Genomic DNA, 72,089 nt, shown 5'->3' with positions numbered 1-72,089 from the left:
CGTTCATCACACAATGGGGGACTTTCTGCTATAAAGTGATGCCATTTGGATTGAAGAATGCCGGGGCAACCTATCAAAGAGCAATGGTAACCTTGTTTCATGACATGATGCATAAGGAAATAGAGGTTTACGTGGATGATATGATCGCAAAATCTCGAACTGAAGAAGACCATGTTGTTAACCTTCAAAAGTTATTTGAGCGACTAAGGAAGTTCAAACTTCGTTTAAACCCTGCTAAATGCACATTTGGTGTAAGATCAGGCAAATTACTTGGGTTTATCGTTAGTCAAAAAGGGATAGAGGTGGACCCAGATAAAGTAAGAGCAATACAAGAAATGCCGGCTCCACGCACTGAAAAAGAAGTTCGTGGCTTTTTGGGTAGATTGAATTACATTGCAAGGTTTATATCGCACCTCACCGCTACATGCGAGCCGATTTTCAAATTGTTGCGCAAAGACCAAAAGGTTGAATGGAATGAGAATTGTCAAAAAGCTTTCGAAAAGATTAAGCAGTACTTATCAAAACCTCCCATCCTAGTGCCCCCTGTTCCTGGGAAACCACTTATTATGTACTTAACAGTACTTGACGAGTCAATGGGCTGCGTACTGGGGCAGCATGATGAATCTGGTAGGAAAGAACATGCTATTTATTATTTGAGCAAAAAGTTCACCAGTTGTGAAACAAGATATTCACTACTTGAACGAACATGTTGCGCATTGGCATGGGCTGCTCGTCGGTTGAGACAATACATGTTATGTCATACAACTTGGTTGGTGTCTAAAATGGACCCAATTAAGTACATCTTTGAGAAACCTGCTCTTACTGGAAGGATCGCCCGTTGGCAGATGTTGTTATCAGAATACGATTTGGTATATGTTACACAAAAATCCATCAAAGGAAGCGCACTAGCAGAGTACTTAGCCCATCAACCGGTAGAAGATTATCAATCAATGCAGTGTGAATTCCCCGATGAAGACATAATGAATTTAGTTGAAGAGATTGAATCATCTGATAAAGAAAAGTGGAGGTTGGTGTTTGATGGTGCTTCTAATGCGTTAGGGCATGGAATTGGAGCCATTTTGATTTCTCCAGAAAACCAGTTCACTCCATTTACGGCTAGGTTGTGTTTTGATTGTACAAACAATATTGCTGAATATGAAGCATGTGTTATGGGCATTAAAGCGGCTATTGAATCAAATGTAAAATTTCTTGAGGTATATGGAGACTCATTGTTGGTCATCCATCAGACGAAAGGAGATTGGGAAACGCGAGATTCTAAATTGATTCCGTATCACACCCATATCAAAGAATTGACAGAACAATTTGAGAAGATTACTTTTCACCATATCCCTCGAGAAGAAAACCAGTTAGCTGACGCCTTGGCCACTTTGTCGTCAATGTTCAAAATAACCACTAATCAAGACGTGCCGGTCATAAAGATTCAACAAAGAGATAAACCTGCATATTGCTTATCAATAGAAGAAGAGTTGGATGGCAAGCCGTGGTTTTATGACATCAAATCATATGTTAAGAATAAGGAATATCCATTGGGTATTTCAGAGAACGACAAAAGGGTTTTAAGGAGATTGTCAATGAATTTCTTCTTGAATGGTGATGTGCTTTATAAGAGAAATCATGATATGGTTCTCCTCAGATGTGTGGATAAAGCAGAAGCGGGGAAAATTATCCAAGAGGTTCACGAAGGTTCTTTCGGAACTCATGCAAATGGGCACACAATGGCTAGAAAAATCTTAAGGGCTGGCTACTACTGGTTGACCATGGAATCCGACTGCTTTAGTCACGTAAAGAAATGTCACAAATGTCAAATCTATGCTGATAAAATACATGTACCACCCACTTCTTTGAATGTTTTAACATCACCATGGCCATTTTCAATGTGGGGAATGGATGTTATTGGACTCATCGAGCCTAAGGCTTCAAATGGACACCGGTTTATCCTAGTAGCTATTGATTATTTCACAAAATGGGTTGAAGCCGCTTCTTATGCCAATGTGACGAGAAGTGTGGTTGTCAGATTCATCAAAAGAGAATTGATTTGTCGATATGGATTGCCAAATAAGATAATTCTAAACAAATTTAGTCTCATTGTTGTTTGTTCTAACGTTTTTAAAAAAAATGTTATTTTATGATAATAAATATGGGAATTTGAAATATATGAAAATAAAAAAAAATATATCTTAAATATTTTGATGCTTGAGAATATATACACGGGAACGCGAGATATTGGGTGTATAAAAAATGAAGGGTAAGCATTTTAAATAATGCACATTTGATTGACCTCAAGAAAAAGTGATTACACAAGATATACTAGAGTCATCATGTAAAGAACGATTGTTATCGTCGTTGATCCATTGAAACTTATAAGTGTATAAAGTCACATAAGGATCGGGGAAACTAAAAAATAATAAAATAAATAAAAAGGAATTTATCTTCATTGCATGTATCATACATTTTTTTTTAAATACTCACACATAATTTATGCATCTTCACTCATATTTTACATATACTTAACAACTCCTTATATCATGCATAATGAGTTATCATGCATATCTTATATGTATATTTTATTTATATTCAACAACTTTTGTATCACATTATTCATTTTACGTTTGCATTACCACATACATGCCTCCTTTTAAAAATAAAAATAAAACAAATTTATCTCATTTTATTTACATTCTAAATTTTAAACTCATGTTTGGTTTAGTCATCATTATATTTATATCAATCGATCTACGCATCGGATAATCAATCCGAAGACGATAATGACTTTATTCATCACTTTATTTTACGTCGATCTACGCATCGGTAATCAATCCGAAGACGATAATGACTTTATTCATCACTTTATTTTACGTCGATCTACGCATCGGTAACCAATCCGAAGACGAACGTCGATCTACGCATCGGTAACCAATAATGACTTTATTCATCACTTTATTTTACGTCGATCTACGCATCGGTAACCAATCCGACGATCATCACTTTATTCATGTCGATCAATGCATCGGTAAACATTCCGAATACGATCATTTTTATTTTTTATTTACTTTTGCCAATCACCAACTTTCTTTTACATGATTTCTTTTTTTAAAATCATCAATTTTTTTACAATTCAAATTAATTTTTTTATTTTTTCTGAAATTAATTTACTTTGTACAAAATTTAGGTCTTTATATTTAATTATTTTTTATCACGTAAAAGATAATTAAATAGGGGCAACTGTAGTACCTAATTTTTGTCCAATTAATTTAAAATTATTTTAATAATAATAATAATATATTTAAATATTTTTACAATCATTTTCAAAAATACCATTATTTTATATTCAGATTTAACTATATATTAAAAATAAAATAAAAAGGAAAAAGAAATAAAATATTTTTTTAATTGATCTGCAATCAGGCCACTTCACACGTTTCCTTTACTTCCGTTCACACGTTTCCTTTACTTCCGTTCACACGTTTCCTTTACTTCCGTTCACACGTTTCCTTTACTTCCGTTCACACGTTTCCTTTACTTCCGTTCACACGTTTCCTTTACTTCCGTTCACACGTTTCCTTTACTTCCGTTCACACGTTTCCTTTACTTCCGTTCACACGTTTCCTTTACTTCCGTTCACACGTTTCCTTTACTTCCGTTCACACGTTTCCTTTACTTCCGTTCACACGTTTCCTTTCAACCCAACATCACTCAAAAAAAACAATGGCTCAGAAACAACTTGCAAAGACCCATCATTTATCTTCTATACCTTGTGAAGATCCTGTTGCAAACATGTTATAAACCAGTTTCTTTGATTATTTTTTTAGCTTAATACAGAAATGCAATACACTCAATGTAAAGTTAACATGTTTATTTTCTTTCCCTTAATGGTACCTTGCTTAAATTTTATTACAAAAACAATGTAAAATCCAATGAATTTTTGTTGAGTAACAATACAAGATCCAGAACTCGTTTTATCTAATAAACAAAAACATTCACTGGTTTACCTATAAATTGATGAAAAAATCAAGAAAAGAGGGACGAAAAAAATAAACACAAAACAGAGGTTCTAAATTCTGAAATAGAGGGGAGAGGTTCTAAATTTTGAAATAAAGAGAAGAGTTTCTTTCTTTGTTAAGAGAGTTCGATTTTAAACACTAAAACAGATCAAGATCGAATTTTTTTTATCACTGTTATCCAAACAAACAGAGGAACAATTTGAAGAAGGGTTAAGGTATTTTCGTTATTTTTCATTTACATTTCCTAATAATGAAATTTATTATTGTTATAGATTTGATTGAGAAGCATTAGAAAGTTAGAAAAGATAGGACTCGAACCTTGCTTGTCTTGGCCGCCATTTTCTTTCTCCTGGATGCGCCGCTCATCCTTCTTGGTTGGTTCTGTCTGGTTTGTTTCCTCCAGCCTGAGTTACTTTTACAAATTAGGGTTTCAAATATTGGGCCATAATATTATGCAGTCCATTTGCACTTCTTTTTTCCTTTGTAGGCCCAATATGTTTTTATCATTTTTTTTCCTCTTTTATTTTAATAAAACATCTATATTTGAATTTAATAAAAAAATAATTATATCTTATTTTATTTTATTTTTATTCATTTGTTTTTTTGTTTTATTAAAAATTAATTAGATGTGACATCTTTTTAATTTTTGAGTTATTAGAATACAAATTGTGACAATTTGGTGGTTCTAAATCTCATCTTCACAAATAAATTAATAAATTAAAAATTATTAAAAAGTTAACTAAAAATAACATTTTTTAATCCCGGAGTTACATAATACAAATTAGTATCTCTAAAATTTGTTTTTATAAATAAATAGATCTAAAATCAAACTTTTTTTAAATTTAATTAATTAGATGTGTTTATTTTAATTTTGGAGTTGTTAAGACACAAGTTAAACATTTTATTGGTTTTAAAACTCAATTTAAAAATAAAAAATTTCTTAAAAGGATTAAAATTGATGTGACATCTTTTTTTACTCCTTGAGTTTTGAGACACGAGTTGTACAATTCGATCGTCTTAAAACTCATATTTTAAAATAATTATTCAAATCAAACAAGTTTTTTTATGTTCGTCAAAATTAACTTTTTTTAAGTAACAAAATACAATTTATTTAAAAGCAGTCAACGCATTCACATTTTTTACCAAGAACTACGTAGCTTTGATTTCTCCATCGCACCAGGAGATACGTAGGAGCAAGATCACACTCTTGTCAAGCACAATAATAAAACCTTTTTTATTCTTTTAAACGCGCTTTTATCTCAAAAAATCATATTTATAAAAAATAATTTTATATCCATATTTAATAATAAAGAAAAATTAATATAGTTAAGTTGATATAATTTTGCACAATTAATTATAGGTAACCGTTTTTAGCGGATGTCGTAGGGTGCTAATACCTTCCCTACGCATAATCGACTCCCGAACTCAAAATCTGGTTTCAAAGACCATTTTTATTTTTTTTATATTTTTAAGGGTTTCCCAATATTTTCCCTATTTTAAAATAAATTTTGGTGGCGACTCCATTGAATTCGATGAAAACTCGAAATTTTAGGCCGCGACACACTGTACATTTTGAATAGGTGTCCAACCAAGAGACTGGGCACAAAGACACCAGAAGAAGCTTGGACTGGAAGAAAGTCAGTTGTGAATCATTTGAGAATGTTTGGCTCATTGTGCTTCAGACATGTGTTAGCTCAAAACAGGAAGCAGCTTGATGACATGGCTGAACAAATGGTGTTGTTAGGTTATGATGCCACTAGGGCTTACGAGTTATATGACCCAAACAAGAACAAGGTGGTGATAAGTAGGGACATACTAGTAGATGAATCAAGAGGTTGAGACTCGACAATGAATGCAACCAGCCCATACATACAACCAGACCAGCCAGGAGTGCAGTAGCAGTTGAACTAGTTGAGGACCAGCCAACAGATGCAGCAAATCAGCCAACTTCTGAACCTGTGAGGAGATCTGCAAAAGCTAAGTAACCTTAAGTCATATTGTAGCTATATGAAGTAACATCTGACTCAGCGATCAATGCAGATGGAGAATTAATTCATTTTGACTTGCTTGTTGAATCATAACCAATAAGTGATGAAGAAGCATTGAGTGATCATAGATGGAGAGCAGCAATGGATGAAGAGCTCAAAGCCATAGAGAAAAACAAGACATGGGAGCTGATGAACCTTCTAGTGAACAAGAGACCAATTGATGTGAAATGGGTCTATAAACTAAAATTGAAACATGATGGGCATGCTATCAGGTACAAGGCCAAACTTGTAGCAAATATCTTTTGGCAAAAACATGGGTTGGACTATGATGAGGTATTTTTCCCAATAGCTAGGATTGAAAGAATAAGGATGGTAGTCTCAATGGCTAGCTACAAAGTCTGGTTTATGCATCAGTTGAATGTTAAATCAGCCTTCCTCAATGGATCACTAGATGAAAAGATGTATGTGAAGCAACCACTTGGATATGTGAAAACAGGCAAATAAGATCATGTGTACAAATTGAACAAAGCCTTATATGGCATGAAGCAAGCTCCTATGACTTGGAACAAGAGGATTGACAGACTCCTCATATAGCAACAATTTGAAAAGTGTGAATGAGCATGAAGTTTATGTCAAGAAGGGAGCAACATCACCTGCACTTCTGATATGTCTTTATGTTGATAATTTACTACTGACAGTGATGAAGTGAAAATCAAAGAGTTCAAAATCAAAATGGAGAAGGAATTTGAGATGACTGATTTGGGCATGCTTGCATATTTCCTTGGCATTGAGTTTGAAACAAACAAAAAAAGAAACTTTTATGCATAAAAAAAAAAGTATGCAAGTGATGTATTAAAAAGGTCTAAAATGCAATGGAAGCAGCACTTCATCACAATCAGGGTTGGTGTTGTCCAAATAGGGCAATAATGAGTTGATTGATCATACAACCTTCAAACAAATTGTAGGATCTGTGAGGTACTTGTGCAACACTATGCCAGATATCTCATATAGTGTTGGGCTGATTAGTAGATACATGGAGAAGCCTAGGACATCAAATACATGACAACAAAAAAGATCTTGAGATACATAAAGAAGACCATTGAGCTTTGCATGTTGTATTCCACAATATTGAATGAAGATGAAGCTGAACTTGTTGGCTTCACTGATGCTGATTGGTGTGGAGATAGGGATGATAGAAAGAGTACCACAGACTATGTATTTACAGTTAATAACTCACCAATCTCATGGTGTTCAAGGAAGCAAAGCATAGTCGCATTGTCTACTTGTGAAGCTGAATATGTGTCCGCATCCATGGGAGCATGTCAAGCTGTGTGGCTGGCAGAATTGATGGCAGAACTGGGACTAAGAAGTAATGATGCAATGAAGATATAGATAGACATTAAATCAACTATAGACCTAGCAAGACATCCAAGTGTCCATGGAAAGAGCAAACACGTAGAAATAAGATTTCATTTTCTAAGGGATCAAGTAATGAAGGGCAGAATAAGACTGGAACACTGCAATACGAATGATTAAAAGGCTGACATTTTAACAAAAATCTTGAAGAGGGTAAAGTTCCAAGAGATGAGGATCAAACTTGGATTAACATCAAATTGAATTACTTTGAATTAGGGAGCATGCTAAATGTAGTTCAAATTGATTTGTAATTAGTTAGTTAGAATATAGTTAGAAGTTAGTTGAGGTTGTTATAACTTGTACAGTAAAAAACTATTTTTATAAATAGCATAAGAACCAAGGACATAAACAGAATTTTTCTGACTAAATTTCAGACTGTTAATCATTCTCCAGATTGATAATCAATCTTCGTTTCCTGAACTTTCTGTTTTCTTCTCTTTTCTTCTCAATTTCAATTCCTTTCAACTATACAATTTGTTCCAACACAAAACACAAAGAAGTAAGGAAAATAAAGGGCATGGAGATTAACTCAACAAAAAAAGCACATTGTGTTAAACTATAAGTGGCGAACCTTGCTTAGCAAGTCAGCGAGTCAAACCGAATTACCTAGCATAGAACTGTAGCGGGCTTGGGAACCCTTGTACAATTCGAACCTTGAAGAAGCTCGTTTATGAAAAATGGTCCAATTTAATACTCTTGTTTGAAAGAAAAAAAAAATCCCTTACGTACGAATAAAAAGGTAGTGCTACCCCATCTAGTAACCTCATTATTATTTTTCGAGATACTTTAAATTTGTTCAACTTGTGTGACCTTGGCTACACAAGTGATCCTTTCGCATGGAATAATAACCATGATGAAAGTAATAACATCAAAGCTCGACTAAACCGGTGCATTGCCACGCCTGGTTGGCTTACTCATTTTAATAAAGTTGTTGAGGTTACTAACTTGGTTTGTCATACATCTAACATTATGCTTATCTTTCTTAGACTTTATGCTAAAAGGAATGGACGACGTCAGATTGAGAATTTGAGAGCAAGGCCTATCAGGCCTGATTTTGAGATACTAATTTTGAGAGCAAAGTCTGTCAAGCCTGGAATATGAATGGTTGTCTTAATTATTTGAAACTTTTCGCCATGTGTGGAGAATTCTTATAGATTAGATGGATATAGATTCACAGAAGTTAAAAATGAATTATCTGGACTTAACTCCCGCTCTCATCAAGTGGAATCCACTCTTGATTTAGTTGAAAGCGAGGATATTTGGTGGGATCAACGACCACGAGTCTTATGGGTTGAGCATGGAGATTGCAACACAAATCTTTCATCAAAAAACTTCTTAGAGGTATATTCAAATTGGGTGAATAAGATTATAGATGGCAAAGGTATACTGATGAGGAAGACATTGCCCACACCTTCACCACCATGTATTCAAGATTGAAGAAGTTGTTGGGTTTGTTCGAGATAGCATAACAAATAATATGAGAAATGTTATAGATCAAGTGTTCACAAGAAATGAAATTTTTACTACCTTAACCATGAAACCTATATTTATGTTTGGGTCCTTGTATGGTATGCCAACCATTTTCTCTCAAAAATATTGACAGATCGTGGGTGATGATACATCTCATATGGTGTTCAATATTTTAATCGTGATGGAGATTCTGTCATCATCGGCCATATTTTCTTCTCCTCATTCCTGATTATTCTTGGTGTTAACTATAATATCCAAATTGTTCAGGAACCACGATTTTTATTTAGGTTAAATTTATTAATCTTGACAAATTTGTAGCTTCAATGCATTAAAACTTGCTTTCATTACTTAACCAATAGAAACATGAGAAATGCAAAGTTTATTAGCATATATGTGACCCAAACATGTGATATACTAAGTTTATTAGCATGGATGTGACTCAAATATCTGATATATAGTACATTGCTAATTCAATATATTTGAATAATTTAGTGTTGTTATTTAACTTCCAACTCGTCATTCAAACAAGAGATGAAGCTGATGACAACACAAACAATATTTGAGTTTTTCAGACACTGAAAATACAGATGATTCAGAGTATAGTGAAACTCACAGATAAAAATAGGTCATAACTTCTAAAGTCGAAATAAACAATACATACAGAGGGCTTAAGATATCATGTTCTACATGCATATTTTTGCCTCACTTAAATCCATTAATGTCATATGAATGGAGCTTCGCCAAGTAGGTTCTCCCTGAAGACAGGGGCTTGGCTTCACAACACCTCAAAAAATTGGATTATATCATCATCAGCAATGTTACAAGTTACCAATATACAAATTAATCACGAAAATACTAGGACATTAAAACAATCAATACAATAATAAAACAAATAACACAATCAATTTCAACCAAACAAAAATCCGTGTTAGTTTAAAAACGATAAGTATGATTAAAATCAAATATCTTTTAGCGATACTCTGATTGCTACACTGATTGCACATATGAATTTAATCCTTAAAACATTAATTAAAAGCAACTTTTTTGCAAAATTGAGGCTCAGAACATTAGACAGCTCTAACAATCACGATTTTTCAGAAGCAGAACTGGCATTAAGCTGTAATTAAAAATCATCATAGCCAACAATTATCAATAAACAAAACCAACATTACAAATTTCAATTAAAATAAAAAGGAAAGATAATATTCAGGCTCATATAAAGAAATTCAACCATGATTCAGTCCTTAATACTTCATCGAGAATCTCAGAAGCGCGGATAATATGTAATCATAGCCAAGAATTAAAAGATACCTAATAAAAATAAAATAAAATTCAATTTTTATGAATTAATAATTGATAATGTAAGAGGTGTTTTCTGAGGGAAAATAAGAAAAAGAAAAGACCTCAAAATGAAAACGACCGCGTTTGAATTTATGTCTGAAGGACTAGCTCAAAATTCCAAAGTGTTTGAAAACAAGCTGAAGGTAAAGCGAGGCAAATTAAGATTTCAAAACTAATAAAAAGAAATTAGCAATCGAAAATAGCTAATCGAGAATGTAGCCATTACTTTGACACAGATTCAATCGTGGAATAAGTAAGACTGAACTGCAACACGAACGGCATTGATTTTGCACGAGCAATGGGGCTTTCACCTCATACATTATTCAGAGAAGCCCGGGGTTGCATCGTGCGTATAATTTAATAGAAAAAGAAGACAAATCGAATCGAAAATCTTACGTTAAATTGATTTACAGGAAAATGGGAAAAGTTTGCATCCGTACGGCAAAACCCTAATCTTTGATATGTTAAAGAGTTAGAAGATAGAGTCTTATATACGCGTGCGTGTACATGTGGCTCATAGCTAGTTTTAAAATACCAAAATAGGTACCATTTTTTTTTTTCAAAGAAAATATATACTTACGGTTAGCTTCCAATTTAGACACTTCAAATTAAAGATTTATTATTTGCAATATTTCTGAAATATTAGTAAAAATAAAATACAAAAATTTAAGAGATCAAAACCTATAAGAACAATCTTAATGGATACAAACGACTGTAATGTTAAAAAATTTATTAAAAAATCCAAAGAGATAAAATAATGTTAGGGATAAACTATGTTTAAAAGAGTGTGGAGATTATTTATATAAATCAGCATAATTTATTGAAAATATCTAAAATATTAGAAAGAAAAATATTACATCAACTAAGATCAACAATGTGAAACCACAAATTATCAATCTTATAAGTACATTGATTATCTTCTCTAAACATGTGAGAGTTAATACATCTTAGTCTTTGAACCATCTCAAAGCAAAAAAATCATCTATTTCTAATAGAGTAAGGAAGAATAATTCCTAAAAGTCAGATTTGTTAATTGAGAATGATATTTAAAAAAAGAATCATCTACTATATCCACGTATAATTCATTTCTACATAATATCAGATTAAATAGAACGATTTTAGAAGAGATATCATAAAATCATATAGTTGGTTGTTCCTATATAAATCATATATTTTATTTGAATCATGGGATTGAGGGCCACAAACAATAAACTATAACAAATTCGGTATATATTTAGAATACTGAAAGTGGCATTCATTTTTGAAGGTTTTTTAATAGCTACCATAATCGTCGCTCAATATACAATGTAGTTGTAATCTCCAACGTAACAGGGAAGCTCCAGATTTTTTAAAAGACCCAAAACTCATTTGTAAAAAAAAACCTAAAACTCATTACCTAAAAGTGAGTGAGTTTTTTAACAGCTTTTTATGATTGAAAGTTTTAGAACACATTTATATTTATTTTAAAAAAATATTCAAAATTTACTACTTTTTTGAATTTTGTAACATTAAAACTCTCGGAACAAAAGTATTTTAAAATTTTTAATATTAAAAGATCTAAAATATAAAAATATTTGAGAGTTTTGAAAATAAAAGGCTTGCAATACATTTTTATAATGACTTTTGGCATTTTAATTTGAAAAAAAATAGATTTTTTTAAATAAAAAAAATTGTAATGGCTAGAAGCAATTGCAAAGATAGTGCATTTTTTAGATTTAGATTCTCTTTGGTTTGAACTAAATATCCGGATCATGTTCGTCATCTCATTATTAAAATTAATTGGATTTTGCAACTTAAAAATTATACAAGTGGAGCCTAATAATTTTAATGGTTGGATAATGAACATGACCTCCTTATGTTTGATTCAAACATGAGAGGATCCAAATTCACATATTTTTGGATTTTCGTGAGATAGTCATTAAAAGGAAAATATACTTAAAGACAATGTAAGCTCAAAAATTTCACATATAAGATCGTGTGTGTACCTCTTAAAGCATATAGGAGGCGGTTGTTAGTGCTGCAAAGTAGCATAACCTATATTTTGTCAACACCAACGATCAGTCTTGTAAAGCAGGATACTAGTTGACAACTACAACGAATGAGGCATAATTTGACTAAGGATTTGAGTGAAAGAAGACACACAACACTTATCATCCTTGTCTTGACCTAGTAGACCTTGCACACTACAAGCTCAATCTTATCTATATTTTAATTAAATCTAATTTTATTATCATTTTATTTCTCCAATTAATCGTTTGAGAATGTGATATATAGGCCTCCACTAAACTAGCGGTTAGGGCTGGAAATGAGCCGAGTTGAGTCGAATTTAGGTTTAGCTCAGCTCACCTCGAATATAATTGGTTCAGCTCAAAACTCGTCTCAAGCTCGTCACGAGCGTATTTTTTAGCTCGAATTTGACTTGAGTTGTAAGACCTTGAATTTTCTAAACTCTAATTTTGCCAATTTTATTGTATTTTGTGTTGAATTGTTTAGGCTATTAGGCCAATTTTTACTTTATGAAATTAAGTACGAAAAATATATCTTGTTAGTGTTAGCAATATATTTCATATATATATTTGGAGATCCGATTAAAATTATTTATCGGATACTAATTTAATTAGATTATGGATAATTTATTATCGACAAAAAATTTAAGATATCACATATTACTGATAAATTCATTTGTCAATTGAGTTGTGACGAGAGTAAATATTTTTCTTATAGTAGATTAGGAAATGAGTGATGGGACATAAAATGGATTAGAAATTTTACTATTCTAGATATTATGTTCAAGATTAAACTATATTATTTATATTAGAGAGCCTTGAAGACCAAGTAGCTCATTTTATTGAAAAACATAAAGCAAATTTCTCCTCCCATTTTTCCATTTCACGCCAACATCATCATCTTTTCACTTGGGTGTGTTTGTCAAAGGTTGGTAGCAGAATAACACACACAAATCCTCTATTTCAAAACCAACCAAAAATAATTTCAAGTAGAGTTGTGAATAAAAGTTGTTCCTTGTTGTTTGGTGGTGCTATTGATATAGTTTTTGAGATGAGAAATTTTTTTTTTTCTTTCCCTCTTTTTACGGACGAAATTATCCTTGTATTTGTAGAAAGTATTTTCATTTTTTTCTTGTAAAAGTTAAGAGTCATCTAGAATGAAACTTGTTTAATGCCTGAATATTGAAAAACAAATCGAAAAGCTCTTTCTTTTTTTTCTTAGTAATGTATATTGTTATTGGTGTTTTGAAAGAAACAAAAATATTTGTCATTGATTTTGCTAGTAATGGTTAGAAAAAAAAAATAAATTTTTGACGTGTTTGAGTTATGTAATGAGTTTTCAAATAAATGAGATTAAGCTGAAGTTGAAACTTTAAAAGAAAATTTAGATTTGTTAAAGTGGTGAAAAAGTTCAAATTCTAACTAAGTTTAATTGTTTAAGCAAAAAGTTAAATTGAAATTAAAATGTTTAGAGTTAAAAGCGTTACTCTTTTAATTACTCTTGGGTTGAGTTTAAAGAAGAAGTTTAGAGTATTTTATTAACTCAAATTTGTGTGCTCTAATGGTTGAGTGATATAACTTGAAAGATAAAAAGATTTAATTTTGGAATTATGTTGTGGTTGAATAAATTTTGGTGGTGAACAAATTTTTATAAATCTTTATGTTTATGTAGTTAGCTCCTTGAGTCTCGAAAAAGAATCAAGACCATTGACATCGAGCTAGCGGTGGGGAGAACTCTTATATATTAATGTTGTTGTGGTGATTAAAGAAAAATGATTTTTCTTAATTTATGCCTTTTGAAAAATAGTTGTTATGATTGATGATCAAGAATGTATGCATGTGGTTATCAAATCTTTGAACTTGTGTTTTAAGGAAAATTAGTGAATTGTGATTTCAAGTTATTATATGTATACTTTCAATTTTTAGAAAAGTTTGCATGATTTTAATTAAAGTTTCAAGTTTATTAAGTAAAGGTTAAAAGTCTTGAGTTATAATTTCATTTTTTTTTTAAGATTTCAAGTTTCATGAATTAAAATACAAGCTTTGTTGATAAGAAAAGAAAGAAAAAAAATTGAATATTACTTTGAAAGGAATGAAACTATTTCAAAGAGTTAGAACTTTGAAATTAGAAAAATATTTATTGATATTTTTGTGTGGTTATGTTGTTATGAGGTAAATACTTTGATTGAACATTTTGGCTTTAAAAATGTAGTAGATCAATCTTGTAGTTATTTGAAAGAAAAAAAATGTGTCATGGAAAATTTGAGAAAATTTGTGGTTGTGTGAAAAATTTTGAGAAAAGTAATTAAAGACGTTTCGAATGATTGTTAATGAATTCTATGAGAAATTTAAAGGATGTTAACTTCTAAAAATATATTTTATATGTTGAAAGTGTGTATTGTGGATAATAATACTATTAGTCCTTATACGTTTTAAACTTTTTTAGTAAAATATACTCTGAGAGGGTTATGAGTAAAAAAAAGATTTGTAAGATAGTTAAAGTCTCAGGGACTAATTTCACTAAGTCAAACACTATTTTATTGAAGATGTTGGCACAAGCGAGATTTTCGTTGTGTTTGATTATGGTAGCAATAATTGTTGAAAAAGCTATAATTGAGGTAATGGCTCATTTTCAAATTTTTAGTTTGCACAAGAGGATCTTATATGTGTGATTGATGTTGTGATGATGCATTCTTGAGTGATAATACTTGTTACTGCATGTTATGAATGTTATTAACGAGAATGTGTCTTGAGTATGCTCTGTGAAAGGTATGAAAAATTATTAGTATTTAATGGGTACTAAAAGGGGAGTCTTTTAATAGCTGCAATTACATAATGATTGTTGTGAAAAAAATCAGAGTATGCTCATGCATTTCACCGTTAGTGGTGACCGTGATGGGCCACGATGTTAGTGGTGACCGCGATGTCCCACACGATGGTTCTATGAGTTGATTGGTCCATCTTATCCTTATGAGGATTTTTATTCGTGTAGGTATGTGATAGACTACACTCTGGTAAATCGTGTTGATTAATGATAGTTGACACCTCAGTAATTAGTACTAGTATGTGAATGGCGAAGATTAATATTTATCCATTTATGGCTGATGAGGAGGAGGAAGTTAATTCGAAGAGAGATATTGCGTTAGAAGGAACTTGTGCAGTTTGTGGAGGTCACCATTGTTACTGTAGTTGTTAGTGGATGATTAGATTAGTTTTTTGTTGAATAGGGCATTAGTGTTTTTCTTTTGGTGGTTGTACTTACTGGTTATGCCATCTGAAGTTACCAATGCACCAACAATTTTTATAGATTACATGAATATGATCTTTAACCCATTTCTAGATAAGTTTGTTGTAGTATCCATTGATGATTTCTTGATTTATTCAAGGAATGATGATGAACATGGAGAATATATACATCAAGTTCTTTAAGTTTTACGCGAGAATCAATTGTATGCCAATATGTCAGTGTGAGTTTTGGCTAGAAGAAATGAACTTCTTAGGACATGTGATAACCAAGGGAGGAATTGTTGTGGATCCGACAAAGATTGAGAAAGTCATATCTTGGAAACAGCCTCAGACTATCACATACATACGAAGTTTCGTCAAACTGGCAAGATACTACAGAAGGTTTGTTGAAGATTTTGCTAAGATTGTAGCTCTATCGATACAACTCACTAGAAAGGATCACAGGGAACTGTGGGGAAAATCTTCAGTTACTAAAGGAAAAGCTGACAACCTCCCCAATATTGGTCTTACTACAATTAGAAGAACCATATGTAGTTTACTGTGATGCATCTCACCAAGGTTTGGAATGTATTCTAATACAACCCAAGAAGGTTGTATCCTACGTCTGAAGACAATTGAAGACTCATGAAAGAAACTATCCTACTCATGATTTAGATCTTGTTGCTGTAGTTTTTGCATTAAAGATCTAGGGGCCCTACTTATATGGATGCACATTCACAGTGTTCAGTGACCATAAGAGTTTGAAATATTTGTTTGATTAGAAGGAATTGAGCATACATAAAAGAAGATGGATGAAGACTCTCAAGGATTTTGATTTCACATTGCAATACCACCTTGGAAAGGCCAATGTGGTAGCTGATGCATTGAGTATGAATAGTGTGTTAGTGTCTTCAGCACTAATGGCTAGACAACAAGAGTTGTGGGAAGCATTTAGAAACTTACACTTAGAAGTAGAGTTTCCACTAGGAATTTTGAAATTCGGAATGATTAAAATTTTGAGTGGTCTACTTGAAGAGATTGCGAATTTTCAAGATGACACATTAGTTTAAGTGAGGAGGAACCTAATAGTGCAAGGGAAGACGACTGAATTTAAGATTTAACTTGATAATATTTCTAGATATAAGGGAAGGATTTGTGTTCCCGCAGTTGCAGATATGAGGAAATCAATTTTAGAAGAGGTTCATAAGAGAAAATTGAGTATCCATCCTGAAGCAAAAATGATGTATCAGGACTTAAGGCACAATTATTGGGGTCGAGTTAGAGCTTTCTTTTCCGGTGAATAATCCTCTATCGACTGTCTCTGAGGTAGTGAGTTGTTTTGAGATTTCAGCGCCACCGAAGCCTCCTATTTCATGGATAGACCTGCCCTTCGAGAAGACTGATCCCTCTATGGCTAAAGAGAAGGAGGAACTTACTTCGAGGAAAGATATTGCGTTAGAAGGAACTTGTGTAGGGTGTGGAGGTCACTCTTGTTACTTTAGTAGTTAGTGGATAATCAGATTATTGTTTTTTGTTGTATAGGATCTTGGTATCTTCCTTTTTCTGGTTGTACTTATTTGATTTTGGGATGATTGTATATATGACATACTTTGATAATTTACTTTTTGGTGGGCCATGATCCATTGTTTTTTAAGCGACCATGGGGGGATATTATTCTTGGAGCAGTACTTTTGCGCAGTTGTCTATCGATAATACCCCTGGGATATGAGCGATGTCTGATAGATCTCATAGCTCTGGTGTATCTTCTAGTTGTATACTTTGTATTACTGTCCCAAAAACTATCCTAGCTTATTTGTATGTATAATGTAAATATTTATGACTCTTGTCGTTTTGTGTCACGACATATTATTTTATTATGTCATTTGCAAAATAAATGCAATCACGCTGTTAAAAATTGGGGTGTTACAAATAAGATAATTGTTGATCAAGCTAGGAATGAAGATACAATTCAGAATTAAACAAAGATTAAATTGAAGTCCTGATTTTATCTATAAATAGATACTTAAAGCTCAAGAAGAAGATTATCGAAAAATCAGTAAAGAGTAGAAGAACTAAAGCTCTAAACTCCAAATTCATCTTAGAGTTCAAAGAGAGAAACACTTGTTCGAATGATACTCGTTGTTATAATGAGCTTGTTAGAGTGGGATAGTCGTTGTTATAATGAGCTTGTAGAGTGTGATAGTCGTTGTTATAATGAGCTTGCTAGAAGTAATTACTCAAGTTTCAAACCATAGTATTCAAACCCGATAGTGGTGTTAGTGTGCCTTTAATAATTTGGGATTGTTAGATTGTGTGGAGAATACTTGGTTGTAGAGTCAAGGTGTGTGTATTCCTGAAAAGTCTAGGGTTGTCAGGCTATTTGAGAAAGCTGACTCGAATGGTGAGGTGTTTTGTAATTCAAGTTGTTGAATTAGTGGATTAAATTCTTTTGAGTGAATGGACTAGATGTATCCAACTTAGTGGTGAATTAGAATAAATTTCTTGTGCCACTTTATTCTTGCACTTCTTAGTTTTGTTATTGCTTTTATTCCAAGCAAATCATCAAGAGTGAACCAGTTTAATTAAAGAATAAAAAAGTTCTCAACTTATTCAAACACAATTCAACCATTTTCCCATGTTTTCACCTTCAATTGGGATCAGAACTTGGCCTCAAGGCTGAGCAAGTGTTTGAGGAAAGATCCAAGGGTTCAACATATCTGGTTTTCGATAAGAAGTTGTTGGAGGAAACATCATCAGACCACTTCTATTTGATGGAGAACATTTTGAGTACTAGAAGGACAGGTTGAGAAGTTTCTTTATTTCACAAGATCTCGAACTTTGGGACTTGGTGGAAGATGGTTATACTGCTCCAAAGAATACTTATGGTATTGAGATTCCAAGGAAATAGATGGATATTGATCAAAAGAAGATGTATAAGATGCATCATAAGTTCAGAACATTCATGATAAATGCAATCACTTACAAGGAGTTTGACAAGTGCACCAACTTAGAGACAAAAAATAGTATTTATGATAGTATGATTTTGACCTATGAAGGAAGCAAGCAACTTCAAGAAGCAAATGCCAACCTCCTAGTCAAAAAGTATGAGTTATTCAAGATGAATGAAGATAAAGACATTGAAACAATGTTTTCTAGATTCCATACTCTAGTCTCAGGATTAAAGATACTTGAGAAAAGTTATATTGTTGTTGATCATGTGAAGAAGATACTAAGAAGTCTGTCAAGCAAGTTTAGACTTATGATCACTTCCATTTAGGAAGCAAAGGATCGTAATGCTTTTAAGGTAGATGGATTAATAATCTCTCTCATATCACATAAAATTGAACTTGTAGAGGATGAGCCCAAAAGGAAGCAACCAACCAACCTTAGCTTTGAAATCCAAGTAGAAGAAAGTTATGAAGGCAACAACAGAAAGTTAGCACCTCAACAAGCGCAACTCCTTTTTCCTTGGTGTATGGAATGGAAGTAGTACTTCCAATTGAAGTTGAAATTCCCTAGGTCAGAGTCTTGATGGAAACAAAACTAGAAGAGGTAGAATGGGCTCAATCATAATTTGATCAATTGAATCTAATAGAAGAAAAAAGGATCATAACTTTATGTCACAGTCAACTATATAAAAAAAAACTTAAAAAGGCATACGAGAAAAAGGTTTGTCCTTGAAAGAAAATATTGCCTATCCAAAACGATTCTCGTGGAAAATGGACTTTGAACTACAAGGTGTTGGAACCTAGTTGGTTTTAAATTTAGAGTTTTGATCTTAACTAAAGTATTTTATGAGAACAATATATTTGACTTCAAAAAGTATGAAAGAAGATTCATGTTTTCGAAGAAAATCTAAAATAAGATTTTATTCAAATTTATAATTGAAGAAAATCTAAAATAAGATTTGATTCAAAATTATAATTGATAAAAATTTAAAATAAGATTTGATTTAAATTTGTAATTGAAGAAAATCTTTAACCAAGTTGAAAAGAAAATATGGTCAATATTTTAAAAAGATTTGATCATGATTTGAAGAAGATTTTATCAAAAATTGAAGAAGATATGTAGAAGATTTGATCAAGATTTATCTACAACAAAATATAAACAAAATCAATTTGAATAATTTACAAATGCAATTTGAACAAAAATAAAACAAAATCAATTTGAAGGGTTTATAAACTCAATCTAAACAAAATAGAAATAGAATCAATTTGAAGAATTTACAAACTCAATCTGAACAAGATACAATTCAAAATTACAAAAAGACTAAATTAAAGCCCAAATTAAAGCTCAAAATTAAAAAAAAGACTCTGACACTTAAGGCTGAAGGAGAAAAGCTTCAAAAAGTAGAAAAGAGTAGAAGAACTCAAGCTCAAGATTCCAAATTCATCTTAGAGTTCAAACAGAGAAACACTTGTTCGAATGATAAATATTTTATGAGTGTTCTTTTCTTAGAGTGTGAGAGTTATTATTATTATCAACTGTGTTAGAAGCAACTACTAAAGTTCCAATCTTTTGTATCCAATCTGATAGTTGTTTAGTAGAAGATCTGGCTTGCAGGGTCAAGGTGGTTAGTTCCTTCTTCAATTTGGGGTTGTCAGGTTGTTAGGAGAAGACTTGGCTTGTAGGTTTTAGGTGATTAGTTCCTAAAAAGTCTGGGGTTGTCATGTTATTTGGGAAGACTGACTTGGAGGGCCAGGTGCTTTTTAATTCAAGGTATTTGAATTAGTGGATTAAATCCTTCTGAATGCGGGGACTCGATGTAGCAGAGTTAATGGTGAACCGGGATTAAACTATGTGTCAAATTATTTATGCTTTCGTTGTTTGTTGCCTCTGAATTCGATTGCTTCTAGTATAAGTAATTCACAAAAACAAATCAGCCTTCACCAAATTAACAAAAAGTTATCAACTTTGTCAAACACAATTCAAACATTTCTCGTGTTTGCACCTTCACGAGGGACCACATGTTATGAAAAATGATTTTTCTAGAGAAGCTCTAATACTCACAGAGATGGATCGAGAGGAAGTTCCACTCTTAGTAAATTCAAATGCAGTCAAAAGATATTATAATTGAACCCCAAAAAAAAATGGTTGAAAATGGGTCCGCTAAGTTGAAAATTGGAAATTCAACCTACACAAAAATTAGAGCATCCGTATGGGATGAAAACTTAGAAGAGTTGTCCAGGAAAAAGTTAGGGATAAAAAAAGACATATATATATATATATAAAACATAAGTGCAAGATTTAAAAAGTTTACACATCTCAAATCAGGGCAATCTTTATTCTTGGAAGCTAGTCAATTGGAGTTCTAAATTACAAGAGTGTCAAGTAAAGCTAAACACATTAATCTCTACACTGTCCCCTCGAACCTGCAATTTTTTTTGTTCTGAATTTAATTTTAATGAGTGTACATTTTCTAATATTGTCATTTAGTGTCTTACATTCACCTCTTTCTAAAATAACTCATTTTCATGGTTGATTTGGGTACCAAATAATAAAATTATTTATGCTGCAGATGTTTTAAGAACCAAATTGAAACACCAGTCTTGGTGTTTGGTCAATGGATGCTTGCAATATATGAAGGCAAAAAGGTCTATGTTTCAAGACCTACCAAACAGAAGGCAACTGACTCTAGTGAAAGAAAGATTGGTCGACACAATACCTATCAGAACCAGAACCATATGATGAACCAAAAATGTCAGAAAAATTTGGAGTATCAATAGAATCAAAATTGGTAGAGAAATCACAGATATCAACAAAATCAAAACTGACAGAGAAATCACACATATTAACAAAACCAGAACTACCAGAAGAATTATAATTACCATTAGCTCCAAAATTACTAGAGAAACCTAATACATCAATAGAAACAAAAATGTCATATGAACAATCAAAATTAGAAGACTTGTAACACCCCGTTTTTCAAAGCGAGGGTATATTTTTTTTTTCAAAAGAAATTAAAATAAAACAAAGTAAAACAATGAGGAAATGTCTTTGGATAAATAATTGAGTCATTATAATTTACGCAGCGGAAAAGTTTCTCCAATTATAAATCCAAAACATTTACATAACATCAAATGGTACATGGAACCCATCCAAAGATGATATCAAACTAATAATATTTGTATAAGTACAGTTTTCCAAACTAAAAATACTCCAAACCAAAAAGAAGGACCCCTAGTCCCTATACATCATCCTAATCTGATCATCCTACCAAAAAGCTATACACCCTGAGTAATCTCCACGCGCCCCGTGAGATCCTCCTAACGTAACAGCAGTCAAGCGTTCCCATCTCCATCCCTGTCCGTAGGGTACGAACCAGTAGGGCCGTCCTGACTCTCATCTGAGGGCAAAGCCCAGATTTCCACAATAGTGTAAAGGGTCACCAACCAGAAAATAACAGTTAACACATAGCAATTAAGTTTTTGAATGCTCAAAACAACTTTTCAACTAAGCATGCACCTTAACAGGATTTTCAATATGCGAAAAGTTCATACAGTACATTGCCAATGAAAATGAAGGTAAAATGCAGTTCTCGATCTCCTAATTAACACATAATAAAACAAGACATGGATAGATTCATGAGCAATTAATCATACAACTAAAACTGAGGATTTTCACTGAGCCAATCGATTGGGCAATCGATTGGGGTGAAGATTTTTAATGAAAATAGAATCCTGGGCTGAATCAATCGATTTGGCAATCGATTGACAGGATAACGGAGCCCCTGACTTAATACCAATCGATTTCCAAATCGATTTCCTGAAGGTTTTTAGTGAAATTTTGAACTCTGGCTTGATTCAATCGATTGGGCAATCGATTGACAGGATAGCTGAGCCCCTGACTTAATGGCCAATCGATTGGGCAATCGATTTCGAAAGGGATTTTCAAAAAAACTGATTACAAAATCGATTGGCTAATCGATTTTGTTCATTTGGCCAAGCCCCTGACTTAATACCAATCGATTGGGAAATCGATTTCCCTGATCATTTTTCCAAAAATTCATGAATTAACCTAAGTCATTCCTAATCAAGTTCACAACTTAACACTTAGCAATTTCTACGCGATTACCACGGCAATTGGGATCTCGATAACCATCATACTTACACACAATAATCAACACATAACACTTAGCATTTTCAACGCAATTAACACGATAAATCAAATTCAAATCACTCAATCATAAAACTCAATCAAACACGACTCGTGTGCCAAGCACCCTAATGCAATGCGTATATGCCAAAATGCATGGACTCGGAATTCCAAACCAAAACCCTCCTCGAAGGGCCGTAAATCATAATTGTACCGCCTATCGCAGGCCAAAGTACCAATTACCGAGGTGCCACCTATCACGGGTCAGCACGATTTACTAAAATGCGTAAATCATAAACGTACCACCTATCACGGGTCAGTACAGTTTACCGAGGTGTCACCTATCACGGGTCAACACGATTTACTAAAAAAAACCGTATTTCTTCGTTTTCGAATCAAAGAGGAAGAGTGGAGTTGCAAAAACCTTGATCTAACTCTCCCCCAACCTTGGGTTACTAGTTTTGAAGAAAAGAAAGCGACGAAAACGAAAATGGGAGAAAGGAGAAAAATGGGTCACGGTTAGAGGAAGAAGATGAAGTTTTGAAATTTTCCTTCCTTTCTTTTTCTTTCCTTTGTTTTTCCTTTCTTCCTTTTTCCTTCCTTCCTTTATATACTATTTTCTTTTCCTTTTCCTTCCTTCTAGTTTTCCTTTCTTTTTCCCTCCAAGCAAACATATATATATAAAATAAATATAACTTAACAAATATCTCAAAATCTAGATATTTATTAAATTACCTTTTCACCCGAAACGCCTTAAATTAACCGTAAAGTATTTTCCGCAGTTAAATTCAATTTATTTATCGACGAGAAATTCTAATTGGCATCGAAATATCTTTTTGATTATAAAACTCCAAAATATTATTAACTTTGGCTTAAAAGCCTCCGAGCCAAAATCCAAAATATACCAAAAATACATAAAAGGGTACTTTAAAATTATGGGTCTTACATTACTCCCCCCCTAAAATTAGTTTCGTCCTCGAAACTATGCATCGATAAATAACTCTGGGTGTTGTTCCCTCATCTTGCTCTCCAGTTCCCAAGTCGCATCTCCAGTAATTGGGTTCCAGATCACCTTGACCAACGAAACATCCTTGGTCCTCAACCGCTTAATCTTCCTGTCATCAATTCTCACGGGTGGTACTTCGAACGACAGGTTATCCTTTAGCTGGATTGTGTCTGGTTCGATCACGTGAGATGGATCTGCGAGATATTTCCTCAACTGCGACACATGAAACACGTCATGGATATTGGACAGTATCGGAGGTAATGCAATCCGATAAGCAACCGGCCCAATTCGTGCAGAAATCTGATATGGTCCAATGAATTTCGGAGTCAACTTCTTCGATTTCAAGGCTCTACCTACTCCAGTAGTAGGTGTGACTCTCAGAAATACATGGTCACCCTGTTCGAATTCCAAAAGTCTGCGACGCTTGTCCGCGTAACTCTTCTGGCGATCTTGTGAAGTCTTCATTTTCTCCTTGATCTTCCTTACTTTAGCTGTGGTCTGTTGCACCATCTCTGGTCCGACAATCATATTCTCACCGTCTTTATACCAACACAAGGGCGTTTGACACTTGCGCCCATATAAAGCCTCATATGGTGCCATTCCAATACTTGCGTGGAAACTATTGTTGTAAGTGAACTCAATCAACGGAAGTACATCATCCCAACTTCCTCTATCATCTAAAACACATGCTCTCAACAGATCTTCCAAGGACTGATTTGTCCTTTCAGTCTGTCCGTCCGTTTGTGGATGGTAAGCTGAACTCAATCGTAGCTTCGTTCCCAACGCTTCGTGCAATGCTCCCCAAAAATGCGATGTGAACTTCGGATCACGGTCTGATACAATGCTCGATGGTACCCCGTGTAACCTCACAATTTCAGCAATGTAGATCTCCGTTAGCTGATCTACCTTATAGGTGGTCCTTACCGGTAAAAAGTGAGCAGATTTAGTCAGTCGGTCCACTATCACCCATATAGAATCATTCTTCCTCCTTGTCTTTGGTAATCCGGTTATAAAATCCATGGAAATGCTGTCCCACTTCCATTCAGGTATATCTAAAGGTTGCAACATTCCAGCAGGTCGCTGATGTTCCACCTTCGCTTTCTGACAAGTTAGACAAGTGGATACATATTCCGCCACATGTTTCTTCATTCCTGGCCACCAATAATTCTGCCTCAAATCCTGATACATCTTTGTTGCCCCAGGATGAATACTCAGCTTACTCTTATGCGCCTCTTCTAAAATCGTTTTCCGCATATCTGTAATTTCTGGTACACAAATCCTACCATTACACCGCAAAACATTATCAGCCCCAATCTTGAACTCAGTCGTCTTCCCTTGTACTATTAGATTCCTCTTCTCTTGAATTAAGACGTCATCCTGAGAATTCGCAATGTCTTCAAGTAATCCACTCGAGATCTTAATCATTCCGAATTTCAAAATTCCCGGTGCAAACTCTACGTTCAAGTGCAAGTCTCTAAAAGCTTCCCACAACTCTTGTTGTCTAGCCATAATTAGTGAAGACACCGATACACTTCTTCTGCTCAACGCATCCGCCACTACATTGGCCTTCCCAGGGTGGTACTGCAGTGTGAAATCAAAATCCTTGAGAGTCTCCATCCATCGTCTCTGGCGCATGTTCAACTCCTTCTGATCAAACAAATATTTCAAGCTCTTATGGTCGCTGAACACGGTGAACGTGCACCCATATAAATAATGCCTCCAGATCTTTAATGCAAAAACAACCGCGGCAAGCTCCAAATCATGAGTAGGATAGTTCCTTTCGTGAATCTTCAATTGTCTCGAGGCATAAGCCACAGCTTTCTTGTGTTGCATCAGAACACATCCTAACCCCTGGTGGGATGCATCACAATAAACTTCATAGGGTTCTTCTGATTGCGGTAACACCAATACAGGTGAGGTCGTCAATTTCCTCTTCAGTAACTGGAAGTTTTCTTCACACTTCTCCGTCCATGCGAACGGTTGATCTTTTCTGGTAAGTTGTGTCAGTGGAGCCACAATCTTAGCAAAACCTTCGATAAACCTCCTGTAGTACCCTGCCAGTCCCACAAAACTTCGTATGTCAGTGACAGTCTGAGGCTGTTTCCAAGCAAGAACCGCCTCAATCTTAGCCGGATCTACAGCGATTCCTTCCTTGGTTATCACATGTCCCAAGAAATTCACTTTCTCTAGCCAAAATTCACACTTCGACAGATTGGCATACAATCGCTTCTCGCGTAAAATCTCAAGAACTTGTCGCAAATGTTCTCCATGCTCTTCTTCGGTCCTTGAATAAATCAATATATCATCAATGAATACCACCACGAATTTATCAAGGAACGAATTAAAGATCCTGTTCATGTAGTCCATGAAAATTGCCGGTGCATTGGTAACTCCGAACGGCATAACCAGGTATTCATAATGTCCGTAGCGGGTTCTGAAAGCTGTTTTCTGAATGTCTCCTTCCCTTACTCGGATCTGATGGTAACCCGACTTCAAGTCAATCTTCGAAAATATCGCGGCCCCTCTCAATTGATCCATCAAATCATCGATTCGTGGCAAAGGATAACGATTCTTGATAGTTGCCTTGTTGAGCTGTCTATAATCCACACATAGGCGCGAGCTTCCGTCCTTCTTCTTAACTAGCAAAACTGGAGCACCCCATGGTGATACACTTGGTCTGATGAATTTCTTCTCCAACAAGTCTTCAATTTGGCCTTTGAGCTCATTTAATTCCAATGGCGACATTCGATAAGGTGCCATTGAAATGGGTCCCGTTCCTGGGTGCAAATCAATGAAGAATTCCACTTCTCTTACCGGTGGCAATCCTGGAATTTCCGTTGGAAATACATCCCGATACTCGTTGACAAGTATCACATCTTCTATTTCCACATTTATCTTTGCCTCTACATTTGCTAGAGACAAAAACTCATGAGTCCCTTCACTTAGCGACACTCGGAGTTTGTTAGCAGCTAAATACTTAACAACTCCTGGTTCGGGGAAAAGAACCAATTTCCGAGCACAATCCAAGATCACATAGTGATAAGACATCCAATCCATACCGAGGATGACCTCGAGTGATTGTAGCGGTAAACAAATTAGATTAACCAAGAAATCCCTATTCTGAATAGTCATTCGACAATGTAAACATGCTGAATTTACGGTTAAGGTCTTAGCAGGCGTGGAAACAACCAAATCAAAAGGTAAAGCAGACACAGATAACTTCAAGCGATTCACACAGTCCATAGCAATGAAGGAATGGGTTGCCCCCGAATCAAAGAGTGCAGTTAGAGTGTTACCTGCAATCTCACAATCACGCTGAATCAGATTACCAGATGGATTTCCCTCTTCAGCATTCACACAATAAATGCGTCCTCTAGCAGTAGGACGGGTAGCCCTAGCTACATTCACCACTGGTTCCACCTTTGGAGCCGTGCACTCCCTTGCCATGTGCCCCGACTTCTGACAATTGTGACAGATGGGGATGTTAGTGGTACAAGCACTAGCATAGTGTCCTTCTTTCCCACATCGGAAACATCGAAGCACTTGCCCCATTTGCCTTCCGAAATTCTGGTTCCCTGGGCGACTCGGTCCACCGTTGTTATTCTGGGGGCGATTATAAGGTTTAGCCACTTGTTTTCCCCTATTCTGATAAGTCGCCCGACTAGGGCCTCCCGAATTAAAATTCCCAACTCGGCTAGCCCTCTTGTTCTTCATATCTTCCACTTCTCTACATTTCTCTACCAGCGCTTGGAAACGTTGAATTCCCAAAGGTAAGACGGAATCTTGAATCTCATACTTCAATCCGTCTTGGAAACGATGACACATGAACGGTTCATCAATTTCTTCACGGAAGAACCTGAAATGCCTCGATAGTGATTCAAATTTAGCAGCATACTCGCCCACAGTCAGGCTCCCCTGGTGAAGTTTCAGAAAGTCGTCACCCAACTTAGTCCTGGTACTCATCGGAAAGTATTTGTCTAAAAACTTTCTTTTGAACGATTCCCAGTTCACCTCCTCGTGGGCTGCTCCCATCAACAACCTTGCACTCCTCCACCAGTATTCAGCATCCCCTAGCAACATATACGTGGCATAGCTGACCTTCACTCCAGCCTGGCAGTTAATCATATCAAAGATTTTCTCCACTTCTTGGATCCATTGATCCGCCTTCTCTGAACCCTCATCCCCCTTGAACTTAGGAGGATTGTAACGACGGAAGTCTTCCAACCCTCTTGATTCTGCAGCACGGATCTCTCTTCCCCTCTTTTCAAGATCCCGTTGAGTCTTGGCAGCGGTCTGTGCAGCGACAGAAGCAGCCATGTTGTTCATAGCCTCCGCCATTTGGTCATTCCTAGCGTTGGCTCTCGGAGCGTCATTCCTTCTGGGCGGCATGGTTTCCTATAAGAACCATCATCAAGTAGAGTTTTAACACTACTTCAAATAATTCTAAACTAACGTCCGACTAACAACACACAATTAAATTGGACTTGACAACTCAAGTCACCTAAACCGACACATGATCAGATAACAACTCCTAACTTATAGGTCGACCTACAATCTATAACCAAGGTTCCACAGCTCCCAAAGAAAACTAAACCTATGCTCTGATACCACAATGTAACACCCAGTTTTTTCAAAGCGAGGGTATATTTTTTTTTAAAAGTAATTAAAAACGAACAAGGAAATAAATCAGGAAATGCTTTTGGATAAATAATTGAGTCATTATAATTTACAAACAGCGGAAAAGTTTCTCCAATTACAAATCCAAAACATTTCTACATAAACATCAAATGGTACATGGGACCCATTCAAAGATGATATAAAACTGATAATATTTGTATAAGTACAGTTTTCCAAAACTAAAATACTCCAAACCAAAAAGAAGGACCCCTAGTCCCTATACATCATCCTAATCTGATCATCCTACCAAAAACTATACACCCTGAGTAATCTCCACGCGCCCCGTGAGATCCTCCTAACACAACCGCAGTCAAGCATTCCCATCTCCATCCCTGTCCGTAGGGTACGAACCAGTAGGGCCGTCCTGACTCTCATCTGAGGGCAAAGCCCAGATTTCCACAATAGTGTAAAGGGTCACCAACCAGAAAATAACAGTTAACACATAGCAATTAAGTTTTTGAATGCTCAAAACAACTTTTTAACTAAGCATGCATCTTAACAGGATTTTCCATGTGCGAAAAGTTCATACAGTACATTGCCAATGAAAATGAAGGTAAAATGCAGTTCTCGATCTCCTAATTAACACATGATAAAACAAAACATGGATAGATTCATGAGCAATTAATCATACAACTAAAAATGAGGATTTTCACTGAGCCAATCGATTGGGCAATCGATTGGGGTGAAGATTTTTAATGAAAACAGAATCCTGGGCTGAATTCAATCGATTGGTAAATCGATTGATTGGTTCCTGAGCCCCTGGTTTCGAGCCAATCGATTTCCTAATCGATTTGGTGAGGGATTCTTAATGAAAACAGAATCCTGGGCTGAATTCAATCGATTGGTAAATCGATTGATTGGTTCCTGAGCCCCTGACTTAAGGCCTAATCGATTGGGCAATCGATTTCTTAACTGATTCCTTTGAAAATTGTTTTCGAAATCGATTGGCTAATCGATTTTGTGAATTGGCCAAGTCCCTGTTTACCCATCCAATCGATTGGGAAATCGATTTCCCTGATCAGTTTTCCAAAAATTCATGAATTAACCTAAGTCATTCCTAATCAAGTTCACCACTTAACACTTAGCAATTTCTACGCGATTACTACGACACACAAAGGTTCGATAACCATCATACTCACACACAATACACAACACATAGCACTTAACACCTTCATCTCAGTTATCACGATAAATCAAAATTCGAATCACTCAATCATAAACTCAAATCAAACATGACTCGCGTGCCAGGCACCCTAATGCAATGCGTATATGCCAAAATGCATGGACTCGGAATTCCAAACCAAAACCCTCCTCGAAGGGCCGTAAATCATAATTGTACCGCCTATCGCAGGCCAAAGTACCAATTACCGAGGTGCCACCTATCACGGGTCAGCACGATTTACTAAAATGCGTAAATCATAAACGTACCACCTATCACGGGTCAGTACAGTTACCATGGTGTCACCTATCACGGGTCAACTCGATTTTCTAAATAGTAACTCGTAAACGTACCACCTATCACGGGTCAGTACAGTTACCATGGTGTCACCTATCACGGGTCAACTCGATTTTCTAAATAGTAACTCGTAAACGTACCACCTATCACGGGTCAGTACAGTTACCATGGTGTCACCTATCACGGGTCAACACGATTTACTAAAAGAAAAAGCGGGAATCGTAAATGTACCACCTATCACGGGTCAGTACAGTTACCATGGTGTCACCTATCACGGGTCAACACGATTTACTAAAAGAAAAAGCGGGAATCGTAAATGTACCACCTATCACGGGTCAGTACAGTTACCATGGTGTCACCTATCACGGGTCAACACGAATTACTAAATAGTAAATCGTAAACGTACAACCTATCACGGGTCAGTACAGTTTACCAAGGTGTCACCTATCACGGGTCAACACGATTTACTAAAAGAAAAAGCGGGAATCGTAAATGTACCACCTATCACGGGTCAGTACAGTTACCATGGTGTCACCTATCACGGGTCAACACGATTTACTAAAAGAAAAAGCGGGAATCGTAAATGTACCACCTATCACGGGTCAGTACAGTTTACCGAGGTGTCACCTATCACGGGTCAACACGATTTACCAAAAACGTAAATCGTAAACGTACCACCTATCACGGGTCAGTACCGTTTACCGAGGTGTCACCTATCACGGGTCAACACGATTTACCAAAAACGTAAATCGTAAACGTACCACCTATCACGGGTCAGTACAGTTACCATGGTGTCACCTATCACGGGTCAACACGATTTACTAAAAGAAAAAGCGTGAATCGTAAACGTACTGCCTATCACAGACCAGTACTGTTTACCTAGGTGCCACCTATCACGGGTCAGCACGATTTACTAAAATGCGTAAATCATAAACGTACCACCTATCACGGGTCAGTACAGTTTACCGAGGTGTCACCTATCACGGGTCAACACGATTTACTAAAAGAAAAAGCGGGAATCGTAAATGTACCACCTATCACGGGTCAGTACAGTTACCATGGTGTCACCTATCACGGGTCAACACGATTTACTAAAATATAAATCGCAAACGTACAACCTATCACGGGTCCGTACAGTTTACCAAGGTGCCACCTATCACGGGTCAGCACAATTCACCAAAAATGTAAATCGTAAATGTACCACCTATCACGGGTCAGTACAGTTACCATGGTGTCACCTATCACGGGTCAACTCGATTTTCTAAATAGTAACTCGTAAACGTACCACCTATCACGGGTCAGTACAGTTACCATGGTGTCACCTATCACGGGTCAACACGAATTACTAAATAGTAAATCGTAAACGTACAACCTATCACGGGTCAATACAGTTTACCAAGGTGTCACCTATCACGGGTCGACACAATTTACCAAATGAAATGCATGAGCATACACAGACTCCATTCACAACAATCGTTAAGCAAATGCAGATATTAAAAGATTCCCCATTTTTAATACCCATTTAACTTAAACGACTTTCAAACAACATTAATTAAATAAGTCATTAAGAGATTCCCCGTTCTTAATACCGATTTAACTTAATGATTTTCGAAACAAAACGTTAAGCAAACAGTCATATTAAGAGATTCCCCATTCTTAATACTCATTTACCGAAACGATTTTCAAAAACGATAGTTAAGTAACCGAGACATTAAGAGATTCCCCATTCTCAACGCCCAGTTAACTTAAACATTTTCCTCAAATACACATTAAGTAAACCGAGGTATTAAAAGATTCCCCATTTTTAATACTCGTTTAACTCTAATGGTTTTCAAATTCCACAGAAACAAATTCAAACATACTTTCACATTCAAACCATAATTCACAACAACCACACCAATTAACAAACATCAAGTACGAACACACCAAATACAACGAACACAAATCACGCAACATAACACCCAGATACATCAAATTTCATTTACCCATAATCATACACAATGACATTCAAATTCATTTACCACGAAACATTCATCACTATAAACAAAACCTAACTCTAAGGTTTTTACCCATAACGCACTAGTTTCGTTTTTCCCCAAATCGATACATTTAACCCTAACAAATTCCTTCCCACACAACTACAGATAAGTCCCTAATGCAAGCTAGAAGTTTGGAAGGAGCCCTTACCTCAACGTTAGCTTTATCGTGCGTTTCCGGTACCGCGAGAAATTCCGGTAAAATCTCCGCTCGTAACGCCGCTTCCAAATCAGTTCAATAGCACCGTAGCGTGGTGGTAAGCAACTTTCCCTTCTATCTCTTCGAGAAATGAGGTTTGGATCTAGGAGAAACGGAGGGGTTTGTGTTTGGATCTCAAAACCGTATCTCAAAACCGTTTTTCTTCGTTTTTGAATCAAAGAGGAAGAGTGGAGTTACGAAAACCTTGATCTAACTCTCACCCAACCTTGGGTCACTAGCTTTGAAGGAAAGGAAGCAACGAAAACGAAAAATGGAGAAGGATGGAAATTTGGTTTTTCTTGCGTGAGAAGTTCAGAGGAAGGAGATGGAAATTTGAGATTTTCCTTCCTTTCTATTTCTTTCCTTTGTTTTTTCCTTTCTTCCTTTTTCCTTCCTTCCTTTATATACTATTTTCTTTTCCTTTTCCTTCCTTCTAGTTTTTATTTCTTTTTCCCTCCAAACAAACATATATAAATATAATAATTATAACTTAACAAATATCTCAAGATCTAGATATTTATTAAATTACCGTTTCACCCGAAACACCTTAAATTCTCCGTAAAGGATTTTCCGCAGTTAAATTCAATTTATTTATCGACGAGAAATTCTAATTGGCATCGAAATATCTTTTTGATTATAAAACTCCAAAATATTATTAACTTTGGCTTAAAAGCCTCCGAGCCAAAATCCAAAATATACCAAAAATACATAAAAGGTACTTTAAAATTATGAGTCTTACAACTTATTTGAACAATCCAATCAAATTCATCAAGACTACAAACCTGGAGTGGAATTCATATCCCTTCATCCAGACTCCCTAATCAGAGAATATGCAAACTCAGAATCTAAAAAGCAGAAAAGAATAACTAAGAGGGTTTTCATAGTGAAACTGAAATTGTTAACATATAGGTGATATCTTTCTTTAAATTTAATTATTTTCTTATGTAATGTTTATTGTGATAACATGAAGCTTGATCTTAAAAATCAAAGCTAGATAAGTATTTTGCATGTTCTAAAAAATTTAGAGCAACAAGGAGATCCACATAATCTGAACACTTCAGCAAAAATAGCATACAAGTTTGGTTTCCAAATACAAGTAGAAACCACCAGAAACATCACTGATGTTTTGGCTGTACTAATTTCATTCTTCAATTATCTGATTTATAGGGTGTTATATGACAAACAACTCGATCTTAAAAAGTCAAAGCAAGATAGTTAAAGTGCAGGTTTATCGAAACCAGAGGAAGAGGGTGCAGACAAACCAGAAGAACTTGAAAAATCAGAGGAAACAAACAAATCAGAAGAATATGACAAATATTCAAAGGATATCACTTTGTTTTGCTCACTCTCATCAATTAAGCCTACCACTTTTGATGAAGCATTGACAGATGGTGGACGGGTTCTTGCAATGCAAGAAGAGTTAAATGAATTTAAGAGGAATGATATTTGGGGATCTAGTACGTAGACCAAAAAAGGACATTATTGGAACCAAGTGCGTTTTCAAAAACCAGCTAAATGAAAAAAGTTAAAAGGTCAGAGAAAAAAAAAAAAAACAAGACTTGTCGCACAATGCTAAATTCAACAAGAAGGCATTTATTACACTAGGACATTTACTCCATTGATCAGGTTAGAAGTTATTTGATAACTCTTCATCATATGCATATTTTTCATTGTTTTTAGTCTTATTTATCTTTAATCATTAGTTAATTTAAGGAGTTATTTGATATATTTTGTTGATTTTAGTTCTTGCATTTAATGAAATGTTTATGTTCTTATTTCCTTGATTAAGTAGAGATTTTCCGTAGTTTTGCGATGTTTCTTTGTTTAAGTGCAGTGCTGAATTTTGGTGAGAAATCAACATAACTTATGTGAAGTATTTCAGCCATATATGGAGTGGTAAATGTCCTATTGGGGTCAACCCAAGTTCAAATGAAAGCAAAGATTCATATCTACAACTTTCATGAAGACACTAGAATCAAATTCAGAATCAAAAGAAATATTGCACTAAACGGAATACAGAAGATGTTGTGCACTTGAAGCGCGCCCGAGGCGCATTTCCACAATATTTTCACATCCTGATTTTGTCCAGGTGCACGTGAATCGCGCCAGGGGCGCGCGACGCACATTTGAACACATTAAAATTCGTTTTTCTCACTTTTTAGGTACCTTTTTTATTATTGGGAAGTTTGGAGAATTATGCCATAGTAGAGAAATTCAAAGACAATCATTTCTAACACCATTGGAGCAGTTTTATCAAGAATTATTCATGGTTCTTTCTTGTAATTCATCTCTAATCTCTATCTTTTCTATCTCTATCGCGAGTAACTAAACCCTGTTTGTTAGGGATGAGTGTAACAAGATGAAATCCTTATTTTTATGATTTGATTTCTAGTTATATGAATGAGTTTATTGAATTATTTTTCTCATCTATGTGCTTAATAATTTTTATTGCTTGATCAACATTAAAATGTTTTATGATTCGTATTTTGAAACGGAAGTGAACTTTACGAATGCTTGAGATGATAAATTCATGATATTGTTGTCTATGGATAGATGAATATCATGAAAATAATTAGATTTGTTGCAAAAGCATTGATTTAAAAAGAGAATTATTGTACCATAAAGCTTAATTCTAATCTTAACTCCACTAAGGAATTAGGGGTTACTTTGGAATTAAAGGTTTTGTCACTAAGACATTAGGGCAAGAATAATAAGAGAATTCGGTAATAATTCAATAAAGGAATTTAGTATATAGGATAAAATTAAAAACCAATGTTGGATTCGAAGTGAAACTCATCCCTGACATTTTTCTTATTATAAAGGATCAATTTTATTACCGTTGTTAATTTTAAATATTATTTCAATCAATTCAGAAACTTTTTGTTCAGTTTTAGTAATTAAATACAAATCGATAGTAAAACGCAATCCTTGAGTTCGACACTCGGTACTACCATTTTAATTATTATTAGCAACGATTTAGTACACTTGCTGAAACGCTATGACTATTTGTATCCTACTTTATTTTGCTGCAAGTACTAACACTACATTATTTCAAATGGATAATAAAAGTGTTTTTCTAAATGGTTATATAAATGAATAAGTCTATGTTAAACAACCTCCCAAATTTTTTACGTTTTAAATTTCCAAATCATTTCTTAAAACTTAGGGAATCTATTTATGATCTAAAACAAGCACCTAGAGCATGGTATGATAGACTTAGTAATTTCTTGCTTAAAACTAACTTTGAAAGAGGACAAATATATACACACACTCTTTAGAAAATAAATAGGAGATGACATTCTTATTATTCAAATTGTATGTTGATCACATTAGTTTTGGATCTACTAATGGCACTCTTTGCTAAGAATATTCAAAATTAACGCAGCTTGAATATCAAATGAGTATGATGGAAGAACTTAAGTTCTTCTTAGGCATACAAATTCAAGAAAGTCAAAAAGGTATATACATTCATCAAACTAAATATACATAAGAGTTTCTTTAGAAGTTTTAGATGAGTGATTGCAAACCTATGGCTACATCAATGCACCCTACTTGTTCACTTGAAAAAGATAATTCAGGCGAAAAAGTTGACAAAAAAAAACAACTATAGAGGAATGATAGAATCCTTACTTTACCTTACTGCTTCCAGACCTGGCATCATGTTTAATATATGGGTATGTGCAAGATTTCAAGTTGACCCTAATGATTCCCATTTAACTGTTGTTAAGAGAATCCTTAGATACCTAAAATACCATTAAGCTTACCTTATTCTACAAGAAATCTCCTAAGTAAAAACTTAGTGTATAATGTGATTATGATTATGTTGGAAATAAACTTGAGAGAAAGATCACTAGTGGCAAATGCACCTTTCTAGGTGACAACTTAATATCTTGATCAAGTAAGAGACAAAACACCATTGCAATGTCAATAACAGAGGCTGAGTACATTTCAATAGCTAGCTACAATTCTCAACTACTTTTGATAAATCATCAACTTGAAGACTACAAGATCCTAGAATCCAACATTCCCATCTATTGCGATAACACTTATGTCATTTTTATAACCAAAAACCCTATCCTACATTCTAGAGCTAAACGAATAGAGATCAAACACCACTTAATTATGGACTTTGTTCAAAAATGGGTATTAAACATCCAATTTGTAGACACTGAACACCAATGGGTTGGGCTGACATATTCATCAAACCACTAGCTGAAGATAGGTTTAACTTCATTAAGAAAAACCTAACCTTACATTCATATGTGACTGATGTTGTAATCACATACGAATAAAAATAAAAATAAAAAGAAAAACAAAATAAGAAAATTTTACTTTCAAGTCTTTTTGTCTATGAAAAAAGAACGAAAAATATATTTGATATTATGGGGGAAAAAAAGGATACTAAGACTTAGGGGGAGCCCTAAGCTATGGGGAGTCAAAGAAAAATTGTTATAAAAAATACAAGTTCTGTCATCATCAAAAATGGGAAGATTGTTGGAACCAAGTTGGTTTTACATTTAGAGTTTTGATGTTAACATGAGTTTTTTATGAGAACAATATATTTGACTTCAAAGAGTATGAAAGAAGATTCATGTTAATCTAAAATAAGATTTGATTCAAATTTATAATTGAAGAAAATCTAAAATAAGATTTGATTCAAAATTATAATTGATAAAAATTTAAAAATTTGAGAAACATTTTCTAAGTGTTCTTTTCTTAGAGTGTGAGAGTTATTATTATCATCAACTTTATTAGAAGCAACTAATCAAGTTCCAATATTTTATATCCAACCCAATAGTTGTTTCATTCTTTCTTCAATGTGGGGTTGTCAGGTTGTTAAGAGAAGACTTGACTTACAAGGTCAAAGTGGTTAGTTCCTCAAAAGTCTGGGGTTGTCAGGATGTTTGGGAAGACTGACTTGGAGGGTCAGGTACTTTGTAATTCAAGGTATTTGAATTAGTGGATTAAAGCCTTTTGAATGAGGCGACTAGACATAGTCAAGTTAATGGTGAACCAGGATAAAACTATGTGTCAAATTATTTATGCTTTCGTTGTTTTTTTTCCTTCGAATTCGGTTGCTTCTAGTCCAAGTAATTCACACAAACCAATCAACCTTCATCAAATTAGCAAAATGTTATCAACTTTGTCAAACACAATTCAACCATCTTCTCGTGTTTGCACCTTCACGACGGACCATATGTTATGTAAAAGGATTTCTCTAGGGGAGCTCTAATATTCACAGAGATTGATGGAGAGGAAGTTCCACTCCCAGTAAATTATGATGCAGTCAAAAGATATTATGATTGAACAAAAAACAAATGGTTGAAAAATAGGCCCATATGGTCCCTCGTGAAACTAGACCCATATATATATTCCCTTTTTATTAACATTCTAACCTAGACCCATATCTTTCTAAGAACTGCATTTTTCACCCATTTCGATCTAACCATTGGTAACTCATTCGAAAACGTTCTTTTTTAATTCTTGTCGATCTATGCATCGGTTACCAATCTGAACATGATCATTTGATCATTCTTGTCGATCTTCCCATCGATAACCAATACGAAGACGTTTTGAATTCTTGTCAATTTGTACATCGGTAATCAATCCGAACACAATCATTTTTATTCATGTCAATCATTCGTTTAGTTTTTCATTACATATCACATTCTTATCTGTTTTTTCATTACACATGCAAAACACGCGTTCTTTCATTTCACAATTTATTTAGACAAAATTTAGATCCTTATATTTAATTCTTTTACAATGATAATATTCATATTTTCTCATAAAATATAATTAAATAGAAACAACGTTGGTACCTCAATTTTACCGACCAATTAAAAATAATTCCAAAAAATAAGTAATAATATGTTAAATAAATATTTTTCAACTATTATTATGAAATATAAAAAATCATCGTTTTATAAATCAATTTGGAGTATATATTTACCTAGTTCTTATTACATTATATTTACCACCACAAATAAAATAAAACAAAATATATATTTTTTATTTCCCCTTGTTAGGGTCCAACGCCTCCTTTACATGTTCTTTTTTTTTTTTTTACTAATAAAGCTATAATCTTTACTAAGAATACAAAAAGTTGAACAACTTTTTTTCCTTTCTATGGATGCACAATTTCATAGTTTATGCAAAATAATAGAAAACAAGACATCAATTTTTCTCATAGACACAAAGATTCATTCATGTAGAAAACAAAAAAAAGTTAAATAGAGAAAGTTTTTTTTTTCCTGTTTATTTCAACAAAATCATAATATAGAAAATGAGTGATTATTTTGAAAAAAAAAAAGAAGGAAGAGAAGAGAGAGAGGAAGAAGAGAAATATGTAAATTTTATTTTCCTATATGAAAACTCTATTTTTCTAGAGGATGCGACTACCTCACTGTTTTGCACTAACGAGTAACAAAATACACAGTTTGTTAAAAGGATTTGCTTGTGAGTTATCAAATCTGTTGCGGCACCAAGATCACCAACGGTTGGGGTGAGTGATGAGGTACGGCAAGCGAGAATGAACTTCATTCGGCAGCGGCTATCAATTCTTCTAATCCTAAGAAGAAAAAAAACTATCTATTGATCTAGTTTTTTTGTTATCATTTTCTGAGTTATTTGATAAAGTTATGATATGAGTTTTGTGTTATGTTATAATCCTGTGAAGTTTGTTTTACTTGGTGATTGGTTTATAAGCATTAACTATTTATGTTTTTTTAGTATGTTTGTTGAAAACAATTCTAAGAACATGGACAATAGCTTAAGAAAGAAAAAAAATGAAAGATTAGACATATGAGTTTATTTTGCAAAAAAACTAAATTGCGGTTATTTTTAAAAAAGATGCAATACAAAAAAGGTAATAAGAAGAAAATTAGAGGATGATAAGAAAATTGATACATTACTATCGAACTTGGTTTTGCTGGATTGATTTTATAACTTTAAATTGTCTACTTCTTAGTATTTTTGTCTATTATTGTCTCTTTTCTTTACACAAGAGTGCTCTCTTCCTTTTTTTCTCTCTCCTTTTGGATGTAGGTTACAAAAGACAAAGAATTAGTTGTGAATTGATCACCTTTATATTGATTTTTATTACTATTAATTAATTTATTTTTTATTTCTTTTCATTCAATTTATCACCATTATACTAATTTTTATTACCATTAATGTATTTCTTTTCGCTATCTTTTCATTCAACTATATACGTTTTTTTTTATATTTTAGAAATGATTGAAACGTCTGAACATGAATCAAAACCAGAAACATTGTCTAAAATTTATTGCTCTAATTAATTTTTATTTATTTTATTTTTTAACTTTTTATTTTGTTTAAGGACATAAAAAGTCCACACACAAAAATAACGAATAAAATAAAAAGTCCACACACAAAAATAACGAATAAAATTAAGTGTCAACACCATTGTTGTTGGTAGATCGAAGATGCAAATTTTTTTTTATTTTGTTCAAGATGTGAAGAAGCTTAATGCTTGAAATGAGCATTTTATATCCTATGTAGGAAGAGAGGTGCTAATCAAATCGGTGGGTTAATTAATACACATCGATCAACGTCATGAGTTGCTTCTTAATCCTTAATTCGTATAGGATTGTGTGACCACATTGAATTCATGATTTTAAAAAATTAGTGGAGATCTTATCTACGCTTAATTCTCTGATAAGCATGGTATTTTCTAAGATGTAATTTCCTTCAAGTTCAACCTCGCCACCACCAAAGTTATACCTGTAAAAGTATTCATGCTATAATATGGATCTTTAAAAGGGGTTTCTTGTGAAAAGTCGATACATATCGTTGTGTCAATATATAGGATGAGAATTGGTTACGGCTACATAATGGATAGGAAGTGCAGACACCTAACCTTTCCCGTACTGAGTTCTCTCATGTATCGTAGTTGATTCACCAAGACCTTGTTATCTAGAACAACCACTTAGTTAACTCAATTTTTTTACGACTTGATGTTATGCAAATCCTACAATTTTCACTCCCCGTCTCTAGACATAGTGACCCGATCGTTTTGACCTGACAAAAAGAGCCATTTTTTACCACCATCGTTAATACTTAACACAATATTAAACACAATGCTAAATTACATCTGTAGTCCCTTAACTTAATTTCAGGTAATGTTTTAGTCTTTTATCTTTTTTTTTTTTTTCGAGTTGGTCCTTTATTTTAATTTTAAGTGACAATTTGATATTTTATGTTTTAAAATTTCAACAATGTTATCCTTTTTTATACAAAAATAAATCCAACCAAAACCCATAAAATTAATAATCATCTTCAATATAATACAAATTTTATCTAATCCATAATTCAAATATTCAAATACAGTCATATTTTCATCTCCAACAACATCAAATGAAAATATGAGTTTATTTCAATATTTAAGTTATGAATTTAATTAAATTTATATTTTATTGAAGATGATAATGAATTTTATAGATTTTGTTTATAAAAATAGACCGCAAATGTAATTTAGCCTGAACACAATCTAAAGTTTTGAAACCTCAAAACAATTCAAAAACATCTGAACCTGACTTGGAGAATTCGGTATAATATTTTCTTTTTCAAGTAGAACCTTATTCAAAGAGTGGACAAAGTTTTGGTACCTCAAAACAATTTCAAAACATGTGAATCTAACTTGGAGATTTCAACATAATATTCTCCATATCAAGAAGAATGTTATCTGAAGAGGTGTTCTGGTTGATCTTATATGTCCCTACTACAAGGAAGAGGTTGAAAACATGGATCATGTTTTTTGCAATTTCTGCTCAGGAAAATCGGTTTGGCATCACTCCCTCTTAAGTGCAAGTTTGATTAAACATCTTTAAATTTCCCAACTTGGCATAAAAAAAATTATTTATGCATCCCTTTCAAATGTTATAGAGATTATTTTATCTGGCTAATATAGTATATTGTAGTTGTTAATCTGCAATTTGCCTCTCCTGCAAGATGCAGTCCGCCTCGGATCATTTGTATAAAATATCAAAGTCGATGTTGGAGATCCATACAATGTTTGTAGAATTGGCATTGTTAACAGAGATGGTGAAGGTGTTGTCTTAAATACTACTATTAATGTTTTATTAATCCAATTAGAGATCTTTAAAGTTCGTATCAGGAAATAAAATAATTTAAATTAAAATCTAAAAAAGGTTTATTAATATTGATGTGACCCAATCATCTGAGATTTATATTTGAGCAATTTAGTGCTGTTATTTAACTCCCAACTCGTGGATCCAACAAGATATGAAGCTGATGACAACACAACAATATTTGAATTTTTCAAACACTGAACCAACGAAGATGATTCAAAGTATAGTGAAACTCAAAAATAAACATAGTTTATAACATCAAGATCCAAACACACAATACATAGAGAAACACACAATACATAGAGACAGCTTAAGAAATCATAATTTTCCTAATACATAAGGAGAATCACAAAAGATAGAAAATATACAAGTAAAGAAAACGTATATTGTTTTGCCTCAGTTAAATCCATAGATGTCATATGAATGTAGCTTTACCAAGTAGGTTCTCCCTGAAGACAGGGGCTTGGCTCCACAACACTTCAAACAAGTTGGATTATATCATCATCAGCAATGTTACAAGCTACCAGCATACAAACTACTAACATGATTAAATAACAATAAAGTTATAATTCAAAACACTGTCCATTTCAACCAATCACAAATCATTTTTTGTACAGAATTCAAGGTAAATTCGACTAAAGTCATATATATTTTATAGATCCACCGATTGTGACATAATCTGAACATATGAATTAAATCATCAAAACATAAAATAAAAAACAACTTTTATTCTAAAATTAATGAATAGTAAAAAGCCTCAGATCATTAAACAGCTCTAACAATCACGATTTTTCAGAAGCAGAACTGGCATTGAAGCTGTGATCAGAAATCCTCATAGGCGACAATTATTGAAAAATAAAATTCAATATATACTAAGAATTACAATTAAAATAAAAAGGAAAGATAATATTCAGGCTCATATAAAGAAATTCAACCATATTTCAGTCCATAGTACTTCATCGATAATCTCAGAAGCGCGGATAATATGTAATCATAGCCAACAATTAATAACAAAAAATAGTAAAATTTAAGTTAAAAAAATAAAAAATTTGTAACTTATTTGATAATATAAGAGGTGTTTTCAAAGGAAAAATAAGAATAAAAAAACAAGACCTCAAAGTGAAAACGACCGCGTTTGAATTTATGCCTGAAGGACTAGCTCCAAAATTCCAAAATGTTCGAAAACAAGCTGAAGGTAAATCGAGGCAAATTCAGATTTGAAAACTAATAAAAAGAAAAGAGTAAAGCAATTGAAGATTTTGAATCGACGATGTAGACATTACTTTGACACAGATTCAATCGTGGAATAACTAAGACTGAACTGCAACACGAAGGGCGTTGATTTTGCACGAGCAATGGGGCTTTCACCTCATCCATCATTCAGAGAAGCCCGGGGTTGCATCGTGCGTATAATTTGAAAAGAATTGAAGGAAAATTGAAAATCTTACGATGATTTCGAAGGAATTAGGGAATAGTTTTAATCAGTGCCCCTAATTGTTAATGTATGTTTAAAAGAGACAGAAGGTAGAGTATTATATAGGCGCGGAAAAGAAAAAACCCCCACATCTAATACCATTTTTAACAACAAATTTTGAAATATCCAAAACTCTTTTTTTTATTTAAATTTATTTAAACTCGTAAAATTTTACTTGTAATTTCTGTAAAAATACAATTTTAAGTTTTTATAAAAATTTTCCACAAAGAGTTAGTGTTTGCTTAAATTAAATATGTAATGTTAATATTTTTTATTTTTTCTTTCAAATATATTTAAAATATTCATCTATAATTTTTTTAATGTGATATTATATTCTCCACTAGTCTCTTATTTAATTTTGTTCATATGAATCTGTTCATGTGGCACACTGAGGTGAATTATAGGTATAAATCAAGTATTTAACTTTATTTATTCTAAAAAAAAATTAGATTTGTAGGTGAATAATTGGAAAAGTTAAATAATTGATTTATGAGCTATAATCAACCAACGTAGAGATTTGATAAAAAAAGGACTATGACAATGGTGATTGGTGGTTGAGGGGTAGATGTGTTTGTTATTGATAACAAAGGTAAGAAAAAGATAAAGGATGGCAAAAAAATAAGAGAAAGATAATGGAGGAGAGAAACTACCAAAAAAAATGATAGAGGAAGAAAACATCAACAAGAAAGAAGACATAACAAGATGGCATTACTAACAAAAAAAACTATATTAAGAGGCAAAGCAAACTCGGAGAGAAGGATGAACTTTTCTCTCCAGAATTCATTCTCGTTCATTCCATAATCAAAATGTTAAAGTCTAAAATTCTTATGTTTTACAAATACAGTTATCAGATTCATGTTGTACCAATGATCAAAAAGGAAATAACCTCTAACTTTTTGTAAAATGATTCTCCCCTCGTTTCATAAAAAATATCTATTTTTCTTATTTCTCATATATTAAGAAATGATTATAAATATAAACAGTAAATAAAAATTTTACAAAATTATTCTTATTAATAATTGGTATATTTTTCATTATGGTGAATGCAAAGTGAAATATAAATTTTATTAATAATGTATATTTGTATTAATTAAAGAATAAACTCATAACCAACTTATTGTTTAAAAATAATGCATTCGAGCAAGATGCGCTAAAAGATTTTGCAACTGAAAATATTTTGAAAACAATTGTGGTCAAATACCCATCAAGCTCTTGTTCAATATATCATATGACTCATTCTTTTTTTAACAGTATGATATGACTCATACTTATGGCTCAAATGAGCACAAATTTTGCAAACTTTAGTAAGTTTCCTTTAGCTAAATTTGTAAAAACTTAGAGAAATCGTGGTTTGGGAGCATCGATGCATTGTAAAAGAGTGTAGATACAATAAATAATGATGTTTAATTCAAATATTACCCTATGATATACAACATTTTTTTAAATGTTACAGTCGATAATTTATTAACGATAAGTATGTAAACGGAGATTCGAACGCTAAAAGTTTTATGAAATAGCTATCTATTTTTTTTTAGGTTAAAACAAGATTCCATTATCCAACAACTACAATTTTCTCTAAAAGAATATTTCATTAACAAGACTTCATCCTCCCAATCATAGATGAGATTTACTATCCCAAACCCCTCTCTACTTGGTTATCGAGATTTCCTCTCAACCTTTGCGCCCCTTCATCACAAAATCTTGGGATCCCTGGTGTCGTGAATGTCATACAACATATAGTGACTTAAATGATTTTAATCATTGTGATTCTATCTGGATCAGGATCATTCACCAATATTTACTGCATTTGATTCACTTTTTATGCATATTTGGGTGGATATGGAAAAGCCAAACAATTACATGATCTCATTTTGTTTTGATGACACAACCATTGTATATTAAACCAGCATATAACTTGTACTCCTACAACCAATTCATCTGTTTTCTTTTTGTCTCCATTTGTAGTTGGTTTTCCATTTACGGCAAACAAAAAATGGCTGAAATTGTTCACAACCTTGAATAAAATAGCAGCAACAATAACATTATGTTGGAAATGATGATGATATTAATAGAAAATTATTGGAAATAATGATGACATTAATAAGAGTTAGTGTTGTTGTGAATTGAAAAATAAGGAAGTCCCACATATGATGGATATCACACACTAGTAGTGTTTATAGGGTAGAGGTATAGAACTTAGGGTGTGCCCCAAGGAGTACCACAAAATTCACTACCGCACATGCGCGTTGCCGCCGTCTGTCAGGCTGGCTTGGCTCGGCCGGACTCGGCCTTGACCTTGGCCAGATGGATCCTTGAATGTCTCTAATCTAGTTGCGGATTTCCTCTATAAATAGAGGATTCTCCTCAGTTGGAAATGTTTTTCTCTCTTCTCCCCCTTTCTTACTCACAAAACGTCTTAAAGAGAGGAACCTAATCCGCGACTCAACCCATTAATATTTTCGGTAGCATAAATTGTTTTTTCAAAGTTTTTTCGAAATTCAAAAACAACAATTTTAAGACGTTTCCATACTGCCATGCCTACCGACGAAATTATTGGGACAAGTTCTTCTGCTTCTAACTACAACAAACCATTTCGATTTGAGGGAAGTCACTTCAAATGATGGCAACAAAAAATCTTATTTTTTCTAACCATGGAAAATGTTTCAAACGTTCTTAAGGATGACATTCCTGTTGTTCCAGAAACAGATGACCAAACAGAAAAGGATAAGAAAGATGTTGAATTAACCCAATGGGAACATAATGATTACTTATTTAAGAATTATATTCTTAATGGACTTGCTAATGATCTGTATGATTACTACAGTTCCGACAACAATACTACTAAACAGGTTTGGGATGCTCTAAAGAAGAAATATGATACTGAGGAAGTTGAAGCCAAAACGTATGTTGTTAGCCACTACATCAAATATCAGATGACGGATCAATGGAAGCTCAGTATCATGAAATCCAGAAAATTGTTCACGAGATCATCTCTGAAGGTATGTCCCTAAATGAACAGTTTCAAATTGTTGTTATTATTGACAAACTGACCCTTGCTTGGAATGATTTTAAAAATTCTCTCAAGCATAACAAAAATAATTCTCTCTAGAAATTCTGATAACTCGCTTTAGAATTGAGGAGGAATCCCGAAAGCAAGACCAGAAATATGAAGTTCTTCTTGTGGAAAATAATCAGAAAAAGAAATTCATCGAAGCAGTTCTGAAGCCAAACGGCAAACAACTAAAGAATCATAATCGCACTTTAAAGAAAAACAACAAGAATGGGAACCCTCAAAAGGTCTGAATTATAAGGCAGTAACCACCTACTAGAAATAGCCCTCTCCCTTTTCTCTACTTTCATTGTGGGAAAGAGGGTCATATGACACGCAAGTGTAGGAACAAGCAAGGCACTGCTAATTAGGCTAACTTGACAGAAGAGCAATTTGTTGTTATGATAACTTAGATCAACCTTTTTGGTGGATCATATGGATGATAGATAGCCATTGGCGCCCCACGCCATGTCTGTTATGACCGTGCTATGTTTAAAATATACATTGTTGTTGAAGACAAGAAAGTGTTGTTGGGAGATTCCCACACCACTAATGTTGTTGGTATTGGAGATGTGGAACTAATATTCACCTCTAGAAAGACCTTAATTCTTAAGAATGTTATGCACACTCCTGAAATAAGGAAGAATCTAGTTTATGGGTTTCTTCTCAATAAGGCAGGGTTTACTTAGTCTATAGCAACAAATTTGTACACCATTTCTAAAAATGGTATTTTTGTTGGGAAATGGTACGCCACTGATGACATGTTTAAATTGAATGTTGAAATCAATAAAATGTTTCCTTTTTCTTACATGTTGTTTGATTTTTAATATTTGGCTTGTTAGACTCTGTCATATGAACAAACGTGTGATTTCAAACTCAAGTAACTTAGGCTTAATTCCAAAGTTAGATTTATAGGATTTTGAAAAATGTAATTTTTGCAATCAAGCTAAAATAACTAAGAGTTCACATAAATCAGTAATTAGAACATTTGAACCTTTAGACTTAATACACTCTCATATATGTAAACTTGATGGGACGTTAACAAGAAATGGAAATCGTTATTTTATCACTTTTATTGACGATTGCTTTGATTATACTTTTGTATATCTAATGAAAAATAAAAGTGAAGCGCTTGACATGTTTAAGATCTTTGTAACTGAAATTGAAAATCAATTTAGTAAAAAGGTTAAGAGGTTTCTTAGTGATAGAGTAACATAGTATGATTCCATTTTATTTAATTAGTTTTATAAAATCCAAGGAATTATACATGAAACTATTGCACCATATTCACCTAAAATGAATGGTAAAGCTGAAAGAAAGAATAGAACTTTTACTGAACTAGTTGTTGCTATTATGCTTAACTCTTGTGTTGCATCTCACTGGTGGGGGGAAATTATTTTGAATTATTTTGCTATGTTTTGCATCTTGTATTACATTATCAAAAATTTCCTGTTGTCATTAAAGGATAAAGTGATGTTGATTGGAACACCTTATCAGATGACTCCAAAACAACTAGTGGCTATATTTTCAGTATAGTCGGTGGTGGTGTATCTTGGAAATCGAAGAAACAGACGATATTGACGTAGTCCACTATGGAGTTTGAAATGATAACACTAGCTACTACTAGTGAAGAAGCAAGTTGGTTCAGATGCTTGCTAGTTGAGATCCCTTTATGGGAAAAACCTTTGCCAACTGTGTTGATCCACTGCAATAGTACCGCAACTATTGCAAATATTGAGAATCGTTATTACAATAGTAAGAGACAACAAATTTGTCGTAAGCACAACACAGTTAGAGAACTACTTTCTAAAGGAGTTGTTATAGTGGATCATGTATGCACTGATGAAAATTTAGCACATTCTTTGACAAAAGGATTAGTTAGAGAGAAAGTCGTAAATACATCCAAAAGGATGAGACTATTTCCTATAGATCAATGAGTCACTTATGATGGTAATCCGACCTAAAAGATTGGAGATCCCAAGAATTAGGTTCAATGGGTAATAACAAGTCATAGTGATAAGAGATGAACATGTTATATTATATATGAAAGAAGCATGATTCCTGAAGCGATAAAAGGATGAGATAATAGAAACTCTTAATGAGATCTATACTCTATGTCGAGTGGAGTACATAGCTACATAAGTACTCTTAATAGACTCACCTATGTAAATGTGGAAGTGGGGTTGTTTCCTAAGGAATTTTGAGGCAGAATTCCTAAAGCATTCACTATACTAGGATACACGTGCATGACGATAAATGCACGAGCTTTTGAGAATATACCCAAATGAAAAGGTTGTGTGTAAGTTTGATGTCAAAGATAGAGTTCAAGAGTACGACCCATTCTTGTTGAATCTGAATCTTATTTGCTATGCAAAGGTTCAAGTCAAAAGACACCTTTGTTTATGCACAATCTTATAGAAGCGTTTGACGCTATTTCAGAAACCTTCTTTTAAACTTCAAATGGGGGATTGTTGGAAATGATGATAATATTAATGGAATATTATTGGAAATAATGATGACATTAATAAGAGCTAGTGTTGTTATGAATTGAAAAATAAGGTAGTCCCGCATAGACGAGATATCACACACTAGTAGTGTTTATAAGATGGATGTATGGAACTTGGGGTGTTCCCCAAAGGGTACCCCAATTTTGTAAAGCAGGAAGAACGCATGCAAAATGGACAACCACGTGCGCGCTCTCATTGTCGCTGCCCGTTTGGCCGTCTCGGTCGAGATTAGGTTTTGGCTAAGTGGTGTATTATTTTTTAGTATATGAAAAATTAATAAATTATTTATTTATTTATTTAATATCAAATGAATGCTTGCATTTTTATCTTTAATTGATACATTAATTACATAATTTCCCTCCACCGAGTCAACTTTCAATATCTGATCCAATATTCCTTCCTGAATTTGTGCTTCTATTATTGCTAGGTCAAAACCCTAATCTTTGGTCTCACGCGCCTGTTGTTGCCCGGTCAAAATCCTAAGTTTGGAGCGCACGTTTTTGTGGTCAACTAGTCTGGAGTGCACGTTTCTGAAGTCAAATCTTGGAGTGCACGTTCAGATGAATCCTTGAATATATTTGATCTAGTTGCGGGTTTCCTCTATAAATGGAGGATTCCCCTCAGTTCAAAAAACACACCAAAAACACTCTAAATCTAAGGTTTTTCTCTCTTCTCCCCCTTTCTTACTCACTACTTCTCTTTCTTTCGAGTGGTCTTAGTATCATATTACGAGTGGCAATCATTCGACTGCCATATTGACAGTGTATTTCTAGAATAGTTTTCTACAGTACAGTAGAACTTCGATATAGAGTATCTAGAATGTTTTATCCTGGGACTTCGTGGTTGATAGTCTGTCTTGCAAAATTTGAGTAGTGCCTCGAAACTTCTTAAAGAGAGCGACCTAGTTTGGGACTAAACTCAGTAATATTTTCGGTGCCATAAAAAAAAAATCAAAGTTTTTTCAAAATTCAAAAACAACACCTTTTCACTCACATATGCAACTCCAACCTTGTGATCACCATCGATGATGATGATATTATGAATGCCATTTCTAAATGTCCTAAGAGTATCACTGAAAAATTCATTCACCAAGCACCTCTTCAAAGGGTTATTGAAGGTTTCTGGTCCAATCGCAAGGATCTTATAATTGAGTAATGGCGGGGAAAAACTTACAAATTCTTCATGAAGCAATAGAGCGATAGCAAATAGATTATTATAGGTAATCCTTGGTATTTTCAAAACTCTTGGTTGATTGTTCACCCTTGGAACAAAGAGATTGATCCAACTAACATGGAATTCAACTCTACTATGTGGATTCAAATACACGGACTACCTAAACATTGTATAACCCTAAATATGGCTACTAAGATTGGTTTTCGTATGGAAAGATCTTAGATGTTATTGCTTACCAATTTTCTGGAACATGGTATGATTGTGAAGGTTCTAATACAATTAAAGGCGACATAGAAGGTCCAATTACCACTTTTTTTTATTTCTATTGTGCCCTAGTTGGTCATGGTGATATTGAATGAGATGAGAAATCAGCTGACCCAACGAGGAACACTCCTTACAACTTGGTTCGAAATTACATACGCGGATTAAAGGTCAAAAGTTTCATATGAATCAACAATTCAAGCAAAGGCTTGGGGTGATATTGTGAGTGGTCCAAACCATGTACCTATTGAACCTAAACAATATAAGTCAGAAGATGTGGAAGCTAGTGATCCTTTGGCTACAATGAAGGATCAAGACAAAGCTCACCGGATGCGCACTTAAAGAGAAAGGATGTGCCAAAATATTTGGAAAGAAATATCGTGGTTGAAACCCAATTGGCAAAACTGTTAAATATAATTCTAATTGATTTGTAATTAGTTAGTTAGAACATAGTTAGAACTTAGTTAGAATATGGTTAGAGGTTAGTTCAGGTTGTTATAACTTGTACAATAAGAAATTGCTTCTATAAAATCCATAAGAACCAAGGACATAAAAATAATTTTTCTGACTGAATTCTAGATTGTTAATCATTCTCCAGATTACACTCTCCAGATTGATAATCAATCTCCGTCTTCTGAACTTTCTGATTTCTTTTCTTTTCTTCTCAATTTCAATTCCTCTCAATTATACAACTTGTTCCAACAATTGGCATCAAGAGCTTGGGTTATAATTCTTGGGAAACACGAGTGCAAGTGTGATGGGGAATCAAAATTGGGGAACACAAGTGAGTGAAAAAGAGCAAAGAAATGAATGGAGGAGGGTTTCCATCAAATCTGCCAATTTTGGATGGGAAGAACTGGGAGAGATGGAATGCATCAATGAAGTCATTTTTGGGAGCTCAAGAAGTGTTTGAGATTGTCCAAGAAGGTTATGAATAGCTGGGAGCGAATCCTAAAGAAAGACAACAAAAAAAAAACTTTCAAAGATTGCAAGAAAAGAGATTGCAAGACATTGTTTTACATCCAACAGAGTGTGGATTCAAATAATTTTGTAAGGATCTCAAAGGTATTTACATCAAAAAAGGCATGGGATATCTTGGTGAAGTATTACACGGATGGTGAAAAAACCAAGAAGATCAAACTTCAAATACTAAGAAGAAAAGTATGAGTTACTACAAATGGAGAATAATGAGAATGTGACTGACTATTTCAATCGAGTGCAGACAGTCACTAATCAGATGAAAGCCAATGGAGAAGTGATGACTAAGGTGGTGATCATTGAAAAGATTATGAGGACACTAACACAAAGATACGATTGATGTAGCTAAATATCACTACAAGGGGGGTTGAATAAGGATTTTGCTGTTTAAAAATAATTTTCAAGAGATTGTAAAACTATCCTCTCACTGAGGATGGATTTTTTCAACCCTTTAGTTTTAACTTGAGCAAAAGAGTAAAAGAAGAATATGAGAGAGACACACACAATTTTATACTGGTTCACCCAAAGATGGCTACGTCCAGTCCTCACACTCTTGTGAGATTTCACTAACTTTCAAACAGATCAACCTCACGTTGAGGATGATTACAAACTGTGTATTCTTTAGTTTCTCAAGCTTACAATCAATTTTCAAATATTTCCAAGCTTCACTCACAAGGAAATTACAAAGTAGTATGAGAGTGATTGATACTTAATACTTTCTCAAAGGATATACAAAGATATAGTGTAGGATTAAAGAAAGTATGACGTGCAGATGTGAATTTGCTCTTGATAGCTTTAAGATGTTTGATCTTTTTATGCAATTGTGTTGTGTATATTATGATGAAGAGCTTGCTGCATTTTATAGAGGTTCAAGCTCTTTGATGATCGTTGGAACTCGTTTTTCAAAGGATCCAAGGTTTTCCATCATAATTACAGAACTGCCATTCAGCTTGTTAGGCCAAGTAGAACCCATCCTCACGCAGCACAGCTTTGATCTTGACATGTCCTTGCTTTTTCTCTTTTATCAGAGTGCAAGGCTGTTTCTTTGACCATGTGAGTTGCATCCTTTTCAAAAACTTTAAGGACTAGGTTGATTTCAACTTTTGAGGTGATATTGACAAGAGAGAAAAAGCCACCCTATGACATAGGACTGTCATACTCAGTCCGAGGATCAGATCTGGCAGGAACATGTCATCGTCCATTTTTGGCTTTGTTGAAGTTGCCTTTTGTTAACTTGACTTCTTCATGTATTAAAACGTGCAAGCCCAATAAATGATCTGATTTTAGCCTTTGCACATGCTTGATGGGTTGCTTTCAACTTTTGTTGGTCCATCCTCAGCCTATTTTGTCATCCTCTTAGACTTAGATCTAGTTGTTCTTGTCCTTTTCCTTTTGGCCTTCTAACTTCTTTATTTCAAATACTTTTACTTATTCATTCTTTGACTTTGTTGTATTTTTCTTTAATGAACAAAAGCATTTGTACTGGTGAGGTCACAACTTGGGCAGATCTGGAGATTTTCCACTTTGCAGGCCATCCTCACATGGTTCATCTTTATCATTTGCCATCCTCACGTGGTTTTTCATCCCCAGGCCTGAATCATATTTTCCTTCATTTTGCCTTTATGATTAATAACCTTTTATCTTATATGAATACACTCAAGAGCACATGTTAGTCATTAACCACAATCATAATCTCTTAAGTAATTTTGTTATCATTAAAATCATTTGAGATTTTGTCTCAACAACAATCACATAATGGAGGCAATTGAAGAATCAAAGAATCTTGATACAATGAAGTTGAACGATCTGCAAAACTCCCTAAAAGCTCATGAAGTAAAGGTAAAAGAAAGAGATGAGGCACACACACAAACACATGCACTGCATGCTCAGATCAGCAAGAAGTCCAATCAAGATGGAGTAAAAAACAAGAATTGGAAGGGCAGTCAAAATGGCACTAGAAACATAATCAAGATGAGGAGGCTGGAAGTTCAAGAAGTCAGCAAAACAGTTATAATAAAAGCAAGAAACCATCTGGCAAAAAGTAGTTTGAGAAAAGGAGGATCCAATGTTATAATTGTCAAAAATATGGGCATTTTGCAGATCAATGCAGATCTAAGAAAGTACAAAGAGATGATCGTGAAGCTCAACTGGCCTAGGCAGACAGTTCTGACTCAGATGAAGTGTTACTGATGGCTTCTACAAGCATGGAGGTTGATGAGAAGGTAAAAAGGGAAATCAGGTATGTAGACAAATGCTAAACTACAAAGAGATTATGGTGAAGCTCAACTGGCCCAGGCAGACAGTTCTGACTTAGATGAAGTGTTACTGATGGCTTCTACAAGCATGGAGGATGATTGTCATGGATTGTGATATCTTGACACAGGGTGCTCAAATCACATGATTGACCATAAAGATTGATTTGTAACTATTGATGAGAGGATAAAAAGGGAAATCAGATTTGTAGACAACATCACAGTAACAACTGAAGTAGTTGGCAAGATCTTGATTCAAAGAATGGATGGTAAACAATCTTTCATATGTGATGTGTAGTATGTGCCAAATATGAAGAACAATCTGCTAAGCCTTAGACAATTGCTGGAGAAATGATACTCTATGAATATAGGGAATGGACAAATGAAAATGTTTGATAATGCAAAGAGACTTATCTTGAAGGCACCACAGTCCAAGAACATAACCTTCAAGATTGAGATTTAAATCAATGAAAATTAGCGTCTTGCTGTAGAAATCGGGAGGGAAGATTTGTTGTGGCACCAGAGGTTTGGACATTTGAATTTTAGAAGTCTTCAAATGCTGCAGAGCAGTGATATGGTGATAGGAATTCCAGAAATTCAAGTGCCAAAGGAGATATGTGAAGAATGATGTCAAGCCAAGCAGCATAGGAATTCCTTTAAATCAGAATTACCAACTAGATCCTCAAGAACGATGGAGGTGATTTTTTCTGATGTTTGTGGTCCATTTGAAGAAATGTCAATGTGAGGTAATTTCTACTTTGTATCATTCATTGATGATTTTACAAAGACAATGTAGATATATCTAATCAAGAGAAAGAACGGAGTGCTTGAGATACTTACAAAATTCAAGAGAATGGCTGAAAAACAAAGTGGTTTTAGTATGAAAATTAAAATGACAGATGGAAAATGAGAATATAATTCTCATGAATTCTATGATTTTTGTGAAAAAGAGAGAATATTGCATGAAGTGACTGCACCATACACTCCCCAACATAATGGCACTACTAAAATGAGAAACATAACTATAGTAAACATGGCCAGTAGCATGTTGAAGGGGAAGAAAATGCCTCGTAGATTCTGGGGGGAAGCAGTATCAACTGCAGTGTAGATTTTGAGTAGGTGTCCAACCAAGAGACTGGACTCAAGGACACCTGAAGAAGCTTGGACTGGAAGAGAGCCAGTTGCGAATCATTTGAGAGTGTTTGGCTCATTGTGCTTCATACATGTGCCAGCTCAAAACAGGAGGAAGCTTCATGACATGGTTGAACAAATGGTGTTGTTGGGTTATGATGTCAATTGGGCTTACAAGCTATATGATCCAAAAAAGAACAAGGTGGTGATAAGCAGGGACATACTAATAAATGAATCAAGAGGTTAGGACTGGACAATGAATGCAACCAGTCCATACATACCAACCAGATCAGTCAGGAGTGCAGTAGCAGTTGAACTAGTTGAGGACCAGCCAACAGATGTAGCAAATCAGCCAACTTTTGAACCTGTGATGAGATCTGCAAAAGCTAAGCAACCTTCAATCATATTGCAGCTATATGAAGTAACATCTGACTCAGAGATCAATGCAGATGGAGAAGTAATTCATTTTAACTTGCTTGTTGAATCAGAACCAATAAGTGATGAAAAAGCATTGAGTGATCCTAGATGAAGAGCAACAATGGATGAGGAGCTTAAAGCCATCGAGAAAAACAAGACATGGGAGCTGATGAACCTTCCAGTGAACAAGAGACCAATTGATGTGAAATGGGTCTATAAACTGAAATTGAAACCTGATGGGCATGTTGCAAGGTACAAGGCCAAACTTGTAGCAAAAGGATTTTTGCAAAAACATGGGTTGGGCTATGATGAGGTATTTTCCCCAATAGCTAGAATTGAAACAGTAAGGATGATAATCTCAATGGCTAGCTACAAAGTCTGGTCTATGCATCAACTGGATGTTAAATCAGCCTTCCTCAATGGGTCACTAGGTGAAAAGGTGTATGTGAAGCAGTCACCTGGATATGTGAAAACAGGCAAAGAAGATCATGTGTACAAATTGAAGAAAGCCTTATATGGCCTGAAGCAAGCTCCTAGGGCTTGGAACAAGATGATTGATAGATACCTCATAGAGCAACAATTTGAAAAGTGTGTGAATGAGCATAGAGCTTATGTCAAGAAGGGAGCAGCAGCACCTGCACTGCTGATATATCTTTATGTTGATGATTTACTGTTGATTGGCAGTGATGAAGTGAAAATCAAAGAGTTCAAAACCAGAATGGAGAAGGAATTTGAGATGACTGATTTGAGCATGCTGGCATATTTCCTTGGCATTGAGTTTGAAACCAAGAAAAATGGAATTTTTATGCATCAAAAAAAGTATGCAAGTGATGTATTAAAAAGGTTTAAAATGCAAGAATGCAATGGAAGCAGCACTCCATCAGAATTAGGGTCGGTGCTATTCAAAGAGGGCAATGATGAGTTGATTGATCCTACAACCTTCAAGCAAATTGTAGGATCTTTGAGGTACATGTGCGAGACTAGGCCAAATATCTCATATAGTGTTGGGCTGATTAATAGGTACATGGAGAACCCTAGGACATCACACTACATGGCAGCAAAAAAGATCTTGAGATACATAAAGGAGACCATTGAGCTTTACATTTTGTATTCCACAAAACTGAAAGAGTACCACGGACTATGTATTTACAATCAATAATTCACCAATCTCATGTTGTTCAAGGAAGCAAAGCATAGTCACGTGTTCTACTTGTGAAGCTGAATATGTGGCTGCATCCATGGGAGCATGCCAAGCTATGTGAGTGGCAGAATTGGAACTGAGAAGTAATGATGCAATGAAGATGAAGATAGACAGTAAATCAACTATAGACGTAGCAAGACATAGAAATAAGATTCAATTTTCTAAGGGATCAAGTAATGAAGGGTATGATAAGACTGGAGCCCTGCAATACAAATGATTTAAAGGCTGACATTTTAACAAAAAACTTGATGAGGGTAAAGTTCCAAGAGATGAGTATCAAACTTGTATTAAGATCAAATTGAATCACTTTGAATTAGAAAGCGTGTTAAATGTAATTCAAATAGATTTTTTGTAATTAGTTAGTTATAATATAGTTAGAAGTTAGTTAGAATATGGTTAGAAGTTAGTTAGAACATGGTTAGAAGTTAGTTGAGATTGTTATAACTTGTAGAGTAAAAAATTGTTTCTATAAAAGGCATAATAACAAGGACATAAACATAATTTTTCTGCCTGAATTCCAAACTGTTAATCATTCTCCAGATTGATAATCCATCTCCGTTTTTTATACTTTTTGTGTTCTTCTCTTTTCTTCTCAATTTCAATTCCTTTCAATTATACAATTTGTTGCAACACAAAACACCATGAAGTAAGTAAAATAAAGGGCATGGAGATTAACTCAACAAAAAAAAAGCACATTGTGCTAAACTATAAGTGGCGAACCTTGCTTAGCAAGTCACCCAGTCAAATCGAATTACCTAGTATAGAACTATAATGGGCTTGGGAACCCTTGTACAATTCAAACATTGAAGAAGCTCATTTATGCTTCTATACTAGGTTCAATTACCTAGTAAACAACTACATAAAGGGTCCAATTTAATATTCTTGTCTGAAACAAAAAAAAAATTAATTTAATTCCATTAGGTACGAGAAAAAAGGTAGTGCTACCCAATCTAGTAACCTCATTATTATTTTTCGAGATACTTTGAACTTGTTCAACTTGTGTGACCTTGGCTACACAAGTGATCCTTTCGCATGGAATAATAACCAAGATGAAAATAATAACATCAAAGCTCAACTAGACCGCTGCATTGCCACGCCTGGCTGGCTTACTCATTTTAAAAAAGTTGTTGAGGTCACTAACTTGTTGTCATACATCTAACTATATTCTTATCTTGCTTAGACTTTGTGCTAAAAGGAATGGACGGCGTCAGGTTGAGACTTTGAGAGCAAGGCCTGTCAGGCCTGATTTTGAGAAACTAATTTTGAGAGCAAAGTCTGTCAAGTCTAGAATACAAATGATTGTCTGAATAATTTGAAACTTTCGCCATGTGTGGAGAATTCTTATAGATTAGATGGATATAGATTCCCAGAAGTTAAAAATGAATTAGCTAGACTCAACTCTGGATATAGATTCATAGAAGTTAAAAATGAATTAGCTGGACTCAACTCCCGCTCTTATCAAGTGGAATCCACTTATTGATAATTTATTTGAAAGCGATGATATTTGTCGGAACATAAACCACAACTCTTATTAGGTTGAGCATGAAGATGGCAACACAAATCTTTCATCAAAAAACTTCTTAGACGTATATTCAAATTGGGTGAATAAGATTATAGATGGCAAAGGTATACTAATGAGGAAAACATTGCCCACACCTTCACCACCATCTTTTCAAGATTGAAGAAGTTGTTGGATTTGTTCAAGATAGCATAACAAATAATATGAGAAATATGATAGATGGTGTTAACAAGAATTGAATTTTTTACTTAACCATGAAACCTATATTTATGATTGGGTCATTGCATGGTTTGCCACACATTTTCTTTCAAAAATATTGACATATCGTGGGTTCAATATTTTAATCGTAATGGAGATTCTGTCATTATCAGACTTAGTTTCTTCTCCTCTTTCCAGAAATGTAGAGCAAGTCCCAATTTTGATTATTGTTAGTGCAAAAAAATTTGCCCATGAGAATGGTGTTGAACATAGTATCCATAGAAACATGAGATATGCAAAGTTTATTTGCATAGATCTGAGCCAAAAATTTGATATACAGAGTTTATTAGCATGGATGTGACCCAAATATCTGAATTGAATGATTTAGGGCTGTTATTTAACTCCCAACTCGTTGTTTAAACAAGAGATGAAGCTGATGACAACACAAACAATTTTTGAGTTTTTCAGACACTGAAAATACAGATGATTCAGAGTATAGTGAAACTCACAAATAAAAATAGTTTATAACTTCTAAAGTCAAAATAAACAATACATACAGAAAGCTTAAGACATCATATTCTAAATGCTTATTTTTGCCTCAGTTAAATCCATTAATGTCATATGAATGGAGCTTCGCCAAGTAGGTTCTCCCTGAAGACAGGGGCTTGGCTTCACAACACCTCAACAAATTGGATTATATCATCATCGGCTATGTAAAAAGCTACTAATATACAAAATAATCATGACAAAACTAGGACATTAAAACAATCAATACAAAAATAAAACATATAACACAATCAATTTGAACCAATCAAAAATCCATGTTAGTTTAAAAAAGATAAGTATGATTAAAATTAAATATATTTTAGCGGTACTCTGATTGCTACACTGATTGAACATATGAATTTAATCCTTAAAACATTAAACAGAAGCAACTTTTTTGCAAAATTGAGAGGCTCAGAACATTAGACAGCTCTAACAATCACGATTTTTCAGAAGCAGAACTGGCATGAAGCTGTAATTAAAAATCATCATAGCCAACAATTATCAATAAACAAAACCAACATTACAAGTTTCAATTAAAATAAAAAGGAAAGATAATATTCAGGCTCATATAAAGAAATTCAACCATGTTTCAGTCCTTAATACTTCATCGAGAATCTCAGAAGCGCGGATAATATGTAATCATAGCCAAGAATTAAAACAACCCTAATAAAAACGAGATCAAATTCAATTATTATGAATTAATAATTGATAATGTAAGAGGTGTTTTCTGAGGGACAATAAGAAAAAGAAAAGACCTCAAAATGAAAACGACCGCGTTTGAATTTTTGCCTGAAGGACTAGCTCAAAATTCCAAAGTGTTTGAAAACAGGCTGAAGGTAAAGCGAGGCAAATTAAGATTTCAAAACTAATAAAAAGAAATTAGCAATCGAAAATAGCTAATCGAGAATGTAGCCATTACTTTGACACAGATTCAATCGTGGAATAAGTAAGACTGAACTGCAACACGAACGGCATTGATTTTGCACGAGCAATGGGGCTTTCACCTCATACATTATTCAGAGAAGCCCGGGGTTGCATCGTGCGTATAATTTAATAAAAACAATAAAATTGTAAGAAAATCGAATGGAAATTTTTACGATGATTTTGATGAACTACGTAAAAATTTTGAATCGGTGCCGTAAAACACTAACATTTGTTATGATGAAGAAAAGAACGTAGACATTGTTATATAGGCGCACACAAACCCTAAAAAACTTTCTCTCACTAACGGTGAAGTGGTAAACCATTGTGTTCAGGCTTTAGTTACCCGACCCAACTCGATTAGGTTTAAACATATTTGGGTCAATCTTCACGGATTGATTTGGTCTTAATATTTATTTTCTATTTGATAGTTTTTTTAATAGAAAATTTTTTTTATTTGATAAATAATTAAGCTGAAGTTAAGTTTTTCAATTTTTTACCCAAAAAATTAACTTTATTTTTATTTAATCGAACTTGTCCTATTAATAATTGTAGATTTAAATTAAAGTTTTTTAAGTAAAAATAATTTTGTTTTAACGATCTGATTAAATTTTAATTTTTATAAAATGTAAACTATAAGTGATTATAAATTGGATATACAACGTCAATCTTTTGCAATATTTGTTCTGATAGAGGTGAAAAAAGGTAGAGTCGAACGAGGTTTTAGAATAAGTCTAAGATTTTTCTATTAAAAAAGTTTAAGGTATAAACTTAGTGTGTGACTTGCATAGTCTTATTTTATGCATGAGTTTGGTCTTTTATAAAAGTCTCGTAAGAATTGTTACTTTATTTAAAAGTTTATTTTATATTAATAATTTTAAATAAGTAATCATATATATAATTTTTAATAGATTAACAAACTAATAGATCAATAAAATTAAGTATTTTTTTGAGATTTAGCATGATGTTTTAAAGAATTTGAATTTATATGATATCATATTTTAATTCTATTTTATTATAATATATTTAAATATATTAAAAATTAATATAAAATAATAAAATTTAATTACTAAAAAATTAACAAATTTATAATTTAATATAAAATAAAATTAACAAAAAATATTATTCATATTTACTTTAGGAGATTAGCATGATAAATCTAAAAGATTTTTATATAGTCTCTAGTTTTATAATCTCTCGTCTGATTTTCTTATTTAAATAAGCTTTAAAAAACTGTGTCTTCACTATTTAAAATAATATTTAGTCTTCAAAGGAGGAACATTTAAAGCTCACTTATGTTGTTATCACTTTGGTCATTGAGCCCTCATTTTACTTTTTAAATAAAAATATCTTGGAATAGAAGAGGGTCCAAGTTCAAGCAAAGAAAGAAATTACACAACAGTCAGTCTAGGGGTAGAAATCCCCTAAATCAACATGGAACATCGAACTTAGAAAAGCCACATAACCAACCAATTACCATCTTCCATGCACATCATTCCTCCACACCCCGAAAGAATTCCACTTTTACTAGCTCCATTAGTGTCAACCCATCTTAGGAGGTTGCCAGCTAATATTAGATACCATTCTATTGGGGTGTCCATGAACCTTACTAACCCCACTAGTCTGGTGATAAAACATACCATGCCAGCTAAATATCAGATATTACTCTGTTGCAAAACATAGTTTTAATAGAAATATTTGTATTTCCAACGTTGAGTTTCATCTAGTTTCTTTTTTAACTAGAAATAGAGGACGCAAAAGCATCACATAATTAGCGTGACATCCTAACTATGTTTACATCCCAAACAATTTACCTTTGGTTTTAATTTCATCTGCTTCCTTTACATTATGCTTTTGTGCATATTATGGTTTATTGTTACTGGATTGTATTGTTATAAATGTTAGGCATTCAAAACTGAAATTGGAAAACAGTTTTTTTAATTTGTTGTGTAAATTTGATGTATTTTCTCCTAATGCCCTTCTTTTAAGGTGTTTTTGTTGTCATTTATAGGCTTCAATAATTTATAGTTATTTTGTAGGACCTGACTCTGTTTTTGGGGATTTGAAAATACTCATGGAAGCTTATTTCTATTTTTTCTTGTGATCATTATTTAATGTTAATATTTTATTTGGGTCTCTTTTTGTTCTAGAGGTTGATGTGTTTTGGGAGACTCTTAAAGGCATGAATTGCTATCAAGAAAAGTGACAAGGAGGAACACATATTACTCGCTAATTTTTGTGTCTGAGGTGTCCCATTTTTTCCATCCTAACTTTTTCTGATTGTGCTTCTTTTTTTTAGATAAGTTGATTTTGCTTCTTTTATTTGAACATTCAATACACATAAGGAAAATTTTTATGTTGTTGCGCTATATTTTGTCATCCTTTAAGAGTTTAATTGAAGGGTCAAATGAAGCTCTATTGTGACAATAAGTCACTAATCAATATTGTTTATCATCCTATGCAACATTATAAGACTAGTATATTGAAATTAATAGATATTTAATTAAAGAAAAACTAGAGGAAAGACTAGTGTGTATGCCCTATGTTCCATGGTTCGCAACAACAATTGACATATGTTCTTACAAAGGGGTTAAATAGCTCAAGTTTCCATGGTCTTAACACCAAGTTGGGAATAGAAGATGTCTATTCCTCAACTTGAGAGGGAGTGTCAAGCTATAAATATGTCATTAGAAGAAATAGTCTAGAATCTTAAAAATCAGGGGATTTATTTAGAAAGTAATCAGGCACTGTATTATTGCCTTTTATTAAGATTGATTATGTTTCCATTATTATTCTATTGTAACCCATTATAAATATTTGATATCCTATCTTTTTGACAGAAAACAATTATGCCTTCGGATTATTTTTTTTCTTCACACATACTCTTGAGTACGGATGAAGAGTTTTATTTGCGACCTAAACACCTACGCAAAGATTATTTCATAGCCGGTCCAAAAGATTAAAACTTGTAGGAATACTCTCTCTGGTCAAGGTATACTTGTAGAGCCATTACTTTGCCAACGACACTAATTAGGTGATTTCCTGAAAAAAAGAAGAAGAAAAAAACAGTTGTATGCGCTCTGCCATTTTTCAGTTTGTCTGTTTATGTCTTACCTTGAAGGGAAGCTTGGGTAGCAGATACAATTATTATCATGTGATTTTTCATTCCATTCCTTCCTCATCTATTTCATTCCATTGAATCTCCAAACGTTTAAACATAAAATTCAACATTGGTAGGCCAAATAATATGTGGAGTGCACTTTCGTAGATCAAAATTGCAAATCTAATTACTGAAACAGTAAGTTACAAGCATGGATGGACAGGTACAACACTGCAACCTAATGATAACAAAAAATTACAACAATTGCAACAAGGAAATCAAAATAAAAGCTATCTATCTATATCATGTCCTACCTCAAAACTTTACAGACCAACAAACTTCATTTTTCTCCAAACTCGAATGAACTACACCTCAAGTCATACTATCATCCATGTCAAGTGTCGATACCCAGCCCACTTAGCAGCAACTCGTAAGCCAATTGCTAAAGCAGCAAGAAAAAGTGGAACTGGAAGTCTCTTCCCCTGTGGTTCAATCTCTTCGACTTCTTTCCCTTTCGAAAGCGTTTTTGAATACTGATAAATAGCTAAGGCCGTGTACGACGTAATCACCACAAGTCTAACCCAAGGCTCGCCGACGGCAGCAAGTACAGCTGCAACAGGCATTGCAGATGAAACATCATCTCTTCTTTTGATAAATTTTGAAAAACCATAGACCCCGACAAGAAGGGTCCAGAACAGTGGTTCAGAAATAAAGCCTCTAACAGCAGCATATCCAATAAGACCGGTTATGGTTAGAACATAAGGTTGGTTGCTGATACAATTTGGAACAGTAGTTTCAGCAACGGCTAAAACAACCGATGCCAGGAAAATAATGATGGTCAGGTCTGGTATAGGCGCACATGCAATTATCCAAGAGTAAAAAGCCTGAACACTGTAAATCGCATCCTCAATGGATCTAATTGTAAAAGTGATTGGATTTCCTATGAATTGATAGACTAATGCAAAAGCATATTTCAATGCATAACCTACAAATCGAACTATTCCAAATGCAGCGTTTTTCCAGTTTGACAATTCAAATAGAACAGCTCTCCAAGCATAGACGAGAAAAGCCAGTGCTGTACATTGACATAGAATCAAATTGTTACTCGAGATCGAGAGCAAAACAAAAGGGTTACTAATGGGAACTGAGAGCATATAGTAGTAACTTTTAACTTCCTCTTTGTAAACAACATCAATTATAGACTAAAGAAATTACTCTGAAGTTTTATTTTCTAATAGAACAACTTATTCATTGATCATTTCTAACATTCCAACAAAATACTACAAAAATGGAACTGAATTTCAACAGGAATTAACAATTTCATGTAGCAAACTGAATCGTGTCAAAGTCTCAGCACCTAATGCTTAAATGGTATTCGCTGAAAATAATATTACTAGTATATAAGATTTTTACCAAAGCCATGAAACAGGAAAACATTATAAATATTCAAACTTTAATCAAGTAAATGAGATAAAGTAAATAGCTATTTTGGTAGTTGAATGTTGAGTTGTTGTCACCGTAAATTTGTACACAGGACACATGTCTCACACTAGGACACATCTTCCATCAGAAGTGTACATAGAAGTGAACCATCTCTCACATTTATGAAAATTGTTATTTTTCTCTATAAATTTTGCCCACATTTTCTGGATAACGAAAAGCAGAGAGAGAGAAGAGATAAGGCACTGACCTACAAACCATGGCCACTTGAAAGGAGGTTCAGAAGCTTCTTTAAACTGAATCTTAAACCGTCCCGGCATAGTATTCGACTCTTGAAGCTCTTTCTCAGCTTCATTTAACCCAACAACAACACTCTCATCGTCGTTTGTGGCGAAACGCTTCGATGGGGTGAATCTGGGGGAAAACCCAATAAGATTTCGCGTGAATTGAGGGCTAAGAACGTGGAGTTTCGTTGTGGTTGGGAATTGTTGGCGTGGGAAGGGGAATGAGGGTTTGAATTTGAAGGAGAGGTTGGGAGATAGGAGGGATGGGATTGTGGTGGTGGAAATAGACATGGCTATGCGTACGGCTTCTTTGTTTTCGGTTAGAAATAGCTAGAAAGGAATTGCCACTGTCATTCTTTCTGATTCCGCCAAACCAAAATCGTCGATCTGCACTTATCGTTAAACCTCCCCAAACCCAAACAAGCTTCACTAGGGATTTCGTATTAAGCCAATACTCTCTAGACAAAAAATAACAATACTAATAATATATTATTTAACATACATTTTTTCTAATACACTTTTTTTATTAGTTAAATATACATAGTCTCACCAATTTTATATGAAACATACATTTTTAGTATAATATATGAATTTTAATCCATCAAATAGAATGGATTAAAAAGTGTATGTTTAATAGTATGTTGCTATCCGTAAAATCTAGTATAATTGATAAATATTGAAATTGTTATCAGAATAACATATTTTGAAATTCCAACCTCATAATTATGTGTGAATTTCTTTATAAAATAACAAAAATTAGAATAGTGCTAACACTCCTCAAAACATAAATAATATGAAATTGAGTTAATCCATATGTTAAATTGACTATTTAATGATATGTCACTTTCTTAGTGCCACGTGTGCAGTTGATTTGTCTAAGACTAAAATCACCGTATATTTTTTTGGTTAAAATGTACTTTTGATCTCTCAAATTTTTAGATTCTGTGATTTTAACCCCTAAATTTAAAAGTAACAGTTTTAGTCCATTTTACAAAATGACTTTCACTTTTAATTTTTATTAGGTAAACAGTGACATAGATTTTTTTTTTAATGATTGCTTGGACCTGTTTAAAAAAATTGTCAAACTTATATATTATTTAATATTAAAAACAAATAAAGAAAAAGTAATACAACTAAGGAAACTTGTAAAAAATAAACACTTGTGGATACTGCACCCCTTTCACCACCAGATGTGAGAAGGGCACCCAATAGGTCTAAGAAGATGCGAATGAATGTCCACGATGAGTCTAGAGTTCCTACAAGTTAAAAAATCAAGATACTATTAGATGCAAAAAATGTGGAACTTTTGGCCATAACCAAAGGACTTGCGGAGGGAAAACTGCAACTAATAGAATGATTTCAAAGGGTGGAAACAAGATAATGATAAGTTGATTATGTGTTGAATATGATACTGAATATTACTTGATTATGTTAGTGAATTAAATAAATCAATATGAGTTGATTATGATACTTAATATGATATTAAATATGTGTTAATATTGAATATGATTTGATTATGATACTGAATATGTTGAATATGTGTTGATGTTGAATATTATTTGATTATGCTAGTGAATTAAATAAATGGATATGATTTGATTATGATAGGATAACACCAATATGGAGTAACCTGGAACTAAAGTTGAAACTGTGCAAGCTGGAACTATGCAAGCTCAATCTATTCAACCATAAGTGCAAGTGAATATGTTTTAAAACCATGCAAAGTAAGACCAAGAAAACATGATGATGTCCATCCAAGTGGGACTCAACAATCAACCAACAAGCCTTATATTACATTTTAGGAAATGATTATGTAATATGATTTTAGACAAATGTTCTATTTTGTTGTTTCACTTTGGATATCGGAACACTTATATTGTGCTTAAACCCACCCATATTCTGTTTTTTTCATTTGAGCAGCACTTATGTTGTTTTGAAGATCACCTTAATTTTACATCATGTTAAATTCTATTTGTTTAAGAAATAGTTTGTTCATTTTGAATTTAGTTTAGGTATCTTGTTATGTTTCTATAGTGTTAAGTAAACATTTTTTTCTTCTCAAAGGTGAATAAAAACTCATAATAATTTTTTTTTAAAGTAAAAATACACTTTTGATCCTCCAAATTTCACAATATGACAATTTTAGCTAACCTATTTCATTTTGTGTTTATTTTAATTAATAATAAATATAGCTGACAAATTTTTTTAAAAAATAAAAAATAAGTTGTCAATTTTTAATAATTTTTTTTAAAAAAATAGCTGTCAATTTTATTTTATTTTAAAAAAAAATGAGTTGGCAAAATCCACATGATTATTTTTTAAAAACGTTCACGTTAGCGTTGAGTCAAAATCAAGGGGTCAACCATTTGTAAAAAAGGCTAAATTTGAGTGGCTAAAATTGTTATTTCCAAATTAGATGAGTCAAAATCAGCTGATTTTGAAACTTGGGGAGTCAAAAAAAAAAAATACAACTTACGATCAAAATAGTCATCAAAAAATACAACTTACTATTACAATAGTTTGACAAATATAATATAATATCAATTTAGTCCATGAATTTAAAACAAAATCAAAATTTGCATTATAATTTGTATTGATTCAACTTGTTCTCATTTGTAATATATCCTCAAATCGATTTCACACAGCCAAAATTGACTTCATTTAATTGCAATTTAAAAAAATAAAACCAACCATCTTTTGAAATATAATTAGTGCTCTATTGTGTCATTTTATTCCAACAAAATAATTAAAATAAAAAACTTAATTGCAGTTTTAATCTCCTTATTTTTATCAATTCATAAAATTGGTCCACCTATTTTAAAATCCAACAATTTTGGTCTCTCGCTCACATTTATTAACTAAAAAAATGGTGATGTAACATATTTTAAACGATTCAACATATGATACGATGACATTGAATGATTAATACCTATGAAATTGCAATAAAACCATTTAAAACTTTCAATTTTAACTCTTGAAATTATTGATTTTTGTAATTTAATTAGTAGCATATAAATAATGAATGCATCTAGGTCGTTATATATCATGATATCATATGTCACATCATTTAAAATATGTCAAATCACAATTTTAAGCTAAAATATCTAAGAGGGGGACTAAAACCGTCGGATTTTAAAATATGAGACTTATTTTACGAATTTGTGATAATAGAGGATCAAAACTACAATTAAATCAAATTAAAAAAAAAAGTTAATTTTCAAAACAATATGAAGACAAATAGTTGTGCTTGTTCTAAACAAGAAAATAAATTAAAATTTTCCTTCAATGAAAACATGTCTTTTTAATTTTTGAAATGTGTATGACGCGTGAAGACAATAGTGATATATATTGTGGTTGCATTGCTGCATTATGGATGAACGAGTTTTCAACTTTTAAAATAATTGATGGAGAAATACAACTAAATTTTTATTTCAATTATTTTGTTGGAATAGCCAAATACAATTGTGCACTTATATGTCAAACAATTTTGGTGGATCCCACTTGAGAGTGAGTCGACCCAAAAAATTTGTAGTAGAACTTTCTACATATGAAATTGTTGAGGCCGAGGCTGTCGATGAGGCCCCACATGAGGCTCAATAGCAAAGTGATATAAGGGAAAACTGTATACAAGGAGGAAGATATAATTGAGGTCCAACATAAATGCAAGGAGGAAGGTAGTGTAATTAGTGATGTTAATGTTCTTAAAGATGAGTTTGAGGATTTAAATTAAATGATAAAATATGACTAGTATTTTTTATGAGCCCAACACTTTGGTGGTGAGGGACAAAGTAGTGTGGCAGTTACTACTTTTCTAAAAAATAGGAAGAAGGGTAGTAGGTTCAAAAAGAAAAAATATTTGTTTGTAAAAGGAGAAAAAATTTCTGACAAAAAAAAATGAGAATGGTAACACTAGTGTTGTCAAGGTGGAGGAGCAAATTTGAAGTGATCGGGACATATTCTTATTGGAAAAATGAAAGAAAATGAAAATAAATGTTTCTAATAATGTATAATATACAAAAGAGTTAGAAATTGTTGATTTTCTTACGGGGACAAAGTGATGATTCAAACAAGGGCAATACAAACGTTTCCCTCTCTTTTATCATGCCAAAGAGAATGTATTATTTCAAGTGGATGTTGGGAAATAAGTTTTCAATTGTTGAGTATTTTAAAGAGGTTGATACAAATTATGTTATACACAATGGAAGTAAAATTTTAAATTCATAAATAATGATCAAACAAGGGTAAAAGTTCGCTGCAAGGAAGAATACCCTTGGTTTGCCTCTTGCTTAAAGATGCCTAATGAGGATATGTGACAATTGAGGTTGATTGACACTCAATCATGTAACAAAGAGTACATATAGGGTTAAGTTCATGAGGTAAAATATGTTTGGAAAAAATTTATACTCTATAGGAATAAGTAGGATGAGGGCATATATGGCTAGAAGATTTTTTTTTCTTATCAATTTGATGGACCATTTAAATATAAATTCAAAAGGTTTTATGACTATTGTCATGACCTATTAAGACCTAATCCCAACATCATAACCTAATTGATTACACAATCTACTTTGTACGCGGAGGAGAGTAATGAGATTGATTATGTAGATATGTTGTTATTACCAAGTTTTTATAGGTTGCATATGTGCTTTATTGTTATAAACAAAGTTCCAACAAACTAGACCTCTTATAGGGCTTGATAGTTGTTTTCTAAAATGTTGTAATCGGGGTCAAATTCGTGCAGCACTAGGTTGAGGCTCTACTGTCAAAATACTTCCAGTTGTATTGGTTGTCGTTGAATGTGAGACAAGAGACTCGTGATTCTAGTTTATTGAGTTGTTGATGAATGACTTGGGTGGACAGGTGGTTTGCAAAGACTTTCACTTTCATTTATGATCAACAAAAGGTTAATTACTTTTATATGTTTCAAATATGTCCTTTAAGTTATTGTATAAGTTCTAATCTGGTCTTTTAAATTTATGTTATATATTCTTCATCGATCATTTCAAAGGTTGTTACCTACAATTAATGAACTTCTTCACGAAGTTGAACAAAGGTTATGTGTAAGATACCTATATAATAACTTCAAAAGTAATCATCATAGGAAATTGTTAAAAGAGTTAATAGGGAAGACTATCAAGTCAAGCTATCGCTATACATGGGATAAAGAATTGACGAAAGTGACGACAATTAATGAAGAGTGACAAGTGATTGGTTTGATATAGTGTCACGCGGTAGATAAGTGGGGTCACCTCCGTTAACATAGAGAGAGTTTTCTCAGTTGTTCATGGCTCGTTTACTTCCATAAAGTGTTAGAGAAAGATTAGCTCATGAGTTTGAAAGATTGGAGCAAACGGAGGGTATGACAATTTCATATTATAATGCTTATTTTACACAGCTCTCTAGACACGCTCCTCACCCTATCATTGAGGAAATATGTGTCAAGAGGTTCAACAGAGGATTGAGGGATTACTTATTTAGATTTGTGGTTGGGTCGAATTGTTCTACTTTTGTTGAGGTTTTGAGTTTGGCACTTCAAATTGAGCAAAAACAGAAGGAAAAATGAGGTAACAAACAAGATTCACATAAGAAACAATGGGTTGAAGGATCTTACAGTAACTATCTAAATCGTGGTGGAAGATCTATGTTTGATTATCAGAGGCAACAAAGACTCGTGTCCTAAAGAAGTGGTCATAAGAAGAAGTCTTATTGGACAATGTAGAGTCATAGATCAGATTTTGGAGCAACATGATAATATATTTTCCCTCAAAGACATTCTAGTGTTTCAGCCACACGACGTTCTATTTGTGGTAGGCTTCACTTTGGAAATTGTTTCAAAGATGGTAAGGTGTGCTATCCACGTGGCCAAATAGTCACATCATGATAGATTGTCCTATAGATGCGACACATTCATCCTCTAGTTATGCATCAACACCAACAACTTTGGCATCTTCTTAGGCTCATTCTGCATTTGTGCTACAAAGTGGGAATTCTTTTGTCAGAGGTTCAAAGACATCTCAGCAGAGATGTAGAGGATTTAGTGGTAGAGGTTAGACATCAATAGGAAGAAGTCAAGCTCGAATGTTTGCTTTGTCTCGTCATAATGCTCAAACATCCAATGCAGTAGTTATAAGTATACTTTATATTTATTCTAGAGATGCTCATGTTTTGTTTGATCCTAGAGCTACACATTCTTTTGTATCCTCGTGGTTTGCTACTCGACTTAGTATGTTCATTTTTTCTAGAGGATGCTTTAGTTGTGGTTACACCTGTTGGAGGAAACTTGTTAGCTAAGTTAGTGTATCGTTCTTGTGATATAGTTATTAAGGGAAAGATGTTTCCAATAGATTTAGTAGTTATTAACTTGATATATTTTGATGTGATTTTGGGTATGGATTTGTTGGCTTTTCATCATGCTACCTTGGATTGTCATAACAAAGTTGTGAAATTTGATATACTTGGGAAATTAGTCTTCTCGTTTCAAGGAGAATATTGTTGGGCACCACATAACCAAATCTCAGCCTTGAGAGCAAGCAAGCTAATGAGAAGAGATTGTCAAGGGTACTTAGCCTTGGTAAGGGATACACAAGTGTCGAGGAGAAATTGGAAAAAAATTCAATAGCATCTGAATTTCCAGATATTTTTCCTGAAGAACTTTTTGGATTGCCACCTAATAGGAAGATTGAGTTCTCGATAGACTTGGTTCCTAACACTCATCCTATATCAATACCTCCTTATCGCATGATCCCAACAGAACTTAAGGAGTTAACATAACAACTTCAAGATCTTCTTGATAAGGGTTTTATTAGCCCAATCTTCTTGGGGATCACCAATATTATTTGTTAAAAAGAAAAATGGATCTATACAGTTGTGTGTAGACTATATACAGTTGAATAAAGTAATTGTAAAGAATATATATCCTTTATCCAACATTGATGAGTTTTTTATCAACTTTAAGGAGCTCAATGTTTTTCTAAGATTGATTTGTGGTCAGAGTATCACTAGTTGAAGATTAAAAGGGATGAAATAACGAATATAGCTTTCGACATGCATTATGAACATTATGAATTTCTAGTTATATCTTTTGGGCTTAATAACGCCCCAACATCTTTTATGAATTTGATTAATTAAGTTTTTAAACCTTTATTGGATCAGTTACAATTATGTTCATTGATGATATCCTTATTTATTCCAAGAGTAAAGAAGAACACGAACACCAATTCAGGTTGGTTTTGCAAACTTTAAGAGATAATCAATTATATGTCAAATTCTCAATATGTGAGTTTTGGTTGGACAATGTGGTATTTTTAGGTCATGATGTGTCTAAGAAGGGAATAAGTGTTGATCCAAGTAAGGTGGAAGCAATGCAGAATTGGCCCAGACTTACCACAACAAAGGAATTTAGAGTTTCTTGGTTTAGCTGGTTATCATCGACGTTTTGTGAAGGATTTCTCTAAAATCTTGTCTTCATTGACTAGGTTAACCCAGAAGAAAGTTGATTTTTGACGGACTAATGCATGTGATGTGAGCTTTCAAAAATTAAAGGAGTGTTTCACGTCAACACCTATTTTGGCATTACCCCTAGGCGGTGAAAGTTATGCAGTTTATTGTGATGCTTATATAGTTGGTCCTAGTTGTCTACTTATGTAACAAGGTAGGGTTATTTCCTATGCATCTAGACAACTCAAGAAGCATAAGGTTAACGATCACACACATGATTTGGAAATGAGTGTAGTGATTGTGGCTTTTAAGATTTGGAGGCATTATCTATATGGTGAAACTTGTGAGATTTATACCGACCATAAAAGTCTTAAGTATATCTTTCAATAGCGAGATTTAAATTTAAGACAAGGAAGATGGATGGAACTCTTGAAAGATTATGATTGCACAATCTTATACCATCCAGAGGAAGATAAATGTTGTTGCAGATTGCTTTGAGAAGGAAATTTATGGGTAGTCTCTCTCATATAATAGAAGTAAAGAGGCAATAGTTGAAGAATTTCAATAAATTGTTCAAAGTGGAATTCAATTTGAACTTGATCATTCGAGGTTATTTTTAGGCCATGTACAAATTCGTCCAACCATAGTTGATGATATCAAGGAAGCTCAAAGTCAAGTTTCATACTTGGTGAATATGGTAAATAATGTTCATAACGATAAAATTTCAAACTTTTTAGTTGATTTCGATGGTGTTATGAGGTTGACGTATCGATTGTGTTTCTAAATATTGGTGGCTTAAGGAGGAAATTTTTAGAGGAGACTCATCATTCTTCTTATACTATTCACCCAATTTCTAATAAAATGTATCAAGATTGGAGATAATTGTATTAGCAGGAATGGATTAAGAGATGTGTAGCATATTTTGTCGTTTAGTGCTTAGTGTGTCAATAAGTAAATGTTGAGCACAAAAAGTCTGTAGGATTACTTCAACCTATTGAAATACCTGAACGGAAGTTGGAAGACATCACTATGAATTTTGTCACAGGATTGCCACAAACCCAAACAGGGTATGACTCAATGTGGGTGATTATGGATCGGTTAACGAAATCTGCACATTTTTTGCTTGTGAAGACTACTTATATTGCAGTTCA

At 33.6% G+C, this 72,089-nt stretch overlaps 3 protein-coding genes, 1 long non-coding RNA gene and 15 other non-coding genes across 19 annotated transcripts; 2 read left to right on the top strand and 17 right to left on the bottom strand.

The window, feature by feature from the left end:
• The first annotated feature begins 7,069 nt into the window (after nucleotides 1–7,069).
• On the top strand, nucleotides 7,070–7,402 carry LOC140920796 (secreted RxLR effector protein 161-like). The gene has a single exon (XM_073369631.1). The coding sequence runs from the start codon at nucleotides 7,070–7,072 to the stop codon at nucleotides 7,400–7,402; it is 333 nt and encodes a 110-aa protein (XP_073225732.1).
• A 1,858-nt stretch (nucleotides 7,403–9,260) lies between these two features.
• On the bottom strand, nucleotides 9,261–10,720 carry LOC113787122 (uncharacterized). The gene is made up of 2 exons (XR_003473419.2): nucleotides 10,300–10,720; nucleotides 9,261–10,207 (listed from the first exon to the last, which is right to left on the bottom strand). It is a non-coding gene; the product is annotated as an uncharacterized lncRNA (long non-coding RNA).
• On the bottom strand, nucleotides 9,381–9,489 carry LOC113787352 (small nucleolar RNA snoR97). The gene has a single exon (XR_003473860.1). It is a non-coding gene; the product is annotated as a small nucleolar RNA snoR97 (small nucleolar RNA).
• Nucleotides 9,596–9,710, bottom strand: LOC113787316 (small nucleolar RNA Z278). Its single transcript, XR_003473823.1, has one exon. It is a non-coding gene; the product is annotated as a small nucleolar RNA Z278 (small nucleolar RNA).
• Nucleotides 9,949–10,042, bottom strand: LOC113787286 (small nucleolar RNA Z223). Its single transcript, XR_003473794.1, has one exon. It is a non-coding gene; the product is annotated as a small nucleolar RNA Z223 (small nucleolar RNA).
• LOC113787381 (small nucleolar RNA U36a) lies at nucleotides 10,105–10,192 on the bottom strand. Its single transcript, XR_003473888.1, has one exon. It is a non-coding gene; the product is annotated as a small nucleolar RNA U36a (small nucleolar RNA).
• LOC113787393 (small nucleolar RNA snoR134) lies at nucleotides 10,449–10,589 on the bottom strand. Its single transcript, XR_003473900.1, has one exon. It is a non-coding gene; the product is annotated as a small nucleolar RNA snoR134 (small nucleolar RNA).
• A 30,437-nt stretch (nucleotides 10,721–41,157) lies between the features above and the next one.
• On the bottom strand, nucleotides 41,158–41,265 carry LOC113787353 (small nucleolar RNA snoR97). Its single transcript, XR_003473861.1, has one exon. It is a non-coding gene; the product is annotated as a small nucleolar RNA snoR97 (small nucleolar RNA).
• Nucleotides 41,266–41,443: 178 nt separating this feature from the next.
• On the bottom strand, nucleotides 41,444–41,559 carry LOC113787318 (small nucleolar RNA Z278). The gene has a single exon (XR_003473825.1). It is a non-coding gene; the product is annotated as a small nucleolar RNA Z278 (small nucleolar RNA).
• Nucleotides 41,560–41,800: 241 nt separating this feature from the next.
• LOC113787294 (small nucleolar RNA Z223) lies at nucleotides 41,801–41,894 on the bottom strand. The gene has a single exon (XR_003473802.1). It is a non-coding gene; the product is annotated as a small nucleolar RNA Z223 (small nucleolar RNA).
• A 68-nt stretch (nucleotides 41,895–41,962) lies between these two features.
• Nucleotides 41,963–42,050, bottom strand: LOC113787378 (small nucleolar RNA U36a). Its single transcript, XR_003473885.1, has one exon. It is a non-coding gene; the product is annotated as a small nucleolar RNA U36a (small nucleolar RNA).
• A 268-nt stretch (nucleotides 42,051–42,318) lies between these two features.
• On the bottom strand, nucleotides 42,319–42,459 carry LOC113787399 (small nucleolar RNA snoR134). The gene has a single exon (XR_003473905.1). It is a non-coding gene; the product is annotated as a small nucleolar RNA snoR134 (small nucleolar RNA).
• A 2,716-nt stretch (nucleotides 42,460–45,175) lies between these two features.
• Nucleotides 45,176–46,262, top strand: LOC140920795 (uncharacterized). Its single transcript, XM_073369630.1, has 3 exons — nucleotides 45,176–45,523; nucleotides 45,666–45,821; nucleotides 46,020–46,262. The coding sequence occupies exons 1-3, from the start codon at nucleotides 45,176–45,178 to the stop codon at nucleotides 46,260–46,262; spliced, it is 747 nt and encodes a 248-aa protein (XP_073225731.1).
• An 11,328-nt stretch (nucleotides 46,263–57,590) lies between these two features.
• On the bottom strand, nucleotides 57,591–57,699 carry LOC113787356 (small nucleolar RNA snoR97). Its single transcript, XR_003473864.1, has one exon. It is a non-coding gene; the product is annotated as a small nucleolar RNA snoR97 (small nucleolar RNA).
• A 106-nt stretch (nucleotides 57,700–57,805) lies between these two features.
• LOC113787314 (small nucleolar RNA Z278) lies at nucleotides 57,806–57,920 on the bottom strand. The gene has a single exon (XR_003473821.1). It is a non-coding gene; the product is annotated as a small nucleolar RNA Z278 (small nucleolar RNA).
• A 240-nt stretch (nucleotides 57,921–58,160) lies between these two features.
• LOC113787290 (small nucleolar RNA Z223) lies at nucleotides 58,161–58,253 on the bottom strand. Its single transcript, XR_003473798.1, has one exon. It is a non-coding gene; the product is annotated as a small nucleolar RNA Z223 (small nucleolar RNA).
• Nucleotides 58,254–58,316: 63 nt separating this feature from the next.
• Nucleotides 58,317–58,404, bottom strand: LOC113787382 (small nucleolar RNA U36a). Its single transcript, XR_003473889.1, has one exon. It is a non-coding gene; the product is annotated as a small nucleolar RNA U36a (small nucleolar RNA).
• A 256-nt stretch (nucleotides 58,405–58,660) lies between these two features.
• Nucleotides 58,661–58,801, bottom strand: LOC113787392 (small nucleolar RNA snoR134). The gene has a single exon (XR_003473899.1). It is a non-coding gene; the product is annotated as a small nucleolar RNA snoR134 (small nucleolar RNA).
• A 3,136-nt stretch (nucleotides 58,802–61,937) lies between these two features.
• LOC101507951 (uncharacterized) lies at nucleotides 61,938–64,001 on the bottom strand. The gene is made up of 2 exons (XM_004507163.4): nucleotides 63,468–64,001; nucleotides 61,938–62,852 (listed from the first exon to the last, which is right to left on the bottom strand). Exons 1-2 carry the CDS (start codon nucleotides 63,790–63,792, stop codon nucleotides 62,155–62,157), a joined length of 1,023 nt encoding a protein of 340 aa, XP_004507220.1. The 5' UTR covers nucleotides 63,793–64,001; the 3' UTR covers nucleotides 61,938–62,154.
• Nucleotides 64,002–72,089: the final 8,088 nt, after the last annotated feature.

The sequence above is a fragment of the Cicer arietinum genome, chromosome 6 (assembly GCF_000331145.2).
Source record: "Cicer arietinum cultivar CDC Frontier isolate Library 1 chromosome 6, Cicar.CDCFrontier_v2.0, whole genome shotgun sequence".
Classification (NCBI taxonomy): Eukaryota; Viridiplantae; Streptophyta; class Magnoliopsida; order Fabales; family Fabaceae; genus Cicer; species Cicer arietinum.
Note: the sequence above shows the minus strand (reverse complement) of the source record. Positions and strands in the feature narration are given on the sequence as shown.

Bases quoted from the DNA above. Each gene is read 5' to 3' on its own strand.
- LOC101507951 (XM_004507163.4), bottom strand. From the start codon at position 63,792: ATGTCTATTTCCACCACCACAATCCCATCCCTCCTATCTCCCAACCTC. The intron at 62,853-63,467 runs GTCAGTGCCTTA...GTCAATGTACAG, and splicing joins CAAGTGGCCATGGTTTGTAG to CACTGGCTTTTCTCGTCTAT.
- LOC140920795 (XM_073369630.1), top strand. From the start codon at position 45,176: ATGGAAAATGTTTCAAACGTTCTTAAGGATGACATTCCTGTTGTTCCA. The intron at 45,524-45,665 runs GTATGTCCCTAA...AGAATTGAGGAG, and splicing joins TCACGAGATCATCTCTGAAG to GAATCCCGAAAGCAAGACCA. The intron at 45,822-46,019 runs GTCTGAATTATA...TATGGATGATAG, and splicing joins AGAATGGGAACCCTCAAAAG to ATAGCCATTGGCGCCCCACG.
- LOC140920796 (XM_073369631.1), top strand. From the start codon at position 7,070: ATGACAACAAAAAAGATCTTGAGATACATAAAGAAGACCATTGAGCTT.